Source organism: Marmota monax, unplaced genomic scaffold (assembly GCF_021218885.2).
Source record: "Marmota monax isolate L192 unplaced genomic scaffold, Marmota_monax_Labrador192_F-V1.1 WCK01_AAM20220418_F8-fsc00007, whole genome shotgun sequence".
NCBI lineage: Eukaryota > Metazoa > Chordata > Mammalia > Rodentia > Sciuridae > Marmota > Marmota monax.
Genome location: NW_026692781.1, coordinates 25,391,717 through 25,463,805, shown reverse-complemented (window position 1 = coordinate 25,463,805; position 72,089 = coordinate 25,391,717).

Here is a 72,089-nt window from a genome sequence, read left to right as displayed (position 1 = left end):
ATACTGAAAAGCATATGAAACTCAAAAGAGGGGACTTGGAGAATTGATATTTTTGATATACCTGAGTCAGGTTTGACTTTCATTGCACAAAATTATGCTGGACAGCAAACTGCTTTATCTGATATTAACCCAAAATCTTAGTTTGCATATTCTGTAGACACAAGGATGCAAACAGGTTCTGGAGTCATTTGTGATACCAAGGACATAACTATGACATGTTTGAATCTATTAAAGTATCAACAATTTTTATCTGCACAGTAATACTTTTACATGTATACAATTTATTTCCTCATAAATTGCCTTCTTTTTTTTAGAGAGAGAGAGAGAGGGAGAGAGAGAGAATTTTTTAATATTTATTTGTCAGTTTTCGGTGGACACAACATCTTTATTTTTATGTGGTGCTGAGGAGCAAACCCAGTGCCCAGTGCATGCCAGGCAAGCGCGTTACCGCTTGAGCCATATCCCCAGCCCATAAATTGTCTTCTTGACTGATGAATTGACAGGGAGGTGTTAGTGAGTTGGACATCTATTCTACCCATTATAATGACACAGTGGCCAATACCCGAACTGCTTGTCTGCTGAATGGAAAGTACATCAGCGTCACTGTTGGCCCATGGAACAAATGGTGGTGATTCTAGAAAGATCTCCTCGCATTAACACAGTGCTGGGCTGGGAGTCATGGCTTGGCAATTAAAAAGGCTGGCTTTCAAACCAGTTAACCACAATTGTGCAGAATCCAACTTGCCCCAGGGTGCATATGAGCACGAATAAATTTTATCCATGAAAGATATAACCAAGGGATAAGTATAAATGAAGTATTACTTGTCTTCTGCATATCCAATTAAGTATGTTAGAAACAGGAAATTATTTGTTCTACCAAACTAAAATTAATATAATCAAAAACTGCCTAAGATTATTTTCCCTTTCTTCCTCACTTCTTTATTTCTTTCACTTCTAGATACAATATGCTACTTTATTTCTGATTAAAATTTTCACTTTTCTCAAACATTGATGTTACATATTTATATATATATATATATATATATATATATATATATATATATACACATATATATACACAAATTATGTGTTTTGTTTATTTTAATATATGTTCATTTATTATCCAATGCTTTAAGAATTTTATGCTGACTGTAACTTCAATCTTCAATTTGTCTGTTGCAAATGCTATGCTTCAATTTAGAATTAAATATTTTCCAGTAAATATAACATGGCCCAAGCAGCCTTACATGATGTGTGGTACAATCAAACTCACTACTTGTAGTGGTACTATTTGTGAGTCATTTTATATTGTGCATTGCCTGAATAATTTCAAAGTCAAACTTGTAGTATTTTTTGTTTTATATTAAGTTTTCCACTGCCTTTGAAATTCCCCCTCATATTTCATAGTTATGAATTAAACAAGAGATCATTTCAATTTCTTCCAAAAAATTTATTAAGAGTTTGGAAATACCTTTTCCTAATATTCTGTTGCATTATTTGAGGGTGATAGAAAACTAATAAAGTACAAAGAAGTGAAAATAATAGGTTTGAGATATATTATAAGGTACTTATTTACACATACTGAAGGTGACATTGAACATAGCCATATAATCCCTGATACTAGATCACATTTTTCTCAGTTGTCAAAAAGCTAACCCTGAATTTAGTCAAACAATATAAACAATATAAAGTGATATTCTCCTTATGTATTTCTAGTTATAATTTTTCCAGCTGATTTGTTATAAACAAAGATTCTCTAGGTGCATTTGTAGTAATTTCCAGCACGTAGGTAATTTCTATGACTAAATGCATTAAAATATATAGATATAAATTTGGCTTAGGAGTAAATTTATTGAATTTACTTATCTAGTTTTATTGTTTTCTTTAGATTAATTTCAGTACAGATATAATTAGGTCAAAATTCTCACAAATTTTTGAATTTCTTTTGTACTCTGTAATTAACTGCTTTAATTGAAATATCACAAATAATTACTAATAGGTGAATACTCTCTATTGTACTGTCTTACATGCACTGTATTTATGTTTTTAAAATGTATATTATTTCTTCACAAATCACTGGAGTTGAGACTGTGTTAGCATGGAATTGTATAAATCTTAGCATTTTTACAAAGAGAGAGTGAAAAAAAAGAAAAAAAAAAGAAAGAAAATGTGGGCAACACTGAAGTGAGAATTCCAGAAAAAAACACATGAAGTGGGATATACTGACTAGGTGGAAAACCTCATCAAAACTGCCTCATGACAAGCAGTGACCACTTGCAGTGTCATTGCATACATAATGTGCTGACTAGTCACCACCATGTCCATGTCACTGCCCTTTCCAAGGACTACTTGCTCAAGGGCAAAAGTCTCAAGAATGTGTGTTGCATTGTGTGAACACAGGCAGAGGGTCTTTTTTTTTTAATTGTATATATTGTTGAGGAGGGAAGATCTTTGCCTTCTTTCCCTTTATTAAGAATAAATAATATTCCCTTGCCTGGTTTCTTCTCAGTCCAATTAAGATATCAACAAAGTGGTCAAACAAATAGAGATTAAATAATAAATATCACCATTTCATTGTGTGACAATAATAGGATTTTAAAAGTTTTTCTCTACAAGCAGCCATATTTGCTGATCTGAGAAAAATCAGAGGTACCTGCTAAGTATATGAGAAAGAGTAGGAAAATATCTATGCACTCTGAATACAATATAGCAGAAGTTATATTAAAGGGAGAGAGTTCAAGAGGGTGGGCTAGAGAGAATCTGCATTCCTAGTTGCTCCATGGCTCAGGATTCAAGCAGTGGAAGTACTGCTTCTAGTGAGATGGGTAAAGGGGGAAATTCACTAAAACTTAATATTGGGCAATCAGAATGTCTTTAAGACTTAGGAATTTGGGTACATTAAAGAAGAAAGAGTATATTGGAGCCAAGTCAGCTGTGACAGTAGCAATGTGGTAGTGTCAACAGCAGCAACAATTGTGGAATTGGTTCAGCACAGAGGGATGAGAACAAGAAAGAAATACAATGAACAGGCTTAGAAGGTAAGTGGAGAAAAGCAGCCTGAAGTTAGCTGATCCAGAGGCTGCTCTGTGCAGTGGTGTTTAAAAACTGCTGTTTCTCAACAGGCCTTGGGGCCCAGAGATGGGAGTCATTTTGAGGAAGCTGGAAAGTCATAGAAAAGGCTGTTGTACTATCCCAGCAAGGGGCTATCATGCAGCCTAGGGTGTACCTAGAAGAATGTGACTGGGATAGACACAGAGATTTTACTCAGAAGAATTCAACAAGAAAACAAATGTGGGGCTAGAGGAAAAAAGAGAAAGGAGAGAGAGGAATAAGGACTGAAATAAAATCTTTTGCAAAATAGACTATATTTTAGGCAACAAAACAACTTTTAGTGAATACAAAAATATTTTAATATAATTCCTTGTATCTTATCAGAGCATAATGGAATGAAATTAGAAATCAACATGACAGAACCCTGTAGAAATGATATAAACTTATGAAATTGATCAATACTCTTTTGAATGATGAATAGGTGATAGAAGAAATCAGGGGTGAAATTAAAAATTTCTTAGACACAAGTGAATATATCAATAAAATATAGCAGAAGCTATATTGTAAGCAATACAATATAGCAGAAGCTATATTGTATTGCTATACATTACAAATGCGGTTCTAAGGGGAAAGTTTATAACTATGAGTGCCTATATAAGAAAATCAGAAAGATACCAAATAAACAAACTAATGATGCATCTCAAGGCCCTTGAAGAAGAAGAACAAACTAGTTCCAGTAGAAGGAAGGAAATAATTAATATTAGCACTGTAATCAATAAGCTTGAAAATAACAACAACAAAAAAAGAGTATCTATAAGACAAAGAGTTGGTTCTTTGAAAAAATAAATAATACTGGTAATCCTTTAGCCAAACTTATCAAAAGAAAAAAAAAGAAAAATCAAATTACTCAATTAGAGATAAAAAAGGAGAAATTACCCCAGACATCTCAGGAATCCAGTGGATCAATGGGGACCATTTTGAAAATTTATATTCTAATAAGGTAGAAAACCTGGAAGAAATTGATACATTTCTAGACAAATATGGTGTGTCAAAACTAATGAATTCTCCCCTATCATTAAAGAAGAACTAATGCCAATGTTCCTCAAAGTTTTCCATGAAATAGAAATGATGGAATACTTACAAATTTATTCTATGAAGTTAGTATCACACCCATACCAAAACCAGACAAGGACACTTCAAAAAAGAAAACTATAGGCCAATATCCCTGATGAACTAACATGCAAAAATACTTAATAAAATATTAGCAAATTATGTTCAACAACATATTAAGATGAATGTACACTATGATCAAGTTAATTTTCTTCCAGAGATGCAAGAATGATTTAATATTTGCAAATTAAAAATGTAATTAATTTCATAAATAGAATTAAGGACAAAAATTACCTAGTCATCTCAATACATGCAGAGAAGGCCAATGACAAAATTCAGCCACCCATTCATGATAAAAAAAATAAAATAAAATAAAAAAAAAATTGACGAAACGAGGAGGGGAAGCAACATACCTAAACATCATAAAGGCTATCTATGAAAAACCCAAAGCCAACCTCATATTAAATGGGGAAAATATAAAGGCATTTCCTTTAAAATCTGGGGAAAGACAAGGATGTTTACTCTCACTACTCCTATTTAATATAGTGCTAGAAATTCCAACCAACAAAAGAAAAAAGAAAAGAAGAGGAATAGAAATAGGAAAAGAAGACATCAAATTATCACCGTTTGCCTATGTGATCCTACATAGAGAAGATCAAAGAACTCCACCAAAAACTTCTAGAGCTAATCAACAAATCTGGCTAAGTAGCAAGTTATAGAATCAATATATAGAAATCAATAGTTTTCTTACAGACTAACAATGAATCTGCTGAGAAAGAAATCAGGAAAACTATTCCATTCACAATAGCCCCCAAAATAAAAAAAATACTTAAGAATAAATCTAAGCAAGGACGGGAAAGACCTCTACAATGAAACAATTAAATCTATAAAACATTGAAGAAAGAAATTGAAGTAAAACTTAGAAAATGGAAAGACCTTCCATGTTCATGGATACAAAGAATTGATATCGCTAAAATAGCCGTACTACCAAAAGAAATATATAGATTATAGATTAAATGCAACCCCCTTCAAAATATCAATGACATTCTTCACACAACTAGAAAAACTGTACCTAAAATTAATTTGAATGACTAAAAGACCCAGAATAGTCAAAGCAATACTAAGCCAAAAAAGCAATGTGAGTGGCACCACAATACCTGATTTCAAGTTACACTACAGAGCTAAATTAACAAAAGCTACATGATACTGTCATAAAACAGAAACCTAGACCAATAGTAAAGAATAGAAAACAGAGACAAAGTCACACATCTACAATCATCTGATTGTTGACAAAAAGGCCAAAAACATACATTGAAGAAAAGAAAATCTTCTTACAAACGATGCTAGGAAAACTGATTCTCCATTTGTGTAGAAGAAAACTAGACCTTTATCTCTCATCCTGCACAAAAATTTATTCAAAATAATTCAAAGACCTAGGAATTTGAACATAATAATGCAACTCCTAGGAAAAAACATAGAGTCAACACTCCAGGATTGAGGCACAGGCAATGACTTTTTTGATAAGAAGCCTAAAGCTCAGAAAATAATGCAGAGTTGATCAATGGAATGGCATCAAATTAAAAAGTTTCTGCACACCAAAGGAAACAATTAGGAATATAAATGAACGTCGTACAGAATGGGAGAAAATCTGCTACCTCCTCTTCTGACAGAGGATTATTATTTTGAATATGTAAAATGCTGAAAAAAAACTTTACTCCAAAAATCAAATAATTCAATTAATATGTTGGCAAAAGACTTAAACAGAACTTTCTCAAAAGAAGAAATACAAATATCCAATAAATAAATACATAAAAATGTTTGACATTATTAGCAATAGGGAAATGCAAATCAAATCTATATAAGTCACTAATCAATAACACAAAAAGAATAATAAATGCTAGAGAGAATGTGAACAAACAAAAAGGAACACTTTTATGTTGTTGATATAGGTCTTGAGTTCAAATTACTGAATACTCTGCTACAAAGCCTACACTTTTGGCTAATATATTATGGAAGACAATTGTATTATCTGTATTAACCACTTTACCATTTATATATACAAAACGCTATATTTCAGAAGAAAATTTACATTTTTATAGTTAAAATGCTCATAGAGGGTCAAAAACAAATTTTCTTTTCATTAGTGTGTAGTGAATTAATTACAATTTGAAATTTAAATATGGTTGCTCCCAGATTGACAATGACACTTACATGACATTTCTCATTCCTATTCCTCTTGCCCCTTGGTAACAGGTAAATCAACATAGATAAAACTGACCAAACATGGATCAATTGGATTATCTACCTTGGTAATTTGAAAATTAAAACTGATATGTGCAGAGAGAGAATTTGTTGAAAGTGAATTATTTTACAAGAAACAGAACAGAAAGTTCATTAGTTTCCCTTAGTTTCATGGAATACTATCTTTCCTTAATCCTATTTAATTCCATACTTAAGGAATGAATACTTTTAAAATGCTCAAAATCTCAATTACTATCAAATTATAAAATGAAATGCAGTACTTTTGTGGAGAAATTACAGATTAATGCTAGCATCAAAAACTTACCATATGCAAGTATATTACGTTCCAAATTTCCCATCGTAACAAATACCAAGGACTTTTTGATATTAAAAATGCTTGGTTAAATTTAATTATTTGGAAAATGTGATAAAGACATTCTTTTCCAGTTTTAGTTTTTTTGCTTGAGGCAATTTATAATTACACTTTTCTAGTACCTGATACAAGGACTTCTAGAAACCTTTGTTTTTGCCCAGTGAAGCACCAATACTCTTGCCATCACTTTTTGGGAATATGTCAACTCTCTCCATGCCATAGGGACTTTGATCGCCTTGTTTTTACAAAGGACATCATAGGCAGTTTAAAATTTTGATGACATTCTCCCAAAAAGAACTGGAGAGAAGAGAGTAACAATTACCTTTCTATTACTTAACAAAAATAAAAGACACATGATAGGATGGGAGAAAATGATATTTACCAAGATATGAACTATTCTAGGAGTCTGAATATGTCCTGGAAATAATCCATACCTTGCTGTACACTGCATTCTCTGTCATTAAAAAGGAGATTTGTATGGTGGACATCTTTGAATTTGAAACTCACTTTCTGTACTTAAATATGCTATTTTTTCTCTTTTTCCAAAGCTACTATAAACCTCTAAAGCTACTATATTTGATTAGGAGATAAAAAAGAAGGTTCTCCAACTGGTTTAGTACATGGTACAAGGGATTATGATAGTGGCTGTTATAATCAGAAAAACAAAATGAAATTTGATGTCTCTGCAACAAATGTAAGTACAATATGGAGGCAATTTTCAGTAGAATGGGATGATAGGTGTTGGTACTTTTTATGTAGAACTTGAAGAATATCAGCATAGCAAATAACCTTTATCCCTTAGAGAAACTGTTATCACTTTGACAATAGGTGCTTGTGAAAATAATTGACAATTAACAGGCTACACATGTAAAGCACACCTTGAATTTTACCTACAGTACTGGTTCATTTCACCCACTTAATTACATCACTTTTTTTCCCCCAATGGCCGAACCTCTAGTGTGATTATTGATTTTTTTTTCTTGGCCGGACCAGAACTTGAAGGTATAGCTTTGTTTCCAGAGTAATTATTTCTCACTATCTATGTCCCTTCTTTTATCAAATTGCCAGTCATGCTTCAACTCATAGTATGGACTGAAGGAGAGCTCCACTTTATCATTTGACAGAAGATAGAAAATTCAGGCCTGATTTCAGATGGTGTTTTGTAGTGTGGGACAATCTTAGTGGAGGCTTTTAACATCATTATCCATCTCAGGTTTGATCCTGGAGGAGAGAAGAAGGGGGAGATCCTTTAAGTGCACAAATCTGAGCAGGACCTTTATTCACTCAGTCTAGAAAGAGAGATGGTCTTATATGAAGGTCAACACTGATTTTCAAGGAGAAGCTCATAGTCTCCAGTGGTCAGGGATTTGGGAAAAAGCAAGAGCAAGATTTATGAATAGGCTTTGTTGAATGGACAAAGAATGACTTTTACTTTTGGCTTTTCAAAGAACATTCCTAAAGTAGAAAAAAATCACTTCAAAGCTGACAATAGGACTGATCTCCATGAAATTTTCTGTTTTTAAAAGTATCACTCAGAAAACAGCAGCTTGGAGAATGGTAAAATTATCAACTGCAGATTTAGAGAAAGGAAACTTTGATCTATTGAAAGCTGCACATGACATAAAATATTTGTAATTGGAAAGTAACATATAGTGCTCTTTTTCACATCCCATTATTTCACAAGTTTAGGAATTGAGGGGTAGAATTGAAAGTGGCATTTTAAATTGCTAACATAATGTATATTACCAACTAGTTGGATTGCAACCAACAAAAAACTATTATCACTAGGACAGAAAATTAATGGTTCAAGGATTGATAAACTTAAATATCCCCTTGAAAATATTAAGCTTCTCTTGCTCTTTGGTGGGAAGGACTGGACTATTTCATAGGGCTTCTACAAATCTTTCCTATATAAAATGTTCTCATGTAAGAGAACATGACTCTTTCAGGGAGTAAAGGTCTGACACATTTTTTAAAAATAATGGCCACTAGAATTACGTTTTCAAAAAACTTAAGTGTATTATTACTTGACAAATATGTTTAAAATGGGTGCTGTGTACTAGGCATTATTCTTGCATGGAGTTCATCAATGAAAATACAAAAAAAAAAACAAAAAACAAAAAAAAATAAAACTTGCTTGCCATCTCAGGGTTTTCATTATAGTAGGTATATGACCTAAGAAAATACAAATAAAATTGTATTCAGTAAATAAAGAAAAGGCAAAAGAGAACTGTATATAAATTAGTATCTTACATTAACATAATGAATATTTCCTCCTTAAATAAATATCACATGAAAACACATTGATATAAAAAGATCACTTAAAGTCTAGTTGATGAATTAGGAGCAAATTGAATTTTCTCCTTTATACAATATTGGGTTTTCCAAATTTTCCTAATAAGGGCATTTTCATTTGTAATTGAGGCAAAACCTTCACTTTTCAATATAAAACAAAGACTAATAAAATCTGTAACAAAACAAAGCAAAGTAAATAAAAAGGTTATGCATTTAAGAAAAAAATACATTAATAATTCTACAGTAATCTAATCTTTAAACAAAATCATACTAGTTTAATTTTCTGTATTGGATATTTTAGAAATTCGACATTTAATTTTAAGTATTGAAGAGAAAACTTTAGAAGGCTGCTATTCTAATTCATTAAGGCAAAGCAACTTTGTGATTTTTCTATCAAGAAGCAGCAACACATAGATTCCTCTACAAGTATGAGCTTGTTGCCCAACTCTCAACTTCAGAGTTTATCTCCACAGGTAATCAAAGGTATCATTCTTCACCATGGAGCAAAAATGTCCACTCATTTTGGCCCACTGCAAGATAAATGAGAAAGGCATGCTGCGTTCCAGAATCCAATGAGGCCTTGGATAAGACATTCTCAAATCTGTGGCAGTTTGACTTCTCCCTCTGCCTAATAACCACTTGCTTCCCACTGTGCTTCTGAGAGGGTGCCTCTCTACAAGGATAGATACTGCCATGAGATGATTTATAGTGTATGTTTGGAGAAGTAGGGGTAGGGGGAGAGGTGCAGAGTTAATTTGTGTTCCTTGAAAATATGCTGTTTCTCAGACTCAAAGCTGTGCTGCATGGAATTAAAGAATAGAGGGACATTTTGCTCCTGGTAAGACCTACACCCCAACCCTCCATCTACTCTGAATAGTTCTGAAATGGGGACTACATATATGCTCATGTTCTTGATGAAGTGTGTCCTACACACACATATACACTCCCCTGTTTTCAGAATTACTGGTCCCACCATTCAGCTATGTACAGTAGTATTACCTTATCTCCTTTAGAGGGACTACCATACTATTATTGCCATATCCAAATTTCTGACTCTATCTATCAAGGCCTTGTAAGTATCTAAAAATATATGAATTATGTATTTTTTAGTTTCTTGTTTGGCTGTTGTTTCAGGGTAGATTATAGATTTCATGTAGGTAGACTTTATTACTAACCCTTAAGAACCTAAATAATACCTGTCACACAATGGACTCCAATGTACATTTATTGAATCAATCAATCTATAAACTAATTCATTTAAATGATTTAAATAGTCCCTTCAAAGTACAATTTCTTATGGCAAATTCTCCATAGCTTTTTGTTCAGGCTCCTTGCTATTGTTTATTACAAATTCTGGCCCTCTCTCTTTTATCTCTGCCTTTTCTTTTCTTGCCAGTCCACTGGCCGAGAAAACAACAACAACAAAATAGGTTTGGAGCTTTAAATTGTGGCTCTGTATTGAAACATAAGGAAAAAAAAATCCAACTTATTATTCTAAAAACAGAAGGTATGTATGGAAGACTGGCAAGTGACAGTCCACCATATCCCTCTATTCTATGAATATTGGTAACTACTTATAATGGTTGATTCTGCTTTCATTCTCAGATACTTAGAAGACAGTAAGAATACAAAGACTCTGAAGACCATAGAGAAAAACAGGAACTGTATCATTAAATCTTTTATTGCATGATGTGGACTTAACTGACCTTTATCCATCAGGGTTAGGAATGATGCCACCTAGATAATAAGGAGAGCACCAGGGATCATTAAGATGAGATTTGCTGCTATTTTATCATTCATCAAATTGTGAAATCCCTACTATCTTAACACTATTTACAAATGTCAATCTTACTTTCTTGGGAATGGCTTGATATGAAGTGTTCAGTGGAATTGTCACATTTACCTGACAATGACAATAAAATGAAAGTTTGTCTTAATTACTCTCTTGTATTTTTCATTTGCCATACTTTTTTCTAACAAGGTCAATTATACATTGCCTCCAACTTCAGAAGAGTATCCAAAACATAAAGGTGATTATTGAGAGTTGAATATTAGTACACCAATAATACAGGTTAGGTTTTGAAAAAAGGAAGTTATAAGTTCAATGAGAACTACTGATTATTAATTTGATACCGATAGGATTGGGCAATGTCTAATTATGTTCAACAACAAAAAAAAGAAGGGAAATTAAAAGACAAAAGAAGTTCAATTTCTAGAGGAAAATATGTCAAGCAATTTATTTAAGTATAGAAAAAATGTAAAGTAAGTCAAAATTTATTTCTGGATGCCTAAAGATATTAAATCATCTGCATGCAAATGATATGAAACAACTAATGTTATTAAACCACTTTCAATGATTTTCACATAATTAAAACAACAGACACAGGTAAGAGTTATCTAGCCTTCAGTCATCCAGAATGATTTCTTCGACTGTCATTGTCTTGCAGTATGTGTTACATGGTCTAACCTCTGTGGGGAGCTCTAGATCAATTTATTTTGTTCAAATTCATATTTTATAGGACTTCAAAGCTGGAGGAACACTGATATGGGTCAATGCCAAATATGTAAGTGGGTTTCCATGCTAGAGGAGGTAGCTTTTAGTGGCAAAGTTAAGGGTATTATAAATAGAACAGCTCAATTATCCTAGCCCCTTTGGAACATTTTCCCTTGTGGTGCATAGTGTTCTTTCTTTCCTTTCATACAGACCAACTCATGAGATTGGCCTGGAGGCCGTCTGCCTCAGGTAGAACCCTGTCTCTCTCAGGTAGAACCCCCTCCTAACATCCTTGTTCATATTAATAGGATTAGAAACAGATCTAAATGAAATAAGTAGTATAGTGTCCCCCCAACTTTAATGGAATTTGGTCCATGCCTTGGTGAGTAAGGAAGATATTTTGGAAGTTTTCACCTTAATATGGTAGAGTGGTAAGATGCTAGGAACTATAATAAACACATGAGCCTGGGGAAAAGAGCCAAAATAATTACTTGATCTTACTTTTTTCCCTTATTCAAAAAGGACCATAATAAAATCCTTTTTTGTGATGAATTTGTCCAGTTCTCTTTATAGACTGAAGATAACAGAATGATTGCTATCTAGATACTATCAGGTACTGAAGTTTTTATCAGCTGGGATTTCGTGGTAATAAAAGTCCACACTACAAAATTTAATGAATCAGAATATTTTTTCATAATAACTAATATTCCTAATACTAGTTTGTGGAAACTAGTTTTCAAATAATAATTGAGGAGGTAAAAATTGTGCTCATAGAATTTATAAGTTGAAGTTATTTTGTAAAATGAAAATATGGTAACATTTAGTATACATGTTTGCTTATATAGAATTTAATACTTTTGAATATTAAATCTTATTCAAAGTATAGACAAAAGGATGGATAGGACTCACTGTAATATTTGGTGCTATGGCATTTAGGCATTAAACATAAAAAAGTACCTTATATCTCCTTCAAACTTCCAGTTTTAATTGTGTCTGAAAGTATGTGAATTTGGTACCTGTTTCTGACAAAAAAAAATAGTAATTTGAAAAACAGGAACCACAACTCGTCAATTTTAGTTTTACTCTAAATTTGTTAAGTTGGTAATTTATTTATATACTCATTTTACTAAGTGTTTTGCACTTGATTTACATTGTATAAACTTCAACCTGTACTCAGATTCACAATAATCATTCCATATGCTAATTTATTAATATTTGTCAGTTGTATGTCATATATCTTCCTACCTATGTCTCTCAAATCTTTCAATAATCACTAGATGAGAGACTGTTCCTACAAGAGTTATAATTTTTTTTTCCTTGATTTTATTCTCCCAGTTTTCCTGCCCTGGACTTCTCTTGCCAAACTTTTCAATTCCATCTTCAGCCCTTCTATATCTTTCCCAATTGCCTAATAAGTGATTTTCAAACCTGATAGCTCTATCCCTTGAACTTATACCACTTGATGTTTTAGTTCTGTTTGGAATTTCCCATGTTATTTCTTCATCTCCTGCATTAACTTTTTCCCATGAATTTGTATCTGTCCCATAAATCTCTTTTTCTATCTTGAGAACTATGTTTTCTTCTGACTCCTATTATTAAACATTTTGGCCTCGTAAACTGCACAAACTATTTATGGAAGTTACACCATTGTTTCTTTTCTACTTTCATCTGTTGACTGTAGCTCAGTTCTCATAAAAATGTGTATCACTGAGTAAATGATAAGAAGCAAGATATAAAACAGAATAGAAAAAAAAGATCCTAAAGCTAAAGTAAAAATCTTGATTTTTCAAAAGCAAGTTTTAAAAATCTTTCTACAGCACTAGGAAACTTTTGAGAAACATCATGTACTGTGTAGGTAGTGGGGAGTTTAAATTTAGGGTGATCTTGATCAAGTGTGGAAGTTACACTTCTGGAAAAGATGCAGCTACAGTGTACAATAAGACTTTCTAAAGAGGTGAATTACAGCTCTCTCACTGGTGTGAATATAAAACCTGAAGCTCATATTTGAAATCAAGCAGCAAACTCATTAAAAAAAATCATCTAGTCTGTGATGTATTGTTTGTTTAGGATTTGAGAGAAGGGTGAATATTATGTAGCAGTGAAGTATTAGGAAAATGCATTTATTGACCAGAAAACACTGGAGGATAAATAACTTCTTTGCATTGGACTTCATAGTATGAACATGCAATTTTTAGTAATGAGTGTTAGTAATTAAACATATAATGAAAGGAGTTATGGACATGAGAAGGCAGAGAATCAAAATTTACTATTTTTGTGTTACTCTTTATAGAAGATTTGTTTCCACTCTAGCACAGAATAGTCATCCTTGTTATTTGGTTGTATAAATGAAATATGGCTTTAATCTGTTTCCTTAATATTGATTTGTAGAGAATATATATTTTACTGCCCTTTATATTTTTTAAAAATTGGATTTTGGATATAAAAACCAATAATGTTGTTACTTGTTGTAACAATTGCATGAGAAAATTAATTCAAGATTAATAGTGGTATTCAAAGGAGGATAGGATTGTATAAAAATAATTGTTTATCGATCTATTTTGATTTAACTACATAAAATAGCCTTATATCTTTAATTCAAATGAATACATTAACTTTTTTTTTTTTTTTGCTCAGGGTGTGTGGAATTTTTAATATATCTCAAGTTAAAAAGAATGAAGCTAAAAGAGAGAGAGTATTTTCTTCTATGTTCTTACATTTTTATAATTTAATTTTCAGTTCCACTTGCCATGTTATCTGTTTTCTCAAACCATAAGAATATGAATTTTTGTTTGGTTCCCAAGTTCAGATTAACCTGAAGTTTTTATTAAGGCAGTCTTACCATCTGGTTTGGAAGCTGACACTTTTCTATACTCACTTTGTCTTGAATGGGTGTATCCATGTAAGCATCCTCTATGAACCATGATTTGTCTTCACTGAAATATTACATATCACAATTTCTGCCTTCCTACTGTCTGTCTGGCCTTAAAATTAGCACATACAATATTATTTATTTTTCTTGAAAAATTGCAAAAATAATACTAGTAAGTTAGGAGTTCATGGAAAACCTTACCTTAAATAGCTCTATGAATCTAGAACATGTCAAAATATTTTCAATTTTAAAAGGCCCTTAACTTACACAAAATTATTCTCTGTTTATCCTTACCTCTTTTTAAGAAAAATTGTCACCATTATTAATAAACTTACCTCAAATTGTATCATATCTTACCCTCTCATGATAAGTCTTGAAAATAGTAAACCTACAAATAACACATATTTGAATAATGACTAACATGTGAGAGCTTATTATTTGGCAAATGCTGTTGTATTTTACAAGTATATCTAATCTAATTCTCACAATCTGCCTGTAAGATAAAAATAATAATACTTTTATAGTTATTCCCATTTTAAAAATGAAGAAGCTACATGACCCACTGATTAAATAACTATCCTAAGCTCCCAGAGACGTTAAGTGGTAAAACAAGAATTCACATTTGGCAATCTGACTGCCAAGTTCACTCTTTATAAAACTCTTGCTATTGTCTGATCATAACTAGCATTCCATAGGAGCATGAACAGGAAGTGATCTAGTAAAAACTATTCAGCTGGCTAATCTGCCACATCAATGCACAGTAGGGCTTAGGCAGTGCACATGGTCCAAAACAATGGTAAAATCTCCTCATTGACCTGTAATTGAATCCAATTAGAGTTTACTGTATAGTTCCTTCTAGAAAAAAAGAGAATGACGATACATAGGTTTGAATTTTTTAATGATACTTAGGTTTGAATTTGCCTTCTTCTGCTAATTCAGAAAATATTGTAACACACTGTTATCTAAAAACTTGATTTATGGATAATGGGTAGATCACCAAGTTGTTTGGTTAGTGTGAGGAACAAAAAATGAGTTTACTACTCTCCCAATTTTCACTTTACAACAATACCAATTAAAAGGCATCTGCAAGTGGAAATTTTCCATGGTTCCTGCTTCTATCAGAACTAAAAAAACAAAGGTCTATTTTACTATAATGAACTAAACATAAAGCAAAATCCTATACTAATTTCAAAATCTAAAGATACCTGCTTATGCTAACAGTGAGGAAACTAGATAACTAAATGAATTATACAAAGTAACAGAAAAATAAACTCCACAGGACTAAAGATAAGCATGACCTAGATACGCAAAACTATTGCTATTTTAGGGATTTCTTTAAAATGTTGTATAATGTAGCTTTTGCAAGTTTATATGTTTATAATATTTATATGTGTATGTATGCTTATATTTTTCAAAATAATGTGTTTTAGCATTGTTATTAACACTGTGGGAACCACAGGAAAATTGTTTTTATTTTTATAGTCATGGAAAATTGCCAAAAAATAAATAGGACCAATAATACTTAAGTATAAAATATGTGTGTAGTTTCACTATACAGCCATTATCTATAGTGTGTAATATTTACATATCTTCTAGCATTTTGTCCATTGAAATATATTAATAAGCACAAAATAACTGAATTATTTCAAGTTTTACCTATGGTAGATAAAATCATTGTGTTATATCTTCAAGTACTTTAAACTTAGGTAGGTTTAAGACAGGTGAGTAATAGAAGAGTAGCACAGGTACTTGACTATTCACTGAAGGCATACTACATTCATTTGAGGCATTCTAAGGTTGAATGACCTTCAAAGATTTGTATGTATAGATTATCAAATATCATAGTTGAAGTAATAGACTGTGAGCAGCGTCCAATTCTTTTCAAGCTAAATAGTGCAGATAATCATAATTATTTCTGAGTCTAGGGTCAAAAGAGCTGGTCATTACTTTTCTGGCTTATTGAAAAATCTTTTAAAATAATAAGCAATTCATCATCCTTGTCAGTAGGTTATAAAGAAATTAAATGAAGCTAGTTCTGGGAGTAATTTTGATAGCATACTATCTACAGCATCTTGCCTTTCATTCTTGTCATTTTGTCTCTTAATGTTAGATCTCATATTTCAAAACTCCAGGTCATTCATTCAACTTCTTTTATAGTATGCTTTAATAATATATTCCACTGAATTTTTCTCCACTTAATTTACTAAGTCATTAGTGTTTTGTGCAAAGTGTTAATGAGGGCATTAAAACTATTATAGAAGATAAAAATAGTTTTTTCTGCATATCAAGAAAGTAATACCCTTTACTAAGACCCACTGTTAGGAAAAGCAAAACCTTGCAGACAAAAAAATACTTCCTTTAATAAATTAACAGGTAGAGTTTAATATCAAATTTATAGAGGAGATGTGTACAGACTTAATTCCTTACAGATTCAACTTCTGAAAGCACATTCATTTAATTTTATGAAACAATGTATTTATTTTAATATAAATCTATAAGATGAAATAAAATTAAGTTCACATGTTAAATGCCAAATCCTAAGGCAGAACTAGTAAATGTAAAGAGGAAGAACAGAGAAAGCACAATCATCAGCAGTGAGCTGTAAATTGGTATCCCTTTACTGGAAAGCAAGTTGATGATTTATGTTAAACACGTTCATAACTCTTCATACAAATATTCCATTTTGGAATATGTTAATTAATAAAATAATATAAAATATAAAAATAATAAAAATGGAAAATATCTAAGGGTTCAATATGTCCTTAATTTGATGATTAGGGTAAACTGTGATCCTTACATTCAATAGAACATTATGAAGGGCATTGTTTAAAAGAGAATTCAGACTAGAAAAAGCTCTGAATATAATATTAATTGAAAAATCCACAAAAAAGGGCATTTGATAATAGAAAATATATAAAATTGAATGGAAGAAATGAAGAAAGCATTAAATAGTAATTTACCCTTTTACTTTAAATTTTGCTATTCCCAAGTATTCCAACAAGATTAGATATTACTATTTTATTAAAAAGTGAATTATACCAAGACACAAAAGGATGACAAACAACAACAACAAAAAATGAATAAACATAGTAAAAACTAATTTTTATGGGGTAGAAGACACACCATAAAGAAAGTTAAAACACAACACAGAGAATTGGTGAACATTTTTGCAAATCTCAAATATGAAATGTGTATAATATGAAGAATTATTAGAACTCAAAAAGTCAAATAACTCTGATTTAAAAAAATTAATCAAGAATTTGAATAGACATTTATCCAAAAAAGGTATACAGATAAGCATAAGAAAGTATGCACATGATTAGCCATTAGGGAAACACCATCAAAAATAAAAGGAAATACAACTCACACTTGTTAGGGTAGCTATAATAAAAAAGAAACATGGTAAGAGTTGGTGAGGACAAGGATAATGGAGTCCTCCTACCCTGCCCTTTCTAGTAGAAAAGGGGTCAGCTGATTTAGAAAATCCTGTGGAAGTTCCTTAACAAATTAAACATTGTTATCATCAATTCCAGTTCTTGCTATATACATAAGAAAAATAAATGTCCATACAAAAGTAAATATAAAAAGTATGACCACTAATTTTCACAGAATCGTTATTCTTAACAGCCAAAAGGTGGAAAACAACTCAATGTAGCAACTGAAAAGTGGATACGTGAGACGGGCAAACAAAGCAATGTTATTCATCAATAAAACAAAAGGAAGTGTCCCTACAGGCCATAACATGGAGAAAAAAAAAACAGTCACAGAGGACCACATACTGCATGATTCCCTTTTGTGAAAGGTTTAGGGTAGGCAAATATTACAGAAGTAGACAGTAGATCAGAGATTGCCTGGAGCTGTTGGGGATGGTGGGAGGTGTGATTAAGATATGAGACCTGGGCTGGGGATGTGGCTCAAGCGGTAGATATGAGACCTAAGAGGTGCATAACTTCCATTTAGGATAATGAAATTGATCTTTGATTGTGGTGATGCAGGCATAACAGTGAACATACTAAAATTCTTTGGTTCACATAGTTTAATCATATGATATGTTGGTCTCAAGCTATCAATAATAGAGCTATTTTTAAAGTTAAAATAAACTATAAGAAATACTCTCAGACTTAACATATAAAACAAAATTAATTTATTTTGTGATAGATTTTAATAACTTCAACAAGTTGGTGGTAGATTCTGGTACACTTTTTATGTTTGGGACCAAATAGCAAGGATCTTCTTGTACAAGGAAAGTTGTCAAAGTTAAGTAGGTAACAGACAGACAAAAGGAATAACTGGAAGGAAGGAAGGAATATCAGGGGGGCTATCATTTTAGTTATTGAATTGCAATCTTGTCATTTTATAAATGTATATTAGAATATTGATTACAAATACATATACTGCCAAATGCATCTTTCTTAATTTTACATGAAAACCTTTTTTATTCATTCTTTTATATCAGCCTGGCATAGAGAAGGCAATCAATAAGTGACAGACAGGTGACATGAACAATTTCTCAAAGTACTGTTAATGAGCTGAGAGGCAGGATAATATCATTTTAGAAGGATTGATTTAAGTATCCCATATCACCTCTACAGTGAACCAGGAAATGATTCTAGCATAGTAATAATCACTATAGCCCTTTTCATTGAATAAGTGCTTACTAGAGAAGATACATTTTGCTAAACACTTAATAAATATTTCTCATTTTATATTTACCAGGCCAATGACTTGGATATTTCCTCAAGTTTACTAACTAGCAAAGTATAACTTACAAGGCACTTTTTAAGTTACAGATAATTATGTAGATCTGATTTCTAAGCCCAACTCTGACTGGTGGAAGTGTTCCTTCTCAAGTTTATTCCTTTTCATGTAAAAGATAAATAGGGTTTGACATTCAATAGAAAAGTAAATAACTACTTAAGGTAGATATAACAAAAACTACAGATATATTGGTTCAGAAAGTACCAAGAGATAACTTTCTGCCAATCATCTCAGAACCACAGGTTTTTCACAGTGTCTTTATCTCAAGATAAGTTGAAGCCCAAGTTCTACTATTAAGTAGGGTCATTCCTAGGATATTTCTCAATAAAATTGAGAGATAACAATCTACTTAGAATATACTTAGCTGGTGTCAACCAAAGTGTTATTGAAATAAGTGTTATATTTATTTTTTCACTTCTTGAAAAAAATATAGCTACCCTTAAATATAATTAATTCTGTCAAAATCATTCTTTTTCATCCTATTTAATCATTTTAGAAAAACATAATTATAAATTGTATAATATTTTACAATAATTGATAATACTTCAAATGCTAATACATTTGTAAAAATTGTCTTACATTTATCCTTGACGAAAGGACAAGGCAAGGTTACACCTTCACCAGGTACATTTCTCTGTAATAGAGGAATTACCTTTGGAAGAAAATGACATTGAAATACCTCCTTTGCCAGTTCTTCATGACCTTTAGAGACTGCCCTTACACAAATTTGAAGGATGAGATAATTATACCAACTGGAAGTTTCACAAAGTAAATTAATCTAAATAGTGGTTAGTCAGGCTCCTTGAGTTAGGAAGAACAATGAAATTAGCATAAACTTTATGGACTCAAACTGTTTCTAAAATACCATATTTCAGTCATGTTAACATAGAACAAAGATAAAATTTCAAAATGTAACTTCTTTAGCTGAATTTCAATTTTATTAACCAACACCTGTTGTTAGAATCAAGGCATAGTTACTACGTGTAATCCTTAGCAACATGTAACTCCACATTTGAGAGGAATACAAAAGAATGTAAGACAGAAGTGTCTTGAAACCAGTATACATTGTTTTTTAATTGTCAGACCATCTGGAATTTTGCAAAAGAAATGCTTTTATTGCTTATTCTCTTATGTTTGGCTCTAATTTCCTTTGAAATATGGTTCAAAAAAGCATTGACTACACAATTTCTTTTTATTTTCAGCATATTGTGATGTTGTACTCATCTTAAAAGATTTACCATTAATGATACTGGATTCTTCATCTCAACAATTAGATAAGTTATTTATTATGAATTTCAGAATTTTATTTTCACTATACTCATTCCTAAACACAAGTATTCAATACTTGAACTTAGAGCTAGTTAATTATTCTAAAATTAGGAAAACAAATTTCAACATTGCAATTAATAATACATGCATAAGTATCACTAAAATTGTGACATTAATTTTGTCTGGTTTACTATATTGATCCAGTCAGGAATTAGAAGAGACATGCTTCAAACCAATATTACTGTTCACTCAGTATGACCCTGAAAACTTTCTGTTTTTGAGCCTCCTGTATGCCAACCAAGCACTCTGCTACTAAACTGCATCCCTAGCCCCAAATTTCTTTTTCTTTCATGTTGTCTTAAAGATAGTAGAAATAGTTTATGTCAAATAACCAAACTTCTGACTGTATTTAATCAATTAATAAAAAATTGATAGCAATTAGACAGACAAAAGAAATAGCAATTAGACAGACAAAAGAAATTAAAGGCATAAAAATAGGAAAAGAAGAACTTAAATTATCACTATTTGCAGGTGACATGATTCTATACCTAGCAGACCCAAAAGGGTCTACAAAGAAACTATTAGAGCTAATTAATGAATTCAGCAAAGTGGCAGGATATAAAAGCAACACGCATAAATCAAAGGCATTCCTGTATATCAGCGACAAATCCTCTGAAATGGAAATGAGGACAACCACTCCATTCACAATATCTTCAAAAAAAATAAAATACTTGGGAATCAACCTAACAAAAGAGGTGAAAGACTTATACAATGAAAACTACAGAACCCTAAAGAGAGAAATAGAAGAAGATCTTAGAAGATGGAAAAATATACCCTGTTCATGGATAGGCAGAACTAACATCATCAAAATGGCGATATTACCAAAAGTTCTCTATAGGTTTAATGCAATGCCAATCAAAATCCCAATGGCATTTCTTGTAGAAATAGACAAAGCAATCATGAAATTCATATGGAAAAATAAAAGACCCAGAATAGCAAAAACAATGCTAAGCAGGAAGTGTGAATCAGGTGGTATAGCGATACCAGACTTCAAACTATACTACAGAGCAATAGTAACAAAAACAGCATGGTACTGGTACCAAAACAGGCAGGTGGACCAATGGTACAGAATAGAGGACACAGAAACCAATCCACAAAACTACAACTATCTTATATTTGATAAAGGGGCTAAAAGCATGCAATGGAGGAAGGATAGCATCTTCAACAAATGGTGCTGGGAAAACTGGAAATCCATATGCAACAAAATGAAACTGAATCCCTTTCTCTCGCCATGCACAAAAGTGAATTCAAAATGGATCAAGGAGCTTGATATCAAATCAGAGACACGCCGTCTGATAGAAGAAAAAGTTGGCTACGATCTACATACTGTGGGGTCGGGCTCCAAATTCCTCAATAGGACACCCATAGCACAAAAGTTAATAACTAGAATCAACAAATGGGACTTACTCAAACTAAAAAGTTTTTTCTCAGCAAAAGAAACAATAAGAGAGGTAAATAGGGAGCCTACATCCTGGGAACAAACCTTTACTCCTCACACTTCAGATAGAGCCCTAATATCCAGAGTATACAAAGAACTCAAAAAATTAGACAATAAGAGAACAAACAACCCAATCAACAAATGGGCCAAGGACCTGAACAGACACTTCTCAGAGGAGGACATACAGTCAATCAACAAGTACATGAAAAAATGCTCAACATCTCTAGCAGTCAGAGAAATGCAAATCAAAACCACCCTAAGATACCATCTCAGTCCAGTAAGATTGGCAGCCATTATGAAGTCAAACAACAACAAGTGCTGGCGAGGATGTGGGGAAAAGGGTACACTTGTACATTGCTGGTGGGACTGCAAATTGGTGCAGCCAATCTGGAAAGCAGTATGGAGATTTCTTGGAAAGCTGGGAATGGAGCCACCATTTGACCCAGCTATTCCCCTTCTTGGTCTATTCCCTAAAGACCTAAAAAGAGCATGCTCCAGGGACACTGCTACATCCATGTTCATAGCAGCTCAATTCACAATAGCAAGACTGTGGAACCAACCCAGATGCCCTTCAATAGACGAATGGATTAAAAAAATGTGGCATTTATACACAATGGACTATTACTCTGCATTAAAAAATGACAAAATCATCGAATTTGCGGGGAAATGGATGGCATTAGAGCAGATTATGCTAAGTGAAGCTAGCCAATCCCTAAAAAACAAATGCCAAATGTCTTCTTTGATATAAGGAGAGTAACTAAGAACAGAGTAGGGACGAAGAGCATGAGAAGAAGATTAACATTAAACAGAGATGAGAGGTGGGAGGGAAAGGGAGAGAAAAGGGAAATTGCATGGAAATGGAAGGAGACCCTCAGGGTTATACAAAAGAACATACAAGAGGAAATGAGGGGAAAGGGAAAAATAATACAAGGGGGAGAAATGAAGGTCAGTAGAGGGGGTAGAGAGAGAAGAGGGGAGGGGAGGGGAGGGGAGGGGGGATAGTAGAGGATAGGAAAGGTAGCAGAACACAACAGACACTAGTATGGCAATATGTAAATCAATGAATGTGTAATTGATGTGATTCTGCAATCTGCATATGGGCTAAAAATGGGAGTTCATAACCCACTTGAAGCAAAGTGTGAAATATGATATATCACGAACTATGTAATGTTTTGAACAACCAACAATAAAAAAAAAATTGAGTTTCTCCCAAGTTGAGTATATCATTAGGTTATATGTACCATTAGGTTATATGTACCATATGTTTTTTTCTCTTGAAAACAAACAAAAAATTTAAAAGAGGTATCCACTCCATTTTATAGAGCAATTTTCCCCCTTAACCACAAACAAATACATCTATCACATGAAAATGTGAATCAGTTCCATATTACTATACAAAGCCCATCACATTAATTATTTTTGTTGCCATAACAACTCACCACAAACTTAATGGTTTAAAACAAGACAGATTCATCATTATTATATTTTCAACTTATTTTACTTTTCAGATGCTGAAGTGTCACAGTCTTCCCAGTGGAGTTATACATCTCATAGTAGTGACCCATATGTATATAAATTTTGTATCAGTTATTTGATGCCTTTCACTGTATGAAGTTCTGGGAAGTGAAATAAGAATTTCATAAAATTTGAGAAAATCAGTGGAAAAGAGAAAAGTAGTCCCTTAAATCCAGACTCTTGACAAATATCTAAGCTGCATTTGTGCTATGAACTGGCCTGGCACACATAACTAGGTCAAGATGCAGTCTTGTTGAATATAAATGCTTCACAAATCACCACTGGCCAAGTCTATTCTCTAACCAAGATGGAGGAAGAGAAAAATCAAGACCACTCTCTAACCATCTCAACACATATAAACAATGCCTTTTTTAAATGACAAGGATGTCCAACAACTTCCTATATGGACTAAAATGAATGGCAGTGATTTCTTTAACAACTGCAATTTTAGCTTTGCTCAGTTCCTACTACCAACAAAACCAGATACTCAATCACAGAACCATCCTTGCCATTCAATAAAAAGCAAAACCCTACTTCCTTAAATCTTGCTCAGAATCAGACAACAGCCCAATCCCTGGAAAATTCTTAGGGAAAAACCTCAAATCTGTCCATAATGGTCACCTCCCATTTTGTAAGGAATCTAAAAACATTATTCAACCACCACAGATGTTTTCTTTCTGATTTTCTCTGCTAAACATCATTTTTTGTCATTTATTACTAAAGTAAAAAATTGATATTTTATAAGAATATTAGATAATTAATTGAAAAATTTAATTTACAATTCAGAGTTTTGCCTGAAAAAACATATAGGTATTTTTTTTCTCTAATTCAGTTTATCTTGAGAGATAGGTAATAGGTAGTCAGTTGGATGGAAAGATACAGATAACCTATGTTAGAAAATAAAACACAAGCACAAAAATTATTTCATTAGTGGTTTTGACTTTTTTAATAAAGTGTTTAACATTATACCCTGAGAAATTACTATGACTAGTTTTATAATGTCCGTCGCAAAAATTTTTCATCATTATATTTTTTGTATCAGCTTTATCATACTGTGTTTTTATTTTCAACTGTTGGGTTACTTCAGTTAGACTTACTCAGGCGTGCATATTGGTTGGCCTTTGATAATGTAATAAATTTACTTGCCTAGAAATTTATTCCAACTTCATATTGCACTAATCAAAATGACACTGATTTGCTTAGATTAATGGCTGGCATTCAAAATGTTCTTGCACATCAGTGAGAAATATTTTGCATTTTACTGAGGTTCTGGGTAGAAAGACTATTTAATTTTAACTGTAGATTTCCCAGCACTGCTCTATTTGGTAATTATTAAGATTTAAAAGTCAGAGACCAAAAATTTTTTTTGTGAATTTTTCTTCAAAGGATTTCATGTCTTGCATTGCCCCAATAACAAATATAGTAGTTTTTGTATTAATAAACAATTAAAATAAATTAAACAATGTTGTTATCTTTCTAATTTTAAAAGAAAATACTAATAATGAGATATGGTTAAGGAAAATACATGAATGTTCATGGTAACTGCATGATAGAAAAGACGTACCAAGGAAATATTTGTGCTTGCTCTTTTCTTCCCACCAACAATTGTGAGGTTTTAAAGTAATAGGGGCAAGTTTTTCTAATCTTTTTATAGCACTGAGAGTTTATTTCAGAAACTGCATGCAAAAAAAAGAACAAAATGCAAAATTAATAAAAAGTAAAACCATGTTGTCTAATCCTGTTAAAATTCAACTACCATTAAACAACAACTGTGCTCTTTATGGGCTCTTCTATAAAATTAAGTGATCATTGAGTTTGTATCACTTATTAGTGAGTGTTAAGGTCTGCATGATTTTCTTCACTATCTGCTCACCTTTAAATATAGATGAGAAGATCTACAACTTACCAGTTAAGGATTGACACAACTAGAGAAGAGAATATATTTTTTCTAGCAGTGGACCTTGACTAAATTTTGGGATGACAAATTGATCTTTCTTGTATTATATTGGATGTGGTCCTAATTGGGTGACTTTTTGCAATTCATTAAAAAAACATGGGTTTTAGTATCCTATATAAAACGAGAATAAAAGTACGTTCATTGTTCAGTGCTGGACACAATGGGAAAATTCAGAATAAAATATTACATGATATAACATGATATGGAGACACACTTGGTTACTATTGTATAAGAAAATATTTTTCAGTCAAATTTTTCTTGCTAAAATATTAATGCATTTCAAACACTCATAACCAGTGAAAACAAATTCATGTTGATATATTTGTCAATACAACCGTGAGTAAATTTTTTAGAGTAAAAAAATCGATATAGAGAGGTTTGAAAAACTGCATTACCATTCTCAATATTTGTTAGCACATGTATCTTGATCCAGAATGAGATGTGAGTTTTTACTACAGTAGCATAAAATTAAAGATACTTACATATTAATAATCACTAATGTATGATTCAAATATGATATCCTCATGAGAAAAAATGAGTACAGTAGACTGTGGATATTATAAAGGATACAAGTATATTTTTAAGAGTATGAACTATAAGACTAATTGTTCTCAGAGACCTCAGAATTGAGGAGAGTTAAAATTTGAATGAGGAACATGTTTCACTTACTAATGCTCTTTAGAGAGAGAATAATCTAGTCTTATTCAATTTTCATTTGATAAGTCCTTTAAAAAGGAATATATAAAATACTAAGCAGGGAAATATTCATGCTTCAGATGTGGTTTTTGTATAACATCTTAATAAAAGAATAAATCCTTTACTCCTGAGGAGTTGGGGTAGGGAGACTGCAGCTATAAGGAATCAGTGCAGTTCACTAAGAACTTTACATTTGGGAAGCTATATTTTCCTATAAACTAGAATTCTGAAAAATGAATAAAAAATAAAGATGGAGCAAACATTTTAAAAATTCAAATTCTGGCAATATTCAAGAGATAAACATATATTGTATTTAGTGAAACAAAAATGCAGTATTCCTACGAATTTTGATCAACATGTAAGCCTTTACTGATATTGAAAAAAATAAACACATGAATGTGGACTTTTTTAATTTTATAAGTCTACCTACATGAATACACATTGTGCATATATTAAATATTAAAGTGAGACACGTGTCATTCACTTTAGATAAACTTCTTACTTAATCTAACATGCATAGTTTAAGATCACATAAAAGAAAATAAGAACCTGGAAATTAAATCAGTAACTTTAAATTATTTTATGTATTATAAAATCTAGACCAATGTGAAGGCTAAGCTGCAGGAAAGTCTAGAAATTGCCTTGATGACTCTTACTAAACCAACTAAGTGGTTTTAGCATTATAGTATTATAAATGGAAAGGAGTAAGTGTAACTATTATTCCAAAATAGTTCTGACTTTTGAGGAATCTTGTCTTACACATAAAAACAGATCAAACATGAGCCTTGATTCAATATACTAGAATATTAGAATGTGCATTCTATCCCAAGTATTTTTCCCACATCACTGTTTTGCTCTATTTTATGTTTTAGAGATTTAGAACTTGATTTAAGAATTAGGCAGAGAATGTCCTAAGTCATGCACCTACTACAGAGAAACTTGTAATCTTGAGTATTTTCCTATTCTTTCAGTTTCTACATATTCATATCTATAAAAATGCATACAGTGATTAGACATACATTGAAAACTTGTCATAAATATTGAATGAAATACATATGAAAAACTGATACAATGAAAAATACATATAAAATACATATGAAAAATATATATGAATAATTGGCACAGTGCCCTGGTTGACATTTAGTATATTTTAGCATTATATACCATTATGGCTACCATTTTTCCGGCTATCTTAAAATTTTGGAAAATATATTTGCTGGAATACCAAAATTGTGCTTTATCTGAAATTAAATATAATCTCTGCTCAGAAAAAGACCCCCTCTTTCTAATTTTCATGTATCTCTCATTGAATCCACACATACCAAGTTACCATTTGACATTTCAGTGATACTTATATAAAACATCTCTGCATTTTGTGTTCTACACATTTTTAATCAATAAAAACTGCTTACAGTCAAATAGATGTTTTTAGAAAGTTTGCTATGAAAAAATGTGTTTCTTTTGCTTTTTATAGTTATTTCCTAAAAACAAAAATAATTTAAGTTTTGTAAAAATTTTCAGTTGGAATTTTTCTCTCTATCTCTGAATGTTGTTTTTCATTGTCTTCGGAATTTCCTACATAAGAATTAAGGTATAACTCTCCATCTCTTCCCCCAGCAAACATAGTCACAAAACTTGGGCTGGGGTTGTGGCTCAATGGTAGAGCACTTGCTTAGCATGTGTGAGGTACTGGGTTCAATACTCAGTACCACATATAAACAAATAAATAAAATAAAGGTCCATCAACAAATATTATATATATATATATATATATATATATATATATATATATATATTTAAAATCTTTCAATCCATCAAATTTGTTCTTGCTCAATTGCTAAATATCTTGTCATTACTCTTATCACGTCAGATATTCTAACAATTGCATCTTCTAACAGACATTTCTCCATCTGTGAGTCTTCATCATCAGTGTCCTTTGCCCACTCCCCACCATCTACTGTATAATGGCCAAGCTGTGGTCTCTCCTCTCTACCATCCTGAGATCTCCCTTCCCCTTTTTTCTGGGTCCTTTGTTTTCTGCTTTCCATGCTTGTTTCTCTCTTATTTGATTCCTTTGTTTGGGTGGTACCTCTACTAATTACTAGTGCAAAGAGGTGTAAAAGATAAGTTTGATACCTTGCATAACTGAAAATATTATCATATCACGTGTCTGTTTAATCAATAGATATGGGATATATGTATTGTAATACTTTCCTTCCATAACTTCAAAGCACTCTTCCAATTTGTGCTGATGGTTAGAGCAGTTGATTATTAACTGTTTGTATCTAAAGTGTTTTTATTGAATTCCGTGGAAGTTTGCTAGATCTTTCTTTCTCTCAGAGTTCTGAAATTTCATGGCAATATGCTTTGTCCAGGTTCTCATTAATTCATTTGTTCTGCTAGTAGCTCAAAGGAATCTTTCAATTTGTAGACAAATATATACCTAGGGAATTCTCTTAATTTGTCAATAATAATTTGTCCTTTTCTGAAACTCCAATTATTTGGTCATTAATACAGAACTAAATACAATATCTTTTACTTACTATTTCTCATATTCTTTCCTCTGAGGGATTTCCTTAATTTATTCTTGATTTTTTAAAGTTTTTTATTGCTAACACTTGAATTCTGTTTTTTAGAGCTCCAGTATATTTTTGAATTTTTTAAAAATACCATCATTCTTATTCAAGAATGCTGCAAATTCTCTCAAAATATATCACATCAATTATTTGAGTATATCTAAATTTTCTGATACTTCCAAGTTGTCTTTCTTGTTTATTAGTTTCGGTATTTTTTGTACTAGAAAATTTCCCCAGGAATAGTTTAATCCATTATTGTATATTTATACTGAAGAAAGAGACATTGAAAAGTATATTTGAAATATCTGACCCCACGGGGAAATTATGTTGAATATGGGGATTTCCCATGGGTGACCTGGCTGTTATTGGGGAAATGCCAAATAATTTTAGGTATTTATTCTTGTGCTATTCATATTCCTCTGAGAAAATTTTCTGCTCTCTTACATGAAAAGTATAAGTCTTGCTACCAACATGGGGTTTATATGCCCAAAGCAGAAGAAGATGAGGACCAAAACATAGATGTAAACTCTCACTTAATCTCCTGATTCTGGTATTAAATTCTATTAATTCATTCTATTCTATTAAATTAAATTTAAATTCTTTTCTCTATATTAGAGAATCCCAACTCTCATCTTTTTCTACAGTGATTCTTCAGTTCAAAGACGGTTTTGGTATATAAATACTATGAGTAGGTATATAAAAGATTATACAAAAAGAAGTCTTATATTAAGGATAACTATGAGAGATATTCCCATCATAGTGAAAAGAAAAAAATGTCCACCATGACTCTTACTGGTCAATCATATGGTAAAGTGGTAGCCATTATAAAGGATGAAAGAAAGTATTAACTATTTAAAAAGTTTTGCTTAGTCATAGAAACAAAGACCATGAAATAGTACAAACAAAACAAAACCAAAAAAATGAAATTAGATTATATTTATGCACTTCCAGAGGACAGAGATATTATTTTCCATTTTATGTGAATTTTAGGTATACTGAGGCCATCTTTAGATCCTAGTTATGAAGGGTTGTGGCAGAACTAATCTTATTTGACTTCCAAGAAGACTCCAACTCCAGTCAGGTGTTCTTTGTACTATCACTTTATCATTTCCAAATTCAACCCAGACAATGCTCATGACTACAACTTATATTAAAGTATATTTTCTATATGCACAACATCTCTCTGGCCATTATCTGTTGGAAAATTAAAAGCTTCAGTGGCATCTCATTTCCTACAGAATAAAGAGCAAGAATATTTTCTAAACAGATCTGTAGCTTAAAACTGACACCATATCCTCAAAGAATTAATTGCTAACTCACAAGTATATACTATTTACTCTGAGATGAAAAATTATCAGGAAATTCATGAGAGAAAAGTACTTGGTGTCAGTGAAGGAACAAATTAGTTGGGAAATATAATCTTATACACAAATCAAGTAGAGAATGATTATGAAATACAGTTCAGAGGATGTGGAGAGATTTTCATAGAATGCTAAAGAGCTAAGAGAGAGATGTAGAAGGTGACATGACAAGCCTAATGGAGGGAATTTTAGCAAAGGCTATGTGCAAAAGTAAATGTTCATTGGATTAGACAAAGGGAAATGAAGGGAAGGGAGGAGAAATGGGAAAAGGAAAGATAGTAGAATGAATCAGACACAACTTTCCTACGTTCACATAGGAATTCACCACAGTGAAACTCCACATCATGTATAACCATGAGAATGGGATTCTAATTAGAATGAGTTATATTCGATGCATGTGTAATATATCCTAATATATTCTAATGTCATGTATACATACAAAGAACAAATAAAAAAATTACAAGTCAAATGTTAATAAATAAATAACACAATGAAGGAGACAAGAAAGTTACTAGACTTCTGTTTTAAATAAAATGAAATGATATTGACAAATAACTGAATGAATTGCATATATTGAGTATAAGCAAACTAAGGAGTAAAGTACTAGGGGATTCATGTTGAGATAACACAATTTTCTTTAATGAAAGTAATTTTTAATGAATGTTAATGTGGCAGGACTGAGAAGACCTGGACAGAAAGAGATTGAAACCAAGGGATTCAAAGAGAAAGCTAAGAAAGTACTTGAATAAAATGGGCATCATTAGTCCTACATGCAGACTCACTGTTTTAGACTTGAATTCTATTCTTTGGAATGTTTCTTGCATCCACTTTTATGTAGTTTCTCATTTACATTTGCTGGCCATAATGTTTATTATTTGGGTTTTATTCTCATTTAATAATTTACATTTGATTTTCTACTTAAAACCATGAACTTGGCTATTCTTTAGATTTCTAAATCCCTTTTTAGTATGCTTTTTCTCCACACACTTTAACTGCAAACAGAATCCTGAAATCCGAATGCCATGATTTCATGAAGATCTCATCTGGTTCAAGCTAACCTTAAATATGGAAATTAAAAAAAAAAAAAAAACAACAAAAAACAGGAATTTGAAAAAAAAAAAAGCATCTATTTCCAGGACTCAAGTTAAAACAAAAATCACCATAAGAAGACCCACTCTATTGAGTTCTCAAAATATAAATTAGAAAACATTCACTATGAACCTTAAAGTTTGTGAGACTATACAAAAGTCAATCTTAAAAAATAATCATGCCGGGGTTGGGGATGTGGCTCAAGAGATAGCACACTCGCCTGGCATCCATACGGCCTGGGTTCGATCCTCAGCAACCCACACAAAACAAAGATGTCGTGTCCTCCGAAAAACTAAAAAAAATTAATATTAAAAATTCTCTTTCTCTCTCATACACACACTCTCTCTTAAAAAATAATAATGTCATTAAAAAATATAAGAAAAAATCTAAAAGAGCAATATAAAATTAAATTTCAAAAAATAACACCCTAAAATTAAAAAGTCTTTACTAGAAAAAAAAAAAACTTAAGGTTTAGAGCTCTTTAAAAAGCATCTAAGGCACTAAGTCATAAATCTGGAATGCAGATGCCAGATTGCAGATGGTTCATACAAATGATTGCATTGCGTAGAGTATGCTTGGTGCCTGGAGTCAAGGCTTCTGGGCCTTCAGGATAAGTATAGTTCTACAGCATTCTTCTTCACCTAAGTGTTTCAGTTTTAAAAGAGCAGCTATTATTTCTTTCTTAGAAATGAGATTTTAAAAATAAAGACATATGTTCCCATTAGACAAATCATATATCAAAGTAATAGGTTCATTGCATTCTATTGTATAGATTCGTAGAATTGTATGCTCTTACCATTAGATTTTAATGATATAGATACTAGTTTGCCTTATATAGCAATTTCCATGAGACAAGAACTCTTCTAAATGCTTTATGTACATTAACTAATGTAATCCAACAGCCCTAAGGATGAAGTTGCCACCATTAATCTGTTCTAGTGAAAGAAACTGAGAAACAAAGAGATTCATGAGCTCTGGGATCATACAATGAGTAATTATTGGAGTAGAAAGAAACATTAAAGTAGTTTGATGTTAATGTTCACATTCCTATTCACCATGCTATTATTATAAATTTAGGGAATTATATGGTCACCACTTAGCACATGGTATGGTGCCTAATCTGAGTTAGATATTCAATAAATCAGTATCAAACATATTTGGTAAACAGAAGACATAAATCATTGAACCAGTCCTTTCAAATACTTATTATTGATATCATAATTAATAATATTCATAACCTTAAATCATATGTAATGTAATTATATTTAATGTAAAATGTCTTCTAAGTCATCTCCTAAAAATCAAACATAACAACTATTTTTTTTTGTATTTATATCACACTAGAGATGCTTTCATGTCAGTTATATGAAAATACTCTGATGACCTTTTATGGGGTATAAGGGACTTTGACACTCACAGATTTCAGTATCCAGATACTCAGGCCATACTGGTGGGGATGGGGCCATAAAACTGATATCAAAGCTAACTTGCTGAGCACTAGTTTCCTCTTAGTTTTTTTGTAGCTTTTTAATCAATCCAATTTTCAACACTTCAAGTCTTCCACTTCCTAGCTTTTTAAATTCTGTTCTTTATCAAATAGGCTTGTGTCATATTTCAAGAGGTAGAAATGGGGCATTCATAAATGACCTGATTACACAATTGTCTAAACATTTATTTACTTCCACACTTAACCAATGAGATATTAATATAATATCTAGTTTCATAACTTCTAGTAGTATTGCCTTTGAGAAGTTGCTTTGAATAAGAAACCTTTTTTTATGTTAACATTCTCTGAAAGTATTTCTTGTATCATAATATGTCAAGAATTTCACCACTACATATTTAAAAGTAATTATTATTTCTCTCTTTCTTATTGATTTTTCTACCCTGAAATTAATATGATTAGGATGTTGGAACTTTTAAACACACACACACACACACACACACACAATTTTTTTTAGTCTTTACTCAGAATTCCTTTGACTTTGATTTTATTCTCTAGGCTTTCAGGTGACTATATTCTTGACCCCTGTATATAATTATATTTAGCAATTTTTTTTGTATTTCTAATAACATTCTGTACCATTTGCTTTTCAGAACTTTCTCACTTTGGATTAAAATAGCTCCTTAAATAAAAATAATAGAGTTTTAAATGTTCTCTTCTTTATTGAATTAGTCATATCTCCTGCATGAAGACTTCTGTTAGCTCAACTAGATATTTTTCTACTAATAATTGCTTATCATTTACACAATAGTTTTTAATGATAGACTAAGTTGATTAGTAAGTAAAGCTAGTTCATCTTTTTGTCCCTAGTCAGTAGACCCATTTTCTAATAATGATGGTACTGTCAGTGTTTACTGTGGAGGATGAAGACAGGAATTGGTGAACTGTCTGGTCACCCTTGTAATGCCCAAGATACAGAGAGCTTCAATTTAGGACTTGAGTTGTTTAATATAGTTCCATCTTAAGTAATGCTGCCTTTTCAGGAGAACCTCCAAATGTGCTCAGATTGTCTATCAGATTCCATTGAGAGTGCAAACAGCTTGAAGATATACTTCTTTTAGAGTAAGTAGTTTAATGCTTTAGAATGGGAACAGAAATATGTTGCCAACAAAAACTAAATGCAGTAAGAATGTACAGTTAGCAGGTGCACCTTACAGTGTTAGATGAATGACACTGAGGATGTTCTGATGACTCCTTCCTCTGCATATTCACTTGCTATAAGCCAGTTCTTCAGAGCTTCCTGGGAAAACCCAAGTAGTCTTTTGGCTGATGCTTTGTTGGTGTTCTTGGGGCCCAATTCATTTAATTTTGTTAACTTTGTATTAAAAAGAAAATCATCCAAAGATTTGATCTGATGATCACATCCTTTCTGGTTTTTTTTTTCAAGAATAGTTGTCTCATTTAAATACAATTTATAATTTTTTTTATTGGTTGTTCAAAACATTACAAAGCTCATGACATATCATCTTCCATACATTTGATTCAAGTGGGTTATGAACTCCCATTTTTTACCCCAAATACAAGTTGCAGAATCACATCGGTTACACATCCACATTTTTACATAATACCATATTAATGACTGTTGTATTCTGCTACCTTTCCTATCCCCTACTATCCCCCCTCCTCTTCCCTCTCTACCCCATCTGCTGTTGTTTAATTCTCTCCCTTGTTTTTTTTTTCCCTTTCCCCTCACAAACTCTTATATGTAATTTTGTGTAACAATGAGGGTCAGCTTCCATTTCCATACAGTTTCCCTTCTCTCTCCCTTTCTCTCCCCCCACTCCTCTCTGTTTAATGTTAATCTTTTCCTCATGCTCTTCTTCCCTGTTCTGATCTTAGTTGCTCTCTTTATATCAAAGAAGACATTTGGCATTTGTTTTTTAAGGATTTGCTAGCTTCACTTAGCATAATCTGCTCTAATGCCATCCATTTCCCTGCAAAATCCATGATTTTGTCGTTTTTTAGTGTTGCGTAATACTCCATTGTGTATAAATGCCACAGTTTTTTAATCCATTCATCTATTGAAGGGCATCTAGGTTGATTCCAAAGTCTAGCTATTGTGAATTGTGCTGCTATGATCATTGATGTGGCAGTATCCCTATAGTATGCTCTTTTAAGGTCCTCAGGGAATAGACAGAGAAGGGCGATAGCTGGGTCAAATGGTGGTTCCATTCCCAGCTTTCCTAGGAATCTCCATACTGCTTTCCATATTGGCTGCACCAATTTGCAGTCCCACCAGCAATGTACAAGTGTACCCTTTTCCCCACATCCTCACCACCACTTATTGTTGCTTGACTTCATAAGGGCTGCCAATCTTACTGGAGTGAGATGGTATCTTAGGGTGGTTTTGATTTGTATTTCTCTGATTGCTAGAGATGGTGAGCATTTTTTCATGTACTTATTGATTGATTGTATGTCCTCCTCTGAGAAGTGTCTGTTCAGGTCCTTGGCCCATTTGTTGATAGGGTTGTTTGTTATCTTATTGTTTAATTTTTTGAGTTCTTTGTATATTCTGGATATTAGGGCTCTATCTGAAGTGTGAGGAGTAAAAATTTGTTCCCAGGATGTAGGTTCCCTATTTACCTCTCTTATTGTTTCTCTTGCTGAGAAAAAACTTTTTAGTTTAAGTAAGTCCCATTTGTTTATTCTTGTATTTAACTCTTGGGCTATGGGCGTCCTATTAAGGAATTTGGAGCCCGACCCCACAATATGTAGATCAGAGCCAACGTTTTCTTCTATCAGACGCAGAGTCTCTGATTTGATATCAAGCTCCTTGATCCATTTTGAATTAACTTTTGTGCATGGCGAGAGAAAGGGGTTCAGCTTCATTTTGTTGCATATGGATTTCCAGTTTTCCCAGCACCATTTGTTGAAGTTGCTATCCTTTCTCCATTACATGCTTTTAGCTCCTTTATCAAATATAAGAAAGTTGTAATTTTGTGGATTGGTCTCTGTGTCCTCTATTCTGTACCATTGGTCCACCTGCTTGTTTTGGTACCAGTACCATGCTGGTTTTGTTACTATTGCTCTGTAGTACAGTTTGAAATCTGGTATCGCTATACCTCTCGATTCACACTTCCTGATTAGAATTGCTTTTGGTATTCTGGGTCTTTTGTTTTTCCATATGAATTCCATGATAGCTTTATCTATTTCTACCAGAAATGCCGTTGGGATTTTGATTGGCATTGCGTTGAACCTGTAGAGAACTTTGGGTAATATCGCCATTTTGATGATACTGGTTCTGCCTATCCATGAACAGGGTACATTTTTCCATCTTCTAAGATCTTCTTCTATCTCTCTCTTTAGGGTTCTGTAGTTTTCATTATATAAATCTTTCACCTCTTTTGTTAGGTTGATTCCCAAGTATTTTATTTTTTTTTTTTTGAGGATATTGTGAATGGGGTGGTTTTCCTCATTTCCATTTCAGAAGTTTTGTTGCTGATATACAGGAATGCCTTTGATTTATGCGTGTTGTTTTTATATCCTGCCACTTTGCTGAATTCATTTATTAGTTCTAGTAGTTTCTTTGTAGACCCTTTTGGGTCTTCTAGGTATAGGATCATATCGCCTGCAAATAGTGATATTTTAAGTTCTTCTTTTCCTATTTTTATGCCTTTAATTTATTTTGTCTGTCTAATTGCTCTGGCTATTATTTCAAGGACTAAATTAAATAGAAGTGGTGAGAGAGGGCATCCCTCTCTTGTTCCAGATTTTAGCGGGAATGCCTTCAGTTTTTCTCCATTTAGAATGATGCTAGCCTGAGGCATAGCATATATAGCTTTTACAATGTTGAGGTAAGTTCCTGTTATCCCCAGTTTTTCTAGAGGTTTGAACATAAAAGGATGCTGTACTTTGTCGAATGCTTTTTCTGCATCTATCGAGACGATCATATGGTTCTTATCTTTAAGTCTATTGATGTGGTGAATAATATTTATTGATTTCCATATATTGAACCAACCTTGCATCCCAGGGATGAATCCTACTTGATCATGGTGCACAATTTTTTGATATGCTTTTGTATTCGATTCACCAGGATTTTATTGAGAATTTTTGCATCTATGTTCATTAGAGATATTGGTCTGTAGTTTTCTTTCTTTGAAGTGTCTTTGTCTGGTTTTGGGATCAGGGTGATGTTGGCCTCATAGAATGAATTTGGAAGAGCTCCTTCTTTTTCTATTTCTTGAAATAGCTTGAAAAGTATTGGTATTAATTCTTCTTTGAAGGTTTTGTAAAACTCCGCTGTATACCCATCTGGTCCAGGGCTTTTCTTGGTTGGTAGTCTTTTGATGGCTTCTTCTATTTCTTCCTTTGTTATTGGTGTGTTTAAATTGTGTGTGTCTTCCTGACTCAATCTGGGCAGCTCATATGACTTAAGAAATTTATCGATGTCTTCACTGTCTTCTATGTTATTAGAATATAGGGTTTCAAAATACTTTGTAATTATCTTCTGTATTTCTGTAGTGTCTGTTGTGATATTGCCTTTTTCATCCCGTATGTTAGTAATTTGAGTTTTCTCTCTTCTTCTCTTCATTAGCATGGCTAAGGGTCTGTCGATCTTATTTATTTTTTCAAAGAACCAACTTTTAGTTTTATCAATTTTTTCAATTTTTTTTTGTTTCAATTTTGTTGATTTCCGCTCTGATTTTAATTATTTCTTGTCTTCTGCTATATTTGCTGTTGTTTTGCTCTTCCTTTTCTAGGGTTTTGAGATGTAGTGTGAGTTCGTTTATTTGTTGTTTTTTTTTTCTTTTTTTGAGGAATGAACTCCAGGAAATGAGTTTCCCTCTTACAACTGCTTTCATTGTGTCCCATAGATTCCGGTGTGTTGTGTCTGAATTGTCGTTTATCTCTAAGAATTTTTTGATTTCCTCCTTTATGTCTTCTGTAACCCATTGATCATTCAGTAACATATTGTTTATTTTCCATGTGATGCAGGATTTTTCCTTCCTTCTTTTATCATTGATTTCCAGTTTCATCCCATTATGATCAGATATGGTGCATGGTATTATCTCCACTCCTTTATATTTACTAAGAGTTGCCCTATGGCACAATATATGATCTATCTTTGAGTAAGATCCATGTGCTGCTGAGAAGAATGTGTATCCACTTGATGATGGTTGATATATTCTATATATGTTGGTTAAGCCTAGGTTATTGATTGTGTCATTGAGTTCTATAGTTTCTTTATTCAGCTTTTGTCTGGAGGATCTGTCTAATGGCGAGAGCGGTGTGTTGAAGTCACCCATAATTATTGTGTTGTGGTCAATTTGACTCTTGAACTTGAGGAGAGTTTGTTTTATGAACATTGCTGCACCATTATTTGGTGCATATAAATTGATAATTGTTATGTCTTGTTGGTGGATAGTTCCTTTTAACAGGATATAGTGTACTTCTTTATCCCTTTTGATTAACTTAGGTTTGAAGTTGATTTTATTCGATATGAGTATGGTCACTCCTGCTTGCTTCCGAGGGCCATATGAGTGGTATGATTTTTCCCAACCTTTCACCTTCAGCCTGTGTATGTCTTTTCCTATCATATGAGTCTCCTGAAGGCAGCATATTGTTGGATTTGTTTTTTTGATCCAGGTTACTAGCCTGTGTCTCTTGATTGGTGAGTTTAGTCCATTAACATTTAAGGTTACAATTGAAATATGATTTGTACTTCCAGTCATGTTTATTTATTTATTTATTTTAGTTTGGCTAGTTTTTCCTTTTTGGTTGTTTTCCTCCCGCTTTACTGAGATACCTCCCACTGTTGGTTTTGGGCATAATTTTTCCATTCCTCTTCTTGTAGAATTTTGCCCAAAATGCTTTGGAGTGCTGGTTTTCTGGCTGCAAATTCTTTTAGCTTTTGTTTATTGTGAAAGATTTTAATTTCATTGTCAAATCTGAAGCTTAATTTTGCTGGATACAGTATTCTTGGTTGGAATCCATTATTTTTCAGCGTTTGAAATACATTATTCCAGGATCTTCTCGCTTTCAAAGTCTGTGATGAAAAATCAGCCGTTAACCTAATTGGTTTACCCCTGAATGTAATCTGCCTCCTTTCCCTCGTAGCTTTTAATATTCTCTCCTTGTTCTGTATGTTGGCTATCTTCATAATTACATGTGTTGGAGTTGGTCTATTACAGTTTTTGATGTTTGGGGTCCTGTAGGCTTCCAGGATTTGGCAATCCATTCCATCTTTCATCTCTGGGAAGTTCTCTAGGATTATTTCATTTAATAGGTTGTCCATTCCTTTGGTTTGAACCTCTGTGCCTTCTTCTATCCTAATGACTCTCAAATTTGGTTTTTTGATGAGACCCGATATCTCTTGGATAGATTGCTCATGAGATTTAAGCATCTTTTCAGTGTTGACTATATTCTTTTCAACTTGATAAATTTTGTCTTCATTATCTGATGTTCTGACTTCTACTTGATCTAGTCTATTTGTAATATTCTCGTTAGCGTTTTTAATCTGGTTTATGGTTTCTTGCATTTCTAAAATTACTATTTGTTTTTTTTTAAGATCTCTATCTCCTGGTAAAGCTCGTTCTTTGCAGTTTGAATTTGTTTGTTTAGTTCATTTTCAGAATATACTTTCAATTCTTGGACTTGCTGTCTCATGTCTTCTCTAAAATTCCGTTCCATCTGAGTTAGGTATGCCTTGATTTCTTTCCCTGTCCATGTTTCTGATGCTTCTAGGTCCTCCTGTAGATTTAAGTTGTCCTGCATTATCTGTAATCCTTTTTTCCCTTGTTTTTTCATGTTGTTCACATTACTTTCCAGCTCTGTTTGACTGCTTTGTAACTGCTTTCTCCTATACATTTGTTTTGGCTTTGTTTATCTCTGTTGTCTCTCCTTTGTGGAGGGAGATTATGCCTATAGATGTTGGGCTTTATTGTACTTTAGAGCTGATTCATTCAATTTATAAAGGGCTTCCGGATTTTGTATGCATATAGTGATTTGTTTTTTGTTCTTAGGACTTTAGGTTAGGTGCTATGAAGGTATAAGGGTTAGTATGTCTTGGCTACTTTAGAAGATTGCTCTACTGAAGGGGGATACTAACCGTCGATTGGATCAGGGTGTTGGTAGTAGCTAGGTATTTAGGAGCACTATAGACAGCCTGGAAACATTCACCTATTTGCATTTAGACAGTTACACGAAATGGAGGATGTAATGCTTGGGATGAAAGTTGGGGGGAAGGGGAAGGAAGGTGCTCTTGAAAAGAAAGAAGGAGAGGGAGATATATAGCATAGAGGAGAATGGAAAGAACAATAAAACTTGGAAGGGGAGAGAAAGAGGGAAAAAGGGAGAGAAAAAATAAAATAAAATAAGAAATAAAATTAGGTCTTAGAGGTCCATTTTCTTCTCTTCCCGAAGGCAAAGCTGTGCCCTCCGGGCTGAGTTTTGCCCTCAATGTGTCAACAGCAATCCCTGTAAGGCGGCTCCTGGGAGTCTCTCAATCCTGTTGGTCCAGAGCCGTTTCACTTCTATGGCCCCTCCTCCCCTTCCTCCTGCCAGCCAGCCATTTCCTGCTCACTGGAGGCGGTTCCCCAAGGATTTGGTTACACTTTCAGCCCCACCGAATGCTCTATTTCCCTAACGACCGAGCACTCTCTCTGTCATTCATCTAAGCCCCAGTGCTGAGGAGCTGTGGTCTGGGAGTCAATAGTTTAATTTTTCCGGACCCCTTTGGTGGGCACACCTTCGGAATCTGGCGGCTAAGACCATTGGTGTGGCTGCTGGTGGTAATGGGAGTTGGGGATCGAGGATCCCCTCTGCTTCCCTCAGCCCCTACAATCACGACCACTCTGCTGGCGGTAGGAGGAGTTAGGGTTCTGGAGTGTCCTCTGTTTCCCTCCACCCCTACCATCACGCCCTCTCAGTTGGCGGTTGGGGATGTTGGGGGTGGGGAGTCTTCTCTGCTTCCCTCCGCCCCTACAGTCACGCCCATGTCACTGGCAGTAGGGGGAGTTGGGGGTCGAGAGTCCTTTGGCCCTTACGGTCACGCCCACTGAGAGATTCTGAAGTTTCCCGGTTGTTTGTATCTGATGTGGGTGGGAGTCGCACACCTGCTAAAGTAGATTCCGCTGGGAAGGAATCTCTTTGGCCGAACTTTGGTGACTTCCCCTCTCTGCTATGGCGGGCCCCTGGCTCCTTGCTGGAGTGTCCGAAGGGAGGGGTGGAACTGGCTTGTCTCTGGTCTGACACAATCTCTGGTTTTAGGTCCCAGTTCGCTATTTCATAAAGGCTTGGTTAGATTCCATTCACATCGTCTGGGCGGGGGGAGCCGTTTGCTGGGTGGGTGGGGCCATTCGCAGAGCCAGGAGGGCGAGGGCAGTCTGCTGGGCCAGGCGGGGACCCTTCTCGCTGCGCCGGGCCACCGGGGGCAGCTTGTAGAGCAGGGTAGGCGGCGGCCGCGTGGCTAAGAGCCGGGCGGGCGGGGTGGCCGTTCGTAGAGCGAGCAGGGCCTCCAGGAGAGCCGGGATGGCGGGGGCCATCTGCCGGGCCGGGCGGGGACCCTTCTCACCGAGCTGGGCCGCCGGGGGCCACTTGCAGAGCCGGGCGGGCAGTGGCCGCGGGATTGGACCTCTGCGCCCGTGTGGCCAGCCAAGATTCACTTGTCTGGGACAAACTGTCACCTCTAATAAACTTACTAATTCCCGGCAGGTCTCCTTTCAGCAGAATTTTGCTAGAAGTTCCTCAGTAGGTAGAATGTAGCTGTTTTAATGGGTCTTTCTGATCCCATTAATGTGGAGGTACTGAAAGTGCTGCTTCCTCCCCGGCCGCCATGTTGGATCTCCCTACAATTTATAATTATATTAATAAGGCCTTGAGAGGTGGGGTAGGACGGGAGGACAGAAAACAACTGTTCTCCAACTGTTATCATAAACTAGAATTGTATTACATATGTAATTTAAATCAAAGTAAAATATATTATGTATTTCTCAACATATCAACACTATCTAAAATTCTTCTTCTTTTCCAAATTTTTATCTTTTTTTTTTCAGAATCAGACAATTAGATTCAGAAAGACTGATCTTAATACCTGAGACATCAAACATAGAAGTTGTGTAATACGTGGCACAATATGGATCAAATGCCAGTTATATTTCTAATTTATTACACTTATATTTATGAAAAAGAATGAACAATGACTTCACAATGTTTAAATATATATGCATAACAATTATTTTCAAGAATTAAATTGACAAAGCAACGTGAGGACATGGTATTTGCTTGAAGCCATGCAATTCACTTACAAACTTTAGAGGTCATTTGCATCATCCAAGTCTAAGATCTATGCATTCAATAAGGAAGAACATTTAATTTAGTTTCACAAATTAAAGGAAATAGAATAATGGATTTTAACAGCAAGCAATTTGCATACATATAACAATTATAAACCAAATAAATAAAGTGGAATTAATTCTAAAACAGATTTTTATGCCTGAAGTCTCAAAGAGAAAGAAAAATAATAATAATTAAGGTTCTAGGAATATCATCTTTTGGCTTAAGATAAATTCTGAGCCCACTCACAAGAGCAAATTCTATCAACATTATTGGTAGTTTAAAATATAAGTGCTGGGGGTGGTTGTAAGGCTGTCTAATATTACCAAAAATAATCATGAAAAATAAATAGCTTTCAAAAGCATGGTACACACATCCAGACTTGATGGCAAAAAATAGATTTACATTTTAAAATAATACTCAGAGTTTATGAATAAATATCTTCTTTTTACATGTGCTTATGTTATATTAAGAACATCTGGAATAATATTGGTGCTTTTTTCTTAAATAAAATGTTCATATTTCCTAACTTTCCTACCAGTTTCTATATTTTATAATTTCATGTCAATATGATTATAAAAAAAGATAGAGTGAGTCTCTTCTTATAAATATGTTATACCTATTCTAATAGCTCTACTAGCATGATCTATTTACATACCAAAGGCCTCATCTACAAGGACCGTCCTATTGGGGATTATTGTTAGCATATAAATGTTAGGGTCCACAAAGTTTCTGTCTACAAGAGTACTTATCAGTAAGGTACTCACAAAGAAATACAGGATTATAAATAAATCTAACTCCATCTACTCTTTTTTTTAATATATATTTTTAATATATTTATTTATTTATTTATTTGTATGTGGTACTGAGGATAAAACGCAGTGCCTCACAAGTGTGAGGCAAATGCTCTATCACTGAGCCATAGCCCCAGCCCACTTCATTACTCTTAAGCAACAAGAAAGCAACTTTAAAAATCTATCAATGGAAGCTAAGCATGGTGGTGCATTCCTGTAATCCCAGAGGTTTAGGAGTGTGAGGCTGGAGGATTGCAAGTTCAAAGCCAGCCTCAGCAACTCGGTAAGGCCCCAGCAAGTTAGCAAGACCCTGTCTAAAAAAATCAATTTTTTTTCTAAAGAAAAAGGGAGGCTGAGATTTGGCTCAGTTGCTAAGTGCCCCTAGTACAAAAAAAATAATGAAATAGGGGTATATTAATTTTGATATTCCTTTCTTTTATTCTGGGATATTCAACATACAATTCTTACAGAGTCTTTAAACCATATTTCCAATTCAACATTAAATGTTCTTTCATTATTCAATGAAACCACAGATCTACAAATGTTGATTTTTAAATATATCCATTTATGTTTGTTATTCAAAGATGACTTGATGTTAGATTCTGTTTACTATGACAAAGTGTCTGTTTCTTTACCTTCCTTTTTTAAACTTTATTATCCTACACACAATTATTTTCTACATTGATTTTACAAATATGTATTGAGCACCTACTATGTTATAAAATATTGAACTAGGATACAGTGTGCATTCTCTCAAGGAGACCATAGCTTTCTGGAATTCTCCGTTGTCAATATTCCAAAATCATAAAAGGTTGCAATGCACATTCTTTGTGTTTATTGAATGTCATGGGCTGAAGACAATTAAAATAGCTATGTAATTGGTGACGCAGTGCCTATTTCATAAGTGGAAGGATAGATATCATGGAACCTTATGATTGTGCATATGGAAGTTGGATACAATTGAGGAAAATGGACTGAGCTCTAACATGTAACTTATTTCATTGACCCTAAATAACGTAAATAATCCGACTTCATCTTTAGTAAACTGCCTTGCACACAACTCAGGTCTCATAAAGTTTCTGTATGTTTCTTTAGTTTCAACTGTCATCTTATTACTTCTATTTATCTAGTGTAAACTCCTGAAAGATACTCTGAATGGGCAGTAAATTAATAGCATCGCTCTTGATGTGCACATTTATGATTGACTTTACTTACTGTGTAATCTTTCTTGGCCTATTACACTATGGCCAGAATGGTAGATTCCCAAGTTAAGTCCCATATTAGAATCATAATGAGATCCAAAGAATTTGTCACCACACCTTATCCTGGCCCCTCTGAGAGGAGATTTCTGATGTGCAGAATCATACTGAACCCAAAATTTTCCAAAAGTCAAGTTTTCCTACATAAAACTATTGAATTAATTACTCCTTATGGTTCACTTAGAATCGTCTGTTTTCTTCTATGATATAGGAAAAATTCCTCTCTTTGGTTTAAATGATTCACCAAAACCTATCATCAACCCCCAGAATGTATCCATGATTCTAATAAAGAATTTAATCAACATACTCTAAAGTCTTTCTGGTTATTTTCATTTATTAGTTATATCAAATTGTTATAAATGAAGGAAGAGGATAGAAAACCTACAATCTATACTATTTACCCAATAAAATCAACTTTGGAGAGTTTCTTTTTCTATCACATTAAAAATACTATATTATATGTTTAATTCTATTCTCTAAAAAATAAACTCTAAAAAACTATATTTAAAAAAAGCAATCACCTTGTGATGTGTTATATGAATTTGGATGAATTTGTAATACAATGTGTTTTGAACCCATGTTCAAACTAGTTACAGAAAGTTATTTTTGCTTTTCCAATTTAAATTGTATTTCTCCATTATTATATATGTCTGAATTCTTTGGTTAAAAATTCTTTTTCCTACAGCTGAACATAAATATTGTGAAACAGAAATGAGGGAAAAAGTCACAATAAAAACATTCTCATAGCAATTTGTATTAAACAAAACCAGGTTTTTCTAGTAACTAAAATCCGTATACAAAGGAAATCTATAAAAACAAAATATTAAGATAAAATTTAACATATATGATACATAGAAATTACTAAGGCATAAATTATTTAGGTAAAATGATGACAGTCACAATAATCATAAAAAACATATGTTAAATATTTACAAAACTTATATTTTTCTCCTGAAAAAACTACTGTATAACAAACTTATAAATATAATCTCCAATTTGTTGCTATTTTTAAAAGTGTTTATATCTCTGTCAAAAACTGATGGTAAATGTATCACTACAACTAGAAGTGCCAGTGCTATCTCCATTAAAGGGGACAGTTGATTTTGTAATGATCTCATCTCAGTTAAATCAGAATATATTTTATATCAAAATAAAAATCAATATATTTTAAAAGTTCTTTGAATTTAGCATAAAAATGGGAGAGTTTTTATTAATATACCTTTTAGCATACCAGTTAAATAATTTCTGAGATCATTTTTTCAGTATTTCCTTAGATATAAATAAATGTCTTGTCACTCAAATACTGATACTTTATCTTTTAATGATCTCTGTATGTTATTTTCCTTTCATAGTTTCAGGTCATAGACTTATTTAAAAATGTGAAGAGAATGCTAGCCCTCACCCTATCTTTCCACAGATTTTTTTAAATGTGTAATTGAAGGGGAATTATGTGGCAGACCAGGAGAAGTGTATACAGATATATGGACACTAGGTGAAATGTTTGTATCCTAGAGCTCAATTATTTAAAGATAGAGCTTCCCAGCCTTCCGAGTGAATTATCTTTGCACTTATCTAACAATTGACTAAAACACAATTGCATTGCCTCCCTTCATATAAATTATAACTCTAATTGGCAGAAAACCCAACTAGTCTTACCAAAAATAAAATAAAATAAACACGTAATTAAGAAGTTCAGAAATAGAGCAGGCTTTAGGCACAGTCAGGAGCAAGATATTTAACAATGTTACTGGAATCCTTTCTCTCTGTATCCAATCTTCATTTTCTCCAGATAGAATTTCATTTTGCACAAACTCTCTTGATGATAACAGGTGGCTTTGGTAACACCATACATAATATTCTCTCAGGTTTCATTCTAATCTCAAGAGAGTGAAAGTTTGTTTCTCAGAAGTCACAGAAACCTCTCTAAGCATCCAATTGGCTTTGCTTGCTTTTATATGACCATTTATGATAGTTTGACTCTGACTTTTCCAAGCCTATGTACTCACATCTAATCTTGCATGATTTCAGGATTAGGGATAAACTCAGTATAACAAGAACACTAAAGGAAAGACCTAGGGTAATCTTGGCCATGGTTTTCAGAGGAAAATTGAATGCATGTGGAGAACTAAAAAAAAAAAAAAATCAAAATAATTAGTGACATTTCCTCTATGATCTGTGCACTTTTACTACAAAAATAAATAAAATCTCAGTCATTCAGAACTCTGATTTGTGTACTGAAATATCTGTAGCTTACTAATAGTACAAGAAGAAATTAATAAAATGCCTAAACTACAGGTCAGTTAATTTTTATATCACTGTATAACTTTTGAAACTATCCAACAGATGACCCTCCCCTCCAGTCCAAACTCTCTTTAAACATTATTTCTTTACATATTCAACATAAAAACCAATCCAATAATGCTGTTTAAAATAAAACTCTTGTAATCACCATGATCTATTGAAATTAACAATATATTTACAAGTATATAATCAATACTAGTGTGCAATGATCACTTCAAAATTTTAGGAAAGTTTATTCTAGAATTAAGCTTATTCAAGGACCTCCCTCATTTATCAACTGTCTAGTCCCCCCACTTCCAAATTTATAGTGGCTTCTCCCAAATTTATAGTGGCTTTTCTCACACTTTTCTACTGTGGTACTACTGATATTCTTATATTAATAAGAATATTTTCTGTCATTCCACTACTGTATGATTTTGACATGCTATTCCTTTGGCTGAGAATGTTCCTGTAACTTGTCTCTGAGATTTCCATTCTTCTTTTCAAATATAAATGCATAATATTCATTAACTTTTTCTTCGCTCTTCAGAATTCCTTAAATACTCCAGACTTCCTGCTCACAAACTCTCCAATGTTACGGGTAGAAATATTCAGTAATTACAACACAAGTTAGTTTATGTTTTTAATCCCCAAATCCCACCTACTCTGAGGAAACTTCAACCTTCTAGGAGCCCCAAACTTTGAACTCTAGTATTCTCTTGTTCACGTCAACACTTTCCACTTTAATTGCCAGCATGTATTTGGGTTTCACAGAGATCTGTGCTTGAATCATAATCCTTCCCTGGTTATTTGCACAGTAGGTGTCACTTCTCGTTCCTCATTTCTATAATGGAAAAACTATATTTGCTAATCCATAAGATTATCACTGTATTTATATAAAATACTATATGTGAAAGCAGCCCATAAATAATAGTTACTTGATCAATATTGGCCTAAAAGTCCTCCTATTTGCACTAATTTCATTCTTTTATGTTTTTCTTCAAGTAACCTATTCCACATATTTATAGTCATTCCATCATTTTGATTTTTTACTCCTCATAGAGTTTATGTTTTATTTTACTTATTTTCTTAAGCATTGTAATTCATCTTTCAAAATAAAAAACTTGAAATTTATATTTTACACTTGAAGAACACAGTCTGAAAAATAAAGTGGACTAACCTTAGTATAAATTTGATGGTTGGATGGATGATAGCACAGTATGCTATTTGTTTTAGTCATATTTTTCCCTGCTGTGACTAAAAGACTTGACCAGAACAATTTTAAAGGATGAAAAGTTTCAGAAGGCTCAGTCTATAGATGGCTGGCTCCATTCCTCCAGGGCTTGATGTGAGGTTGAAGATTATAATGGAAAGTGTGGTGAAGGAAAGCAGCTCATATGATGATCAGACAGCAGAGAGAGAGAGACTCCACATGCCAGATACAAATATATACCCCAAAGTTATGTCCCCAGTGCCACACTTCCTCCAGCCACACACTACCCACCTCCAAATTTACTCAATCCCATCAGGTGAATAATCCACTGATTGTGTTACGGCTCTCATAATCCAATCATTTCTCCTTTAAGCCTTCTTGCATTGTCTCAAACATGAGGTTTTGGGGGATACCTCACATCCAAACCATAGCACTATTGTTTAAAATTGCATAGGCCAGACATTGGGCAATGTTTCAAGCTAACATATGATTACTTTATTGCATATGTGTACAGAGAGTACAGCACATGGAAATTTTTACTGAAAGAAGAAAAAAACTAAGACAATTATGCACTAACTATGTGCTGTCTATTAAATCAAACACATTGTATTGGAATGCATCAAATTTAGTCAACATATAAAGAAAATGAAATATACAGGGTGTAAAGGAAGCAAAACCAACAACTGTTGAATTTGCGAACAAGAGTTTCAATCCAGCCCATGTGACTCAAGAAACTAAGCTTATTTATAATCACTTTCCTATAATGTTTCCTACAGGGAGAAATTTCATTAAAGAGCATCTTGGATAAAATACAGGAGGTGGAGGAAGATGATGGCTGAAGAAGACCTTCAGGTAATATCTCTCCACAGACTCACAAGGTAGAACAGCTTATTCACACACCAAACTAGTTTTTCAGGAACTAAGGGAAACAAGTGACCGACCACAGGGCCTACCTTTAGCATAATGAAAAGAAAAGGAGCATTGAAGAGAGCAGGAAGGAAAAGTTGTGTACTTTACTACTACACGCCCAGTCCCAGTAGTTTGAGTTTGGAGATGGGTCTTTCCCACTTGAAGGAGGAAAAGGGAGTGAAATCCAGTTCTTAGCCTTGAAACTCCAATTAGATTAACCACAGTAAAACCTAGACCTAAGTCAAATGTCATGAATCTACCATTCACTACGATTTTGGAGACTGCCTTCACCAACATCCTTCTAACATCAGGCAATAGAGGATGGAGCAAGACTTGCCCTGACTTCTAGACCTGCCTTAGCACCAGGCAGTGACCTGTACCCTGGTGAGATGGACTTATATTTCAGTCTGTATCACTGCCAGCTGTGGCACAGATCTCAGTGTATGGTGTGTGTGTGTGTGTGTGTGTGTGTGTGTGTTTGTGTAAACGTATATATGTATATATTTATGACATGGTAGTTTGTTTCTTTTATACCTACTTTCTTCAGTGCTTTTATCATGAATAGGTGCTGAATTTTGTTGAAGGACTTCCTTACATCTATTGATATGACTAAGAGATTTTTGTCCTTAATTGCATTTATGTGGTGAAATACATTTATTGATTTGTGTATATTAAACCATCCTTATACCTCTGAAAGAAATACAACTTGATTGTGATGTACAATCATCTCAACGTTGTTGAATATGATTTGCTAATATTAAGCACATTCAGAGGTGGAGATTTTATAAAATTATTTGGTCATGAGGCCTCTGATCTCAGCAGTGAATTAATCCTTTGTGGTCTTCATAATTTCATAACCTGTATGTACTACTAGCAGACTTAAAAACTGTAGGACGGAGGACCCAGTTAAAGGCAGCAAGTCTTCTGAGGTGTGCCCTTGGAAATTACATCTTCTCCCTGGCCTTTTCTGCCCCCCTCTCTCCTTTTTGGGTACCATGAGATAAACAGCATTCCTCTAACACACCCTTCTACCTACATGCTTCTGACCCACTACAAATCTAGGAGCAATGGAGCTAAAATCTCTAAATGTGTGATCCAAAATAAACCTTTCCACCTCTAAGTTGTTTTTCTTGGACATTTGCTCTCAACAATGAAAAGCTAATTAACACAGACAGCCACATGATACTAACAGATGTCTAAGAACTCTGGATACACTGGCAGGAGAAGCAGAGAAACTGTTACAAGGGCAGTAAAACTTCTGGACATGCACCAATACCTTTACTTTCCGGAACTGAAACCTAGACTATCTAGGAGAATCAATTTTGTCATCTGATACTAACAAATATGGCCCTCTATCTTATAAGAGCCAAGAAATTAATACATCTTATGTGTTATTTCCCCCCGCCCCACCAAGAGAACTTGAATACTTTGAAAGAGAAAATACCAAAACCTGAAAATAAAGGACAATAAAATTTTAGTTTTTACAAAATTTGAGGATTCATGGCACCCATGAAAATTTAATAATCTTAGATGAATACTTTAAAAGGCAGTTCATGATACAGAAACACATATATACTCAAAGTGTTTGCATAATAATTAAATAGCAATTTTGACTCTGTAGCAAACTAAACCAAGGTACTAAAATATCTGCTTAAGACATTCCTATACACTTTAAGAAAAATTGAAAAACAAACAACAATTGTTTAAAATGGAGAAAGTAATAGAGAAAAAGAAGAAAAGGGAAGAGAAAAAATGAGAATCATATCTAGGGTAATTATCATGCCCCCAGGCATAAAATTTAGTGAACATATCACTTGCATTATTTTAAGCTAGGCAATCTATTAATTGTTTATTTCCCCTTTTATTGGTTGTGGTATACGAACAGGAGTCACATGACAGTTATTCTAGAAGTAGACTAGCAGGACTAGTGCAGTTGATCAGTGATACCATCAAAGGACTAAGATAATAATCCCTAAAACATTCTTCAATGTCCAAAAAGATGAAGATAAAGCTATTTAATCATTTGTGCACTGTGATTCTATAAACTTCCAGATGGTGGTTATGAAAAAACCTAATGAAAAAGTAATTTTAGCTGTTTTCTCTCACAACTTAAAGAATGATACTTTGCCATTCTAAGTCCGAGGCATCATTTCTTGTAGTTTTCATCTTCCAAAATGGCTTCCTGGTGTTTACTTCTTGGTTAATCAAGCTGCTGAGATGATGTGATATCAATTCTGAGAAGAGATTACACAAAGACTGGCTTTATCTGGAAATCTCCTCTTGCTTATTCTGAGGAGTGAGTCATTAAGGAATGGGTTGCTTCTTGGAAATAGAAACTTATGAGTAAGCTTGAAGATATATCTCCCCTCAGTTGAACGCTCAGATGAGAAACCAATCCCAGCAGAATTCCTGAGTACAATTCAAGATGTATTTGGAATATAGAAACCTAGTTAAGATAGGACCCCAGGTTTATGACCCGCATAAACTATTGCAATCTTTGAGGCTGTGAGCAGCCCTTCTGATATCACATCAATAACTCAGACAGGAAGTAGAATGGACAAAATACCAAATATGTATCCCTGCTAAAACTTTTCATTCCTTAGATGGTAGAATGGATATGTAGAAATTAATAAGCAACCAAGAATATCTGCCATGTTGCCCATGTAACACTACAGAGGAAAATACTTTTGAATATAATAATTATTAGCTTATTAATCAATATTAAAAATCTGATTAAAGTTAAAATATAAAAACCAATTCTGCAATCTACAAAAAAAAACAGTAGAAAAAAATGGTTATTTAAAGGATACATGTTAACCCTAGAAGTCTATTTAATAATCAAACTAACTCAATTAATTAAAATCATTAAATTTTGGCATTGTGATGAAGGTAATTCATTTATTATAGAAAATGAAAAAATATATTTAAGCTAAATCAGGCACTGGACAAATTAAAATCTCATTGTATTGGAAAATGTATTGACAATTTTCTATGAAGGATAAACAATTGTATGATATGTTAAACATCCACTTAAAAATTATAATGCCTACTATGATTATAAAATTAAACTTAGAATTAAAATAATGCATAAAACATAAAGTTTGTGTTATGATATTTAAATTCACAATGTAAAATGCAAAATTGAATATTTGTTTATATGTAAATAAATCAGTAATCATAAATAAAAATTTAAAATTTTTGAAGTAATTATCTCAAGATAGTAGATCTCAAGAATAGTTTCATGAGCAAATTAATTCTGGGTTTAATAAGCTAAATCAATAAAATAAAACACTACAACAAAAAATTCATCCTACTTAAATATTTCCAAAATCTAAAATAAGAATATTTTGAATTATTTTATGAAGATACGATAAAACTGAAGCAGAAATTATAAAAGAATTACACAGAAAAAATGTAACTTTAAAACATTGTTGCATTTTACTTATGGAATTAACAATCATGAACTAAATATCAGCAAATCATCTGAAGCATGGTATTAAAATAATTACAGCACATGTCAAAGAGGATTACTTCTAGGATTACAAAGTCATCCTGGTTTTAGGCAATGTAGTATAAGAAATCATATATGAGGAAAATAGCTTTACATATGACAAAGGTATTTGGTGAAATTCTTTATCTGTTCTTCAGTTTTAAGTTACATAATTACACTATTAATATTATACAAATCTGTCTCATATCATAGGTCAGCATAATGCTTAATGATTAAACATTAGATCCATTCCCATTGAAAGCAGGAAACAATTCTTACAATAAAACTATTTAGTGTATAGATATGCTATCCAATACAATTGAAATTTTAATAGATTTACCTACTCTGAAGGATATTAAATTTGATATAAATTAACTTTTTGGCTTACATTATTAAGAACAAAAACTTGGATGTATGGTTGGGGATATAGCTCAGTGATACAGTACTTGAATTCAAAAATATAATCCAGGTAAGAAAATATTGAAAAATGGATCTACATAAACAAATTTCATTACTCTGAGAAACACCTTACTGAAATATAAAATGTAAACTACAAACTCAGAGAAAATATTTTCAAGCCACTTTATCTGACAAAAAACTCAGATGAAGAATATATAAAGAGCTCTTAAAACTCAATGGTTTAAAAATATCCAAAGATATAATGGGCAAAATCATGAATAGATATCTCACCCCCAGGAAGATATACAGATGGTATATTAAAATGTGAAAAGATTTTCAATAAAATGATATTTCTATTAAGTATAATGATATAGCTATTAGAGAAATGAACATTTTAAAAAGTGAGCTATTATTACTATCAAAATGGTTAAAAAAAAAATAAAACCCCAACTGCTACAAGATGTGCAGAAACTGAATTATTCATGCATTGCTGGTAGGTACATAAAATGGGAAGGCTGTTCTAGAAATAATCAGAATTTTCTTATAAAATATACATGCAACTACCATACAATCCAGCAAAATGCACTCTTGTGCAATGTTTCAGAGGAATAAAAATGTGTTTTTACCTCAAAACATAAAGATTTGTCATGGCTTTGTTCATTATAATAAAAAACTGCAACCAACCCATATGTCTTTCAATAGGTGAATGATTGAATAATACATACCACTGAATAGTAGTTAGCAATGAAAATGAATGTATGATTGATAAAAAAAGCTAATTGGATAGTGAAGAAATAATGTGGAGTCAATAAGTCAATTCCAAATATATACATTTTGTATAATTCTGTTCATAAAACAATCTTGAAATTATATAGTGATAGAAAAGAAGAATGTTGGTTGTTGCCAGTAGTGAGGGACAGAGGACGTGAAAGGTAAGTATGGCTTTGGAGGACAATGGGAAATATAGGGTGATGATGTGTTCTTCAGTAGTTTGACTATTGCATTGTCACTCTGATGCGGACATTGTATTATGGCTTTCAAAATGTTATCATTAAAAGAAATTGGGTAATAAATATATGGAATCTCTCTGTATGATTCTTAGGGTGCATCTGCTTCCACAATAATGAAAAATGCATTAATAAAATTTTTAATTAAAAAAAATTAAAGAAAAATTCCATCAGTCTCAGTATTCCAAAATAGTGTATTTCTTAACTAGGTTAATTTACTTAAATTTAGAATTAGTGATTTCTTTCAAACGGTTAAACTCTCTGCTTTGTAAAAAGAAATTAACACATTATTTATACTTCATTTAAAAATCAACACCATTATTTAGGATAATAATTTCTATTATACTGCATATTACATTTTATCAATTAAGTTTCTACCTGCCCATCTTCTCTGACAGGTTGTTTTCAGGAACACTATTTCTATAGCCCAACTATCTAGAACTATGGCTAGCGTTTAGTAGAATCACAGTGAAATTATATGGAATGAAGAATAAATTATAGGTTGTCAATCTAATAGTACAAGCAGCAGTAAATTATTACATTGATGAATTCATTAGGGGTAAAACAAAAGATAATTATCTAGTTGAATAGCATGTCTCCTTCCTCCCTATTCTGACCCATGTTTGGTTGCTTGATGTGATCATTAGTTGCTTTATTATAGCTCCTCTTTTTTATACAGGTGGTGCACATTTAAAAGGTTCTCATCATCTCATGTTTACTTAGAGCACAAATCTATAAGGGCACCTCAGGGAATACGGCTATAGACTCTACAACGACAAGCTATGTTTAAAATAAAAAATACCTTCTAACATCAAACTGATTGATTTAACCACTACATACGAACTCAGAGGAGGATGAATGAGAATTGCCTATGGAAGCAAACACTTTTCTGAATAGGTCAAATTATAGTCATTATATTTTGTTAAAATTCCACAATAGTAGTCCTACTTCCGTTAAGGGAATGTGAATGACTTCATGTGTATGGTATATAATTTTCTTTCTAAGCATTTTTTCTTAGAAAAATGTCAGAAAAAGTACCCATGTACTACCTGATTTATTACCTAACTTTGAAAGGAATTGGCGTGATTTCATGTCAGAAAGCACAGAGGATGTTTTCTGATATCACATGTGCTCACACACACATAATTGGCAATTAAGAAATATTTTTTAGGCTGGCATGGTGGCACATGCCTTGGAAAGCTGAAATATGAGGATTTGAGAGATTGGGTCTAGCCCCAGCAACTTAGTGAAAACTTGTCTCAAAAACAAAATAAACAAATAAATAAAATATCCGGGTAAAGCACCCCTGGGATCAATTCCCAGGACTCCAAAAAAAAGGGGGGGGTGGGGTTTATTGAAGGTATATGATTTTAATACCAAGTGTAGCATGTAGGGGGAGATTGTGGAAGGTTTTGAAATGTAACCAAAATAAATAAATAATGTATGCAAGGAAGAAAATATGCATTGCTTAGATTGCTTGCTTCAAATTTATTTATTTTTATGTACTTTTACCATTATATCATTGTTTTCAGGCCATTTACAACCTTGTAGTTTATAAAGAGTATTGACACATACTCATAATTCCTGGTCATGTCACAGAAATCAATTCTATCCAGTGGAGAAAGCCTGGATACACCTTACCCCATGGAAAAACACAGTTTTGTATCTATTTGAAAATCCCATTCTTATATAAATTTCTTCATTAAAAAAGATCCTGTAAACTTGTTATGTCAACTAACATCATTTCATTAGCCAAGGAAAACTTTTAAATGTTTATTTTATATTTACATATAGGTAATGGTGTCTTATGTTAGAAATTATCCTTTAACAAGCATTAATTATATTTTAATACATAAATAACTAAAGTTTTGTAACTAAGCAGCATAATAGAAAGTCCTTCTGATTTGATATTCGACCATCAGTTTTATGCAATATAATTTGAATCAAACAGCCATCAGGATAGCTACAAATGAAACAACATGACACTATCAGACAGTTTTAGTTAGCTTTTGCATTGCTGTGATCAAAATACCCAGCAGGAACAACTTGGAGAAGGGAAAGTTTAGTTCGGGCTCACAGTTTCAGAGATCTCATCCCATAGATACAACTGTATTGCTCTGGTCCCAAGGTGAGACAACACATCATGGGGGAAAAGCTGAGCAGAAAAAGCTGCTCATCTCTGGTGAGGTCAACAAATGGGATTGCAGGGAAACAGGAAAGATGCACCCTTCCAGGGCATGCCCCCAATGATCCATCTCCTGTAGCCACACCACATCTGCTACAGTTATTACCCAGTTATTCTATTCAAAGTAGGATGAGCTGATCAGGTTACAGTTCTCATAATCCAATCATTTTCCCTCTGAATACTCTTGCATTAACAGGAGCTTTCGGGGGCATCTCATATCCAATCATGACATCAGAGATTAGAAGATAGCAATAGAGCACTTATATATTCTTATTTGAATGTAAAATGCTAAATTCCTTTAGAAACAGTCAATTTATTATAAAAATGTACACACAACTAACTTGGAAATTTAAAATACCATTTCCTAGAGTTTATCTAATGGAAATGAAGACATATAAGAAGCTATGTGAGATTGTTCATAGCTACTTTATTCATAATGACAAAACACTGAAACATCTCTTATGTCCATCAATAGGAGATTGGATCAAAGGTGACATATCCATGTAATGGAGTTCTAACTCATCAATAAAAAGGAACAGGCTACTGAAAAAAATAACAAGGACAAATCTAAAATCATTATACTGAATGAAAAAATTCCAGACACAAAGAAAGGACAAATCATAATATTCTTGTTAAATGAAGTTCTAGGGCAGAGCTGTACTGTATCATTTGACTAGGCCTGTGTCTTGCTAACAAGAGAAACCTCTCAGTCTGTAAATTCTGGACTGAGAATATTGTTCCACAATATGAAATACACATTGTATTTCCTGACATCTGATTTATGTTATTCATCCTAAATACAGTTAGATTTGCTTACACTTTGCGCTTATAAATGATAATTTGTTTGAAAAGCAACCTTCTGACTCCCTAGTACCTGTCTAGATTTCTCTACATATAAATAGCATCTCTAAGTTCTACTTCATATTTTCATTTCTAAGTAGAAAGACAATAAAGGCAGGCACAACTTTCCTTTACATTCCAAGTGCTCTTTTATTTGATTTTAAAGTATTTAACAGATAAAGAAGAACATGCCTGAGCATACTCCTGAAGTGATTCTGATTTCTAGAGGTAGAAAACCATCAGTAATTTTAAGTTTCTTTGGCCTTGAAGAGAGTGGCAACACAAGGACACATTTAGAATCTCTCTCTTCCTTGTGATATTCTAAAATAAACCTCATTTAAAAACAAAACAACAAAAAACTTTCTACACACAAAGTGGAGAATGAATCAAACTATAGTGAGATAAAATATAAAGTTAAAAGAATTTTGACCAGATAAAAATATAATGTGGAAAAATACTTGAGTTAACCTGCAACACACACACACACATTTTGCTGCAAATAATCAGAGGGTAGAATTGTGGGTAAATCCAGAGAGAAGTCTAAAGGAAGCTTGTAAAACATCCCTTAGCTTAGCAGGGAGCAGATTGAAAGCTATCTAATACTTAGGCACCTTTTCTTCACCAGGACAGAACAGATACTGTCTTGGGGAAATATTTAAAGAAAATGCCCAGCTAAATTGTTCCCTCTTATGCCTACTCTGTGCCTAAATTATAGATATCTAAATTGAGAAAGATGAAATCTGAAAAGAAACTAAATTTGCAGTTATGCAACAGCAGCAATGGTGTGAAGAAAACAGTCTTGATACCTTAATGATGGGGATGGGGATACATTCTGAGAAATGTGATGTTATTTGATCTTATTATTGTGTCAACACTGTAGAGTGGACTTACAGTTCATTTATGATTCTAATGATACTAGGTGATACTATCTTTATGGAACCATCTTTGGTCATTTTTGTGTGGTCACTGACCATAATGTCATTAGGTAGCACATAATTACATCTGGCAAGGTACAAAATAAATATATCAATATGCTTCAGGGGAGTCCATCTTATTTAACATATTATAAAAGGAGCCTATCTCCCATAAAAGCAGTGAGAGGAAATATAAGGGCTATTGCTCAACAATGACTAGATTTATCCATGCTTAAGAAGGTGAGGCAGAAGTCCCAAAGAAGAACTTCCACACTAAGGCTGCCTAAGACCTCATATTCTTCCCTAACCCAACTTTAAATACAGATATCCAGTTGAAGTGCTATAGTAAAATCGTATATGTTTCTCCAAGTTTCTAAATAGAATAATCAGAAGTTATAAATCACATTATTATTAAAATAATTTTATTATTAAAATTTGAATATTTTTCATGAATTCAACAACAATCAGCCAATCACCACACAGGGTAAACTTCAGACTTCTCTTCAAATATAAAATCAGAGCACTATAGAACCATCTACAGCACTGAATTACAAAATATGAGGTGCTTGGATTCTACACTTCATGACATTAGTCATTTGTTGAGGCAACAGAAAGCCACTTTCAAAGGCTTACTATTGTACTCTTTTTGACTCATGCCATTGTCACAGACTGAATAATGTGTTATTTATGTGGCCTTTTTCAAAAATTTTATTTGAAGTAATAACACAGCCAAACATATAACTCATGAAAAAGTAAGTTATAATCAATATGAATGAACCCCCCCAAAAAAAAACCCCAGAAGCAGTGACACCTCACTAGCACCAAACTCAGCAAGTCTTGTTTTTCAGATACTATTCCCCAAGCTCCTTAGGAATATGGCTGATAACAGTTCTGGGCCAGGGAAAATGAAATTAAGTGATTAGCTATAGTGGTTCCAGAAAGCAAGGGAGAACAAAAATAAAAATAACTTAGTGGGGTTACATCAAAGGATATAAAAGCCAGGCTAAGGGGTCTACATCTGGTTAAATTTATGGCAATAGCATATTTCATTAAAATATTACATGATAAAAGGGGCTCATAGAAATACCCACCAAACTAAAATAATAATAATAATAATAATAATAATAATAATAATAATAATAATAATAAAAATAATAGAATAGAATATTCCTTCTTTCTGGAAGAATGGCAGCTACTTGTTAAAAAATATAATTTTGCAACATCCAAATTTAATAATTGATTCAATAGGAATTCACCAATAGATGCTGACACCATTAGATACAGGCATTACATCTCTAGCCTGAGAGACTTGGACAGTCAGCTCAGAGCCTATGTTAGAGTGAGCCAAAGAGCCTTCCAGCAGCCATGGATACTCTTGGTTGAGCACCAGCAGTAGCAGTTCTACCTAGCATACCTTCTCCTACTCCATGTCGCCTATTGGGCTGAGGATTACTATAGTTCAGTTTCCATGATATAAGTAGACCAATGGAAGCATCAGTGGCATGGAGAGATGGAGCCTCTCAGAGAGACCAAAGCAAAAATGAGAGCAGAGAGTTTAAAACCAATGGGCAGTCAGCAAGCCATTTACCACTCCAAACTTGTACTCCATTACAAAGACTATCCTGGTGACCAGTGGTGGCTAGTCAATAATTCCCATGAAGAGGTCCTTAGGTTCTGCAAACTAACCGGTTGGGTTTTTCCTGGAAGTGATAAAAGAGTTCACCAGAATAAGAAACACTCAGAATGCCTGGTAAAGGAAGAATCCAACTAGATGAATGGAAGACAAAATCCAAAAGTGAAAGAAAAAAAAAAGATCCTGCCCCTACAAAAAGAAGTTAACAGGACTTGAAGTTTTTCAGGAGCAATGGAAGGTATTGAAATTCATGTATATTTTTTGCAAAACAAGAATTACTCTTTTTTATAGTCAACCCATCCGAAGTCCCATGGATAAACTATTGGAGTTACAGAGTATAATTCTAGTAGTAGACCAGTGTCCTCATGAGAAAGCAACTTCTGTCCATGTTGTTTAGGGATAGGCTGTCTTCTGTCATCTTACATCCTAGCTTCCCCCTTCCTCAACAGGAGCCTATACACTCTGGATCCTCAATGAGACTGTATACCAACCATAAGGTCATTTAGAAGGCGTCAGTCTTCTGGTGAAAATAATGCTGTGAATCCTCCAAACTTATACTCTGGAAGAGATCTTGGCAGGAAAACCAAAAGCCCACTTGAAGAGATGGAAGAATTGTTTGGGAAAGGTAAACTGAAATCAGGATCAAGAAATGCTAACTGGAATCTTGGAGTATCAACAGTTTGAATGAAAAGAACAAATTAAAGAGCCCTGAGTGGGGGGCTTTTGAAACATGCACAACCAAATACAGAGGTCAGACAGGCAGGGGAAGGTTTGGAGAGGGATTATTGGATAGTGGCAAACAAAATCAGAAACATTAAAATCTTAAAAATGTTAGTGATGATGCAGAGAATATCAGTGGTCTGGAATGATCTGAAACAAGATGACTGGATATAAATGTTTTTTCAAAAGTAAGAATTTCAAATTTTCAATGATGAGAGAATATCAAGATGTCTTTGGAAAAGCAAATCACAAAGGAAGGAGACAATGAATTGATGGGACACATAATGAGATTGATGGCTCTGATTTACTTGAAAAGTTACCCCCCAAGAGGTAATTCACCTTCTATTTATAGTTTCTTTCTCCTTCCCTTGTGCAGTGGGTCAAGACTTCTTCACCATTGTAGTGATCCCCCAGGTGTGATGCCAGATCAGTCCATGCAGATCTTTGAGGTCTTTGGTAGACTTGCTCATCCAGAAAGGGTTCAAGCTTCAAGAGTTCAGGTTTTATGACAAGTCTGAGGCTAACTGGCAGAAATTCCCTAGTGGGCTTAGCTAAGGAAGAGCCATTGGTTGAATGACAGACAAAGCAAACTTGACCTCTTTTTCTGGGACTCTGTAGAGCATGGGAAAAGAACCTCCTGTGCCAAACTACTGCTGGAGTGTACTGGTGTTTTAAGACTATCAGAAGAAAGGGTCATGGACTACATCCATCTCTGCCACTACCAGAATTCCAGGTCCCGGTTCCAGGGTGGTGTCATGGATCTCAGGTCTTTGTGCAGCCCTACAGCTGCCATCCTGGTTCCATGTGTGCTCAACCTCTTTGCAGATATGGCCCCACAGGCTCATCTACACCTGAGACATTGAACTCAGGGAGTAGCCTCAGGCCTGCCTTTTCATCTCCTGGCTGTTCATCACATGCAACTGAAGTGAGCAGAAAGTTTTGATGGTTTAAACCACTAATGTCAGTTTCAAAGTGAAAAAGTGAAGAAGTGCCTATTTGGGAGACCTACAGAAACTGATGGAAGATTCCATGGCCACTGTTCTGCTCAGAGGATGAAGAGGGAAAATTGAGAGCTTCTACTTCAGGAAAGTTCCTACTTCATGACAGCCACCATAGGGATGTCCCTGTTCACTCCAGGGGTTCTGCCTGCATTCTAGCATCCCATTCATAGGAGAGAGGATTAACAAATAACAAGCTATTTGTTTTTAATAGCTCTTTAAACCTTACTCTGTGACAATGAGGTTTGATCATTTACAACTTTTTAAAATTTCATTTTAAGAAAATGCAGATCCAAAGCCCTAAATGAATTATTTGTGGTTACACCTATTACTCAATAAATTACATATAAGTTTATAATGTAGCAGATTTATTAATATCATTGTTAGTATTTTGCTTATGTATAGCATTTTAGAAAAAATTAAAACTGCAATGAAAATGAAAGGTAGCATTCACATTAAAACATGTTCCAGAGGGAAGATTATTGTGGAAAAGAAAGATATCTGCATTATGATAAAATATCTCCAAATAAATAACAGAGGGAAAATGTACATTAACAGTGGAGAAATCTGATGATAATCTCAGTCAATTAATATAGTGAAACATCAAGACTTGTGTCTTCTCAAGTGATACAATATGGAGTACACAAAATTTCTTGTTATTGATTATGGCAAAAATTGCTTACTAAAATTATATTAGAAATTATTTTCCAGTTTACAGTAGCAGTTAAGATAGAGATCTTTGAAAAATTATATTTGCCATGAGAAAACAGAAATGGACAAACACACTGAGGATGAAGGACCTTCTACAACATTATGCATGGTCTGCAGATTGAAAGTACCACCAGGAAACCTGTTAGAATGCACTATTTGAGAACCCAAGCCAGACTGACTAAGTAGAATCTGCTTTTTAAGTAATTCTTAGATAATTCACATGCACTCTAAAATTTTAGAAGTACCAATCTACAAAATACTCGATCCACAACTCGTCAAAAGTCACTCCAAACAGTAAGGTAGGAGAACTCTTTAAAATAAAACAGATTGGACACACACACACACACACACACAAATCTAATTTGTGTCAGACACTTAATTCAATCCTGATTTTAAAAGTTAGCACATTACAAAATATATCATTGGAAAATAGAGACATTATGACTATGAAGTAGGATTTAAATGATATTACAGAATATTTGATTTTTAGGTATGTTATTGATATTGTGGTTATTAGGAGATGCATAGTGAGATGTTTTAGAGTCAATTGTCATAATATATACTATTTACTTTAAAAAACTACTGCAAACCAAATTGTTTTGAAAGAGATAAAACAGATATAGTAAAACACTGTTAGTTGTAGAATCAATGAGGAGACTGTTATAGTAAATTTTTTACTTTCTAGGTTTCTGAAATGTTTACAAGCAAATCGAATAAAAATGGATGAAAAAATTAAGGGATGACAGGAATGGATGTAATCACAGTATATTTAAAACTAAAAATATTGAAATCACTACTACTACATTGCTCCAGTGCTTAAAAGAATATTCTATGGTAAAATAAATTGGTTGTTTTAAACATTCCAGAATGGAAATATCAGAACACTTTTCAAAATATTTATAAGATAACAGTATTTTGAACAGATTAACTTTGGATCAGAAATAAAATTAATAAATCAATCAACTTTTAGAAAGTGTTATTCTTGGTCTAAGATAATTAAGCATGCTTTAGTGGAAATGGGAGAACTTCAAAACCAAGAATCATACCTGCACTTCTCTCAGGCTAGATATCGGTTCCTTACCTTGACTCCTGAGATCCAAGTCACATTCATTGTAAGCCATTGCTTCAGTGGAATATGATCTGCCCTTTGAATGTCCTGAGGATAAAATAGTTGAAAACCACTTAAAAAGAGTCGAGACATAGGTAACAGCATAGGTAGGAAATAAGAGATGGAATCTGCCATGGTACTGTCTGAGAGAAAAGAAATTATTTGATAAAGAGTAATACCTTGATTGAATTTCATATACATGTCTGAAAAATATGAAGAAAGCTATCATAAGGCTCTTCATGTCAACTACAAATTCTCAAAATGATAAGAACATTAAAATATTGACACTTAAATGCAAAAGAATATATCTTTCTCTATAAAGCTACTACTATTTTGTGTTTGAAAATAATTGTCTATTTCAATTCTATTAAGAAAATCATTTAGAATGGTTTTGTTAATGTGTTCTAAAAATCTCAAAATCACACCGCAAAGGGAGTCTTCATGGAGTGGCATAGCACCGTAATTTTAGCATTTACTGCAGAATAAGGATGCACTGTTTTTTCTTTATGATAAGCTGGCACTGAAAGCTCTAGGAGGCTTTTCACTTTTACTGATCTATACACCACAGGAGACTTATGCTCAAACTGTCATACAACATGACATGCTACTGTGTACTCTTCATATCACTACCATGGAGCCCGTCAGGTAGTCATCCCACTATCAATTAGGAATATGCAGACCTATAATTCAATAGAATTATTATATCACTTGCTAAATGTGATATTATTTTTATAAATCATAAAAACAAAACTACAGAATCATTATTCCTATATTTATTATTATGCATATGTATCTTAACCAAAATAGCAACCTGGGACATGATTACATTTAAAATAGGTTTCAACTGCCAAAATGTTACAGAGTGAGCAAAATTATATCTTTATTAGTTTCAATAACTCTTGAAATATTATTTATTAAAATTTTTCAATGGAAACATATTAAGATTTATACAAATTCAGTTTCCTGCTTTTTGCACAAAATTTAAATCATACATTAAAAATACAAAGAACTTTGTTTACTCTACAGTCTAAATGGAATGTGTTGGAAAAATATATGATGAGTAAATTTACTCTTATGCTAGCAAAGGACTTGAATTCTTATGCTGTATCTCCATTCAAATGGTACTTTCGTTCTGGAGAAAATACAAAAGAAGAAACATACAGAATAGCAGTTTGAGAGAGTCCTTTGTTCTCTCCTATCCCATTTTTTATTTAATCTGGCTTCATTTCACAATGATATTTACATTAAATCTAGTTGCTATGGAAATAAGGAGAGACCAGGTATTTAAAAGACATGACATTACCTCTTATTAATTTAACAGGACACAAATTAAGTTTGAATGTAAGATGTCTAAGGAAATTTATCACTGGATTTTGTGGCTGGATTTCTGTATATGCTCCTTTTACTGAATGACAATAATAAATCAACATCTTAGTAGGCCATTTTAAGAATCATTTCTGTTATTCATTGTCTGTGGTTAAGGAAGCATCTGGCGATGCCTTTATTTATATGGACAGTTTTGCACATTGTACTAAAAATCACAAGATATAATAAAAATATATATTTCTTATCATCATAAAGTTTACAATCTAGTAAGGATGATAAAGGAAAAGTATAAAACAATATAACAATGAGGGCTAAAAAAAATCAAGCTAATAAAATACATCTTAAAGCATGGGAGTTGGGCATTTACCTCCTTGTGAGTAGATGATTTAGAGGAATTCAAAATATTCACACTTTGATAGTCTGCTCTTCATATAAACCTTTTCTTGGAGTGGGTACCAGGCATTGAACACAGGGTCACTGGACCACTGAGCCACATCCCCCGCCCTATTTTTTATTTTATTTAGACAGGGTCTCACTTAGTTGCTTAGTGCTTTGAAGTTATGGAGGCTGGCTTTGAACTTGCCATCCTTCTACCTCAGCCTATCCAGCTGCTGGGATTACAGGCATGCGCCATTGCACCTAGCTTACTCTTCATATAAACTTGAGAATGTCGAACTATAAATGATGTTCAGTATTATATTTGGATTTCTGAAAGCATCTGAAATATATAATGGTTAAGGAAATAGAATTCCATACAGCATTTAGTAACTATGAGCACTTTTAATATTACAAAAACACATAGATATAGAAACACTCTAGAAACCAATCACCTGAGATCCTACATGCGAAAGATGAAGCCCAGAAAGATATGACTTGCCCAAACTAAGTTAGTTAGCAACAAAAATAAGAATTCAACTCAAGTTCTTGACTTTAAGACTGGTCTTCTTTCATAAGTCTTACTGTCTCTCCCTGGAATATACTATGAGATCTACCATAAAACAGAATTTGGAAAGCACACAGAATGCTATATAGGTTTTGGGAAAAGAAAATACAGGTCCTATTTCCATCATACTAATTTCTAGAGTCAAAACATGCTTTATATGCTTTCAAAACCAGATAGAAATCTTATATCTGAAAGAAAAATAGCAAAATAAAATGTAATGTTAAATAAAGGGAGAGTGCTATGCACAGAGCTATATATTAGTGATCAGTGCCTAATTCCAGTAGATTATATATATCACATCCAAATTCACAAATTAAAGCAAGATGTGATCAGAAATAATATCTTTCATAAAGCGAATTTTTTAATGTAAGGATTAAAATAAGAGCCTTTAAAATTTTGCATTCCCAGAAGAAATGGCTTTACATCTGTCTAACAAATTATACACACACATTTTTTAATTTAATATTTTATGTCATCATAGTCCCACCACTTAAAACAAAACAAACATTTTAGTTATTATTGTTTAGTAATAACTAAAATAAAAAGAAACCTGAAATAAAGGTGAATATACTAGTTGTCTTTGAAAAGTTGAAAAAATCCAACTTTAAGATTGATTTTAAATTCATATACCATAATTGAATTAATTGTACTTTCTGTGCCATTAATGCCTTCAACATAATTTCTAAGATTATCCAGTGTTTCTTCATTTAAATTCTTAAGTATAGCCAAATGAAATTTTATTCATCCATGAACTTAAATATCCTGTTTGTGAGATGTGTATGGGCTTTTTGACCCATGACTTACCTAGAAAATTTGTTACAAAATTACATCCTTAAAGGTTTTCTGATTTTACTATGCTAGATTTTTATTTACTGCCTTTAAGAACTCTTGGAGAATGTAATATAGTGCCTAATAGAAATTTGTTGGGCCTTTCCTACTAGAGATCTATTTCTTTTCTAATTTCCTCTGTCAGAGAAAAATATTTACAAGGTCCAATTTTTATAAGGATGCCTTTGCCTGCACCTTTGCTTAAAATTCTGTTTCTTTCCTCACTAACTCACCAGAAAATAATACCTACTTGTATTTTATTTCACCCTTTTCACCTAAACTTTGCTTCATAAAATATATTATCACCTAAAATGTTGCATTTTATTAGTTTATTATCTTACTGTTGGTCTACATTTCCCAGGACAGAAGCTGTATAAGAGCTGAAAATTTATTTTACTCACTGCTTTATCTTAATGCAGATGATGTGTGACATAAAGTAAAATATTTGTTAAATCAAACACATACACACATACATACACTCACACTCTTGGTTACTAAATTTCTCAAGATTGTCCTAAAATATTAAATGGATGTGATAAATTATTTTCTAAGTGCTAAACTGTTTAACCACCTGTGTTGGAAAGAGTAAGCCAGGTTGTCTGGTATCCACTACTCATTTAACTCCCACAATATTCTGCGAATTTTGTATACATGAAGAAAATACAATTCAGAATTCTTAGGCCACTTGCGAACTATTAAATTGAAGAACCTGGATTCAGTTATGATCTTCTAATTTAGAGCCCTACATTCTTCCTCCCAGATATTTCATGTAATATTTAAAGGCATCATAACACTTATTTTTCCATTTTTGAATATAGTTTAAATGATCAGTTCTGGATGTGGTCATGCATTGATGATTAAGGATGCAATAGGAGAGTAGTTCACACTTAAGACTTGTCTGTCTCAGAGAAACACAAATTCTAGCCTTCCTGCTCTAAGGGGTGATGAAGGAATCCATCAATGGCTACCAAAATGCAAAGTGCTTTTTAATTATTACTCTGGAAGCTTTAAAATCTAATTTGGAGACATTTTCATGAAGATAATCTGTTTAAAAATATATTAGACCAAGAGCTCTTTCCTGAGGCTTTTTGAATTACAAATTTCCTAATGCTGAAGTACAAGAAAGGGTGACTGTGAATCAGACAGTCTACAAAATGCCCTTACCAAAGTGTCATATTTTAGAAACCTCTCCATATTCAAACCATTGCACTCTGGCCCTTTAATTACAAGACAGATCAAGAAGAAAAAAAAAATGACAACTTGGTGTTAAAATTCATTCGTCTATTCACTCATGATGAGGTTTGTGTCTATGCCCTAAAACATCTGCTAAGCTTTCTAATGTCACTGATTTTACTAAGTAGATAACACTATTTACTGTCAGAACATAGAAGGTGTAGCAAGTGAAATAACAATTTTATTAAACAGAATTAACAAGAACGAAACTGAAGTATTTGCACACTTGTAGTGTCCAACAAAGTTGATGGAAATCAGCTTCTTCATTGTCCATGCTAGGTGAGTTTGCAATGGTACACACTCTGCTTGTTTTTTCAATGCAACTTAAATTTCTAAATTTCTAAATTTTCTTTCATGTGGCTTTGTTGGATAAGTATAGGAAGAATAAATCAATGTTTTTAGAAGATATAAATTACTACTTTTACTTAATCTCTACCTATTTCAAAATAATTCTATGTAATGAAAAAATGTCTAAGCAATTAATAACAAGAATTTGTTACTGTATTCTTGCAAAAGTTTCTTTCAGTTTATATTAGGGGAAGCATAGCCAAGTCCTTCAATGTAGTACCTTCCTTTTTATTTCTATGGCACTGAATTCATGCCTTAGTGATCTCAGATTTTCTATTGAAATGTCTCCTACTTTATTTTTCAACCTCCAGATTTTTTTTGCATTCAATCCAAACAATGCTAGCAGATTAAGTACTAAAATACAGCTTTAACCCAGTCACTCTTCTGCTAATAATGCTTCAGTAACTACCAGATCCTAAAATAAAATTTGAATTCCGAGGCTTGACATTCTGTCTGACCTCAAACTGCACAATTATGTAGCTTGTAATTTTCACATCTCCACACCTATTCTGCTTACAAACTGGACCCCTCAACCTTTCAATACTGTCTTTACATTTATTTCTCCCACAAATACTGTATTTTATGATCTGACTCAAATGCTACCTTCTACAGAGTTAGATATAATTAGAAGCGAACTCTTATTTTTTTGAAAATTCAAAATTTGTTTTGAATGTACACTTAGTTTGTGGCCATTCTATCCCAATCTTATTTATATCATCTTCTGTATACACACACACACACACACACACAACATAAAAATGTCCCTGAGATCAGGCACATATGTTAACAAATATTTTCTCTACTCTCTTCATTATTAACCTTCTTTAAAGTACTACTTTTTCATTCAACACAATCAATGTATTATCATCCTTAATTCGTACGTTAGTTAGTGAAGCAGATGAAAGATGAGCAATGTGCAACAGTTTGCTGTCATATTGTTTAGCTTTGAACAAAGGCAATCTGGCCATAGAGACTCTGTTCCAAATTACTCTTCTCTACTAGAGTTTAATGAGCAGGTGAACTGTGCTTATAGTTGCAAGCCCAATTCATAGTTAACTAGTGTGTTTATGACTGTTCCATTTGTGATCAAATCAAAAAGGAGGCAACTAAAGAGAAAGAGAGAAAGAGGGAGAGGAAAAAAAGGACTGTGATACAGTAGGTCACAGAAGCTGATTGGAAAGCAATATAGACCAATTGTGTTAAATTGGCATTTATATTATTTTAATGTAATTATTTCTATACTGTGTTATAATTCAGAAAGTTCTATATTTTAAATCACATTGCAATATATTCAAATGTCAATTTTATTTGGAGTTTCACAGATTTTTTTTCCTACTAGAAAAACATATCTCCAAACTTTTAAAGTATAAATATAAATAAGATTCAAAGTGTGATATTGGGCTTTTGTCTTTTTCTTCACAGGAATAGACACAAAAAGCATAATTTCAAAATCATGTAAGAACCAAGTGAATAGTAGGTAGATAACTATGGAAAATAGGATTTTATGATAGTTTCAAAATTAAACTGTAAACTGAAGGATGGGAAGGGATTGAATATGTGAAGAAAATTCAGAAAAACGATATAAAGAAGAAATGCATGAAATAAAACACAGCATGGTATGTGAGTAACTACAAATAGTGACATGCAAATTGGAATGTCTTGAGAGAGTGTGAAAAGTATGATGTTTAAGTAACAAAACTTCCAAGCCTTGTTAATTAGTTTGAGAAGATTCACTCTTTATGCAATAAGTAAATATTTCTATAAAATTTAATATATGTACACATAAGCATCTAAATTTTAGATACATCAGTATCTAAATTTTTAAATAAACTGATTGCTAAATATAAAGCAATGTAAGCATAGGCACGTCAAGCTGACCACTGTGATCATATTGCAATAAGCAAGGCAAGAGAAGATGCATGGTTAATTGATGTGACTGCAAAGTAGATCAAGTATTTAGAAAAAAATATTTAAAAAGTAAAATTGCCAGAAATTAGGAATTGATTGAAAAAGACAAGAGTCTGGATGACTTTCATATTGCTAAGTAATTTAATCAAATGTCATTAATGTCTGTATGGAAACAAAGGATAATCTCAACATTGAGGAGAGTGGAGCTGGGACACTGAAAGAGATGATGACCTCACGATGAGACAGAACAGACTTGTGGAAACACAGAACACCACAGTAGTGGGAAGTTGAATGCATAATTTGTACTTCCCAAATAAGCCACCTTTTAAAAAAGTTAGAGTCCAATTAGTATGAAAATATTTAAAATGTGAGGAGGTAATAAGATCTCTCAAAGTGAGTAGACATAGAAAAGCCTTTAAAAATTATGGAAGACACTGAAACTTATGGGAATGTAATGAGAAACTCTAGTTATGATTGAGAATACATGGTCCATATACACACTGGAGTTCTACTCAACCACAAAGAAGAATGAAAATATGACATTTGCTGGTACATGGATAGAATTTGACAACACCATGCTAAGTGATCTAAGTTAAAGCAAAAAAAAAAAAAAAAGGAGAAAAAAACAGAACTTAGGTTACAAATCCCTTTAAATAGATCAGTGGAATAGAGGTAATGAATTGAGGAGTAGGAAAAGGGAAAAACGATGGAATGAATCTGAACAAACTTTCCTATGTACATTTACGACTACTATGACAGTGAATCTCACCTATTTGTATACCCATAGTGCACTAACTTTACAAATATATAAATAAGTAGAAGAAAGATCACTAGAGTTAGAAGAAAGGAAACAGGGAGAGGGAGGACAGTAGTGAAAGGAAAAGTACTAGAGACTGAGTTGGAGCAAATCATATTCCTAAGCACATTTTTTTTTCAGAATAAACCCAATATTGTGTATAACTAAAATGCACTAATAAAAATATAATATGTAGTAGTGAATAAATGATGTCAGGGAAAATGAAGAAGCCAAAAATGAACAGTTGATACAGCAGGTCATTTATTACCCAATATAACTAAAATGTATACCAATATAAAAATATTTGTTTTATTTGTCCAGGAATCAGCCATCAGTGTTTCTTTGAAGAACAATTTCTTATGGAGTAGTGTGATTAGGTCATACTGCAATGAGAATGGTTTGCACTTGTTTTTTAAGGAACTAGTTGTGAGGGGAATGATGCAGAATAGTATTTAGCAGATGGCAAGCTTATTATTTATCAATTTAATTACTGTGTTGTAGAAGGCCTAAAGATTTATATTCTCAAGGGAAGACCAAAGGAAGATAAAAAGATATAAACATATTGAAAAGAAGTAGAACAAATATATGACTAATAGACTTATATTGATTATTTAAAGCCTCTTTTTTTTTAAAGAGAGAGAGAGAGAGAATTTGATATCTATTTTTTAGTTTTCGGCAGACACAACATCTTTATTTGTATGTGGTGCTGAGGATTGAACCCAGAACCGCGCGCATGCCAGGGGAGAACACTACAGCTTGAGCCACATCCCCAGCCCTTAAATTCTCTCTCTCTCTCTCTCTCTCTCTCTCTCTCTCTCTCTCTATATATATATATATATATATATATATATATATATATACAGATATATATATCTGTGTGTGTGTGTGTGTATACATTTTAACACATCACTCACTGCTGTGATCAAAAGACGTGACAAGAACAATTAGAGGAGGAAAATTAATTTTGGGACTCATGGTTTCAGAGATCTCAGTCCATAGATGCCCGACTCTATTCCTCGGAGCCTTAGATGAGCAGAACATAATACAGGAAGTATATGATAGAGGAAAGCAGCTGGGAGTATGGCACCAGGAAACATGGGAGAGAGAATCCACTCACAAGAGATGAAATATATAACCCAAATGCATGCCCCCAATTACCTACCCCCTCCAGCCACACCTTTTATGCCTTCCCTTAACAGTCAGTAAATCCCCTACCAGAGGATTAATTCATCTCACCTCTAAACCTTCTTGAATTCTCACACATTAGCTTCTGGGGAACACCTCATATTTAAACCATAACAGTGTATATAGTATATATATTTACTTGTATATGATGGTTTTGTATGCATGCTTTATGTGTGCATACTCATGTGTATATGTATATAGACATACATACATATATATCCGTATGTATAGACTGATAGAAAGATGCATAGCATCTTACCAAGAACTATAATCTGTGTATCTGAGACTGGAGGCAATTCTGGTGGTGTATTTAGTATTTTTTCCCCTTCACCTTATTTTCTATATTTTTAAGGAAAAGAAAACTACAATTTTAACAAGAATAAAATAAACATTTTGGATTAAAAGGGAAGAAAAATACATGCGGAATTAAAAAAAAAATTAAAAAAATTTAGGCCCCAGTCCATGCTGTTCTTTATTCTGTTACATAGGTTTTTAAAACTCTCATAAAAAGTTTTAAAAAATCTTCCACAAGACCATACATGGCAGGAGAGGGACAAACACCACTGTTCATCTAAACAAATGACACAGATGCAAAAAGAAGGAATAATTCAATTGTTATGAGGTAGATTTTAATTAGTGTGGAAAGTCACATTTTTTTTCTTAGAGTTGCCTTAACGATCTATAGTAAAATGAATCATAAAGATGTGCATCACTCATTGAATGAATGAATGATATGAATAGACAAAAGAATAACGAGATCTAAAAGTGATATTTCTTTGAGGCTTGTTGCTATACTTTTAGACATCGTGTTTCTATTGATTTTAGTAACTATGAAGAAGTAGCAAAAAAAGATTTATTAAGATGATTCTAAAGAAGAACATTTTAAGGCAGAAAGTTGCATTGTTAATATTGGTCTAAAATGACTCTTTTAACACTGACAGTGAAGAACTGCTCTTGGGTATGTATTGAGCTCCATGCAAAAGTATGCATCAGAATCCTAGTCTATTCATTCACAAAAGTGGTGTTTGTGTGTATGTGTGTGTGTGTGTGTATTTGTGTTGTGCAGAGGGAAATAGGATTAAATGAAGCGAACTTTATCAGAGAAATTATAATATCTAATATTGTACCTCAGA